This window comes from Sceloporus occidentalis, unplaced genomic scaffold (assembly GCF_023333645.1).
Source record: "Sceloporus occidentalis isolate IW3139 unplaced genomic scaffold, rSceOcc1.0.p SCAF_3, whole genome shotgun sequence".
In the NCBI taxonomy this organism is placed as follows: Eukaryota; Metazoa; Chordata; class Lepidosauria; order Squamata; family Phrynosomatidae; genus Sceloporus; species Sceloporus occidentalis.
In genome coordinates, this window is record NW_028316983.1 from 30,220,577 (window position 1) to 30,281,524 (window position 60,948).

Sequence of the window (60,948 nt, forward strand, 5' to 3'; positions counted from 1 at the left end):
GGTCTTGTTTAGACTGAAGAGCTGCCACTGTAAGCTACAGTTATCTGCCACTCCTTTGTCACAACCAAGATCAAGTTCCTATTCAAGAGTCCCTAGAGCTGCCTTAAAGAAATACAGATCATTAAACATACATGTTATTTGTTAGCTTGAGATATTAAAATCCTGAATGTTCAACTGCTCATAAACATGCCCAAACAAAAAAATAGAATTCAGTAGGAGTTGCATGAAAAATGCAGTAGAAATATTTGAGTACTCACCCTAACAGTCTTTTCAGTATCATTCTTCTGCCTATAACATTCCACCTAGCTCATAAAATTCATCTGTTTGTCTGTTCATCTGTCTGCTGAAGAAAGAACCTCATGCACTGACTTCAGAATTCCCCCCTACTAGCTGAACAAATTGTGCAGTTATACTTGGCGCTTGATAAATGCAGTAGTGAATGTGGAACCGAGCCTGTCTGTATATCTGGTAGCTCTTTTTGCTTTGTTTCTACTGACCAGTATATTGCCTAAAGTTTGCTTCTGTGATGGTTGTATTGCCTAGCACACACGTGGTTGTGAGAATAGTATAGCAAAAAGAAATACCTGGTTATCGATGTACTAGATTTGTGTATGTCTTTTAAACAGTTCTAGTTTCACCTTACACAATCAGGAAAGTGTAAAACAATTCAAAGACAATAAAAATTTTTATCAGTTTGTGGTCTGTTTTACATTATTTCTTAGTGTCATGGCTCAATACTGTGGTAGCAGAATGACCATGCTCTTTTATGTCCCATGTCTGTACTAACTGATAGAACAGTTTGTAATAGATGAAATTGTTCTTAGTATGTAGAGGGCAGATGGGGACATTTATATAATTCTGTCTGTGTGAAATCAGTTATTACTACTACTCTGTAAGAAAAGGGCAGCTGCTGCTGTGTTTTGTACCTGGAATAAAATTGTGCTTTGTAGGATAGTAGCACACACTGTACCCTTTAGTCTCTATGGCATGTGACCATAGAGGGCATAAAATCAAGGTATGCTATAGCTTGTGGCCTGTTAAAAGAGTCTAAAAGAAAATAGCCTTACAATTCAATCAGTTAAAGGGACAAAAACCCACCAAACTGATCTTCTGAATGAGTATTTGGTCTAGTAAGGTAACAGCCCACAAAGAATATTGACTTTACTGTAACATTAGCCAACAGCCAGCATCATTCAAATAGTTACTCTATAGCAGCCATGTGCCTAAGTTCTACAAAAAGACCTCTCAATGATCTTAAAGATCTACAGTGGATAATGCTGGTGGTGCTGTAGCAGCAACCTGGAAACAAGAACAGAAGGGACTTTCCTTCAGATGATGTTCACTTCTCTCCAGAAAGTTGTTATAACTTGCATCCTGCTCTCTTTTCCTTTCTGAAATCAAGCCTGAAGACTATGGTTCTAGCTTTGCTAATTTGTACATGAGACCTGTGTCCATGTTTCCATGTAGTTGCTCATTCTTCTCAGTTAGCTTGACAGTATCTGTAAAATGCAGTTATTTGGGACATGGTGCTAATGAGATCACATCCTGTAAAGTCAGTTACACACTGCAGAAGATTGTTCCTTTCAATGTGGGAAGCGAGTATATGTAATTATGCCCATGCTGTTAAAATAATGTGTCCCCATCCTGTGCTCCTCCAGATATTTTGCACCTCTATTGGGCGTTTCTGGTTGGAAATTCTGGATGTTGAAGTCCAAATCACCTGCAGGACAAAAAAATAAAGAATTATATAGAGTGTAATTTGAATTATTTCATTCGGGTGAGAGCTATAAACTATTGCAAAATATGGTACAGGTATTTAATCTATGTTGGGATCTTGAATGGGGAATCTACCTCATGGAAAAACCATTTTCAAAATGGTTGTTTAACAAATAAAGTGGAATAGTTGTTGGGGTGCTCAAGGGTGATATCTAAATGTGAATCCTGGCCAAATTTTCTATTCACTGGGATACTATTCATTAAAAAAAAAAGTAAGTGAGCTCTTTGTGCTTCATAAAAATTAGCTATGGGATGAAGAACTACACTCACAATCCCTTATCACTGACCATAGTACATAAGATGAATAAAACTCACATTAGTGCCTTTATTTTGGCTGCTTTGATATTGCATTGTAAGGTAACTCACATGCATTGCAGTACATGAATGGCTGTGCTTTTCTTGCAAATGCAGAAATGCTTCAGATCCCAAATAAACGTATAAATGTAAGAGAGCAAAATGAATTACAAAGCCCCTTGGTTTTTTTTTAAGCTTTCTGAAATAAGGTATAAACTCATTTATGTTACTTAAATGCATTATAAAGCCATGTTACATGGGACTCTAGAAATCTTTGTATCATGACAGAGAGACAATAATACTATGTATCCTAGATGATTGAAGTGAGATCTTGTAGGTAACTGTTCGAGAACAGGTCTTTTAGAATTCTAAACTCTGCTTGCTCTAGACTTGATTAAAATCATGAAAAAATTTCTGTGATCTGTGTTTTCTTACATGTAGGAGCTCATAAGAGTCCAACTTTAAGCATCTTACTGTGAGAGGAATTATATTTCACTTTCTAGCAATGTGACCTTCAGATTGTGAGATGGAGCGTGAGAACGTGAGATTTTAGTTTCTAGTTATCACATGAAAAAACCAGCCTCTCCATATTCCTTGTGGAAAGAATTTCAGAAGTGGTTTTTGTTTTTTGGAATAAGATACCTTGGAGATGGAACCCAAATTTAAATTTGAAATTCAAATATCATCATATTTACTTATATCCCACTTTTCTCTCAAAACAGGAGTTCAAAGTGGATTCAGAGTGTTTGTTTCATATACATCTTATACACATAGCCTGCAAGTAATTTTATATGCAATATTTTTAATAATTTTGTGTATGGCACAACATTTATGTATATTGAACCATCAGAAAGCAAAGTGTCACTATCTCATCCGCCCATGAAAAAAGTTTTGGTTTTTGGAGGATTTTGGAATTCCAGATAAGGGAGACTCAACCTGTACAAATTTTCCCTGAAATGAAGATGCAGGGGCTCCCCTTCCTAATGTTAAAATGCAGCCATAGAAATGGAATCAGAAACAATGCTCAATATTGATTTAATGCTGACTGTACACTTAATTTGGTGCCTGAATAATTTGAGAAGTATTCTTTAATGACTGCTTATGGCTGGTTCATATAATCAGCAGATAGAGCTTTGTGTGGACTAGATCATTTTATAGTGCAAACAAGAAGCTGTGTGTCACATTGCTTCCTCATGAAGTAAATGCTGGTAAATTGGGGTGGGGACATTGATGGTGTCCAAGCTGGAGTTTTTACTTCAGCAGAAGGAAAGAGGAGAATTGTAAAGTTGAAGGCTTTCACGACCGGAATCCATAGTTTTTGTGGGGCTTTCAAGCTATGTGGCTGTGTTAATGGAAGAGTTTATTCCATGATATTTTGCCAGCCATGGATACTGGCAAAACATGAGGAATAAACTCTTCCATAACACGGCCACATAGCCCAAAACCCCACTAAAACAAGAAAAGAGTTAGCTAAAGTTTCTTTTAGGCACTTTTGAAAAGCAAGCTACTAGGATATCAAGCAGTTGTCGATTGTTTTGAGGCTAAATTTTTCCGTTCAAGGACTATTCTTTTAGGAAAACAGTACAGGGCAAGTATGTAAGGACAGGCTTCAAAGGGGTCAATCCAGTTCTCTACCTGCTCCAGCAGCATAAGATGAATAGCTGCTTTGCTAGAGTAAGGCTCTATAGTGGTTCGAACAGCCTGCCTGTTCAAGAAATAGGGGTGGAGACAACATGGTTTTTAACACAGCAAGTTGGATGAAGTAGCAATGGCTCAACCTTCACTTAATGCCAGAAATAATCTGAACAAATAAGTCAGGAGATGATGGAGGCAAATTCTGAGGTGTCTCACTTAGACTCGAACCAACTGGGTCAGTTAAACTGGTAAGGTAACATACTCAAATTCTTTCTGGTGGGAACATCCTAAGCCAAAGTGCCTTTCACTGTTTATGTGGACGCTGAAGAATGACAGTAATCTGTGAAAATGGTGGTTCCTTTGACCCATTTATCATTTAACACGCACACACACACACAAAAAAAACCCCTAATGCTTTCAATGGTCAAGGGTCCAAGCGTTTGTCATACATAATTGTCTGAAACATTTTCTCATTGGGTTTAGGATTAGAGTGTGGGGGAAGATATATTTGTATCATTAGGATGGGTTTACAAGAGCATCTGTTCTGGGTGTAACATTTTTAAATTAGTATAAAATGACATGTACTACAAAGTTCTCCAGACACTGGACCCAAACTCCCTATCAGTATCAACCAACATGGATAATGGTCAGGATTGACTCCCAGCAATACCTAAAGCACCTCAGATTGTCTGTAACATACATCAAGAGCTGTTAAAGTAGCCACATTGTGCAGTGACTTCAATATTCAGATACTGAACATGTTTTCAAGATAGTTAGAATCATAGAGTTGGAAGAGATCACAAGGGTCAGCCAATTCAACCTCAGCCATGCGGGAATACGACAGATGGCCAACCAGCCTGTCTTTAAAAACCTCCAAAGAAGGAGACTCCACTATCCTCGGAGGGAGTTTGTTCCACTGTTGAACAACCCTTACTGTCAGGAAGTTCTGTCTAATGTTTAGGTGGAATCTCTTTCCCTGTAGCTTGAATCCATTGCTTCGAGGCCTAGTCTCTGGAGCAGCAGAAATTAAGCTTGCTCCCTCCTCAATATGGCATCCTTTCAAATATTTAAATATGGCTATCATGTCGTCCGTTAACCTCTTCTCCAGGCTAAACATACCCAGCTCCCCAAGTCACTTCTCATAGGGCATGGTTTCCAGGCCTTTCACCATTTTGGTCACCCTCCTCTAGACACCTTCCATTTTGTCCACATCCTTTTTGAATTGTGGTGACTAGAAATGGACACAATATTCCAAATGGGGTCTGACCAAAGCAGAATAGAGTAGTACTATTACTTCCCTATATCTAGTGAACTGAGATTAATCAGAGATTTGGGTCCAAAACACACTGTAGAAATAATCCAGTTTGAGACAGCTTTAACTGCCCTGGCTCGGTGCCAGGGAATCCTGGGAACTCTAGTTTGTTGTGGCTTCAGAGCTCTCTGACAGAGAAAGCTAAATGTTTCACAAAACTACAGTTCCCAGAATTCTCTAGCATTGAGCCAGAGCAGTTAAAGTGGTCTCAAACTGGATTATTTCTGCAGTGTGTTTTGGATCTTGGAGCAGATAAAGGAAATCCACACTGCCTTCTGTTTTTCCCCAGCTGATTTGTTTTCTTATCTTTTGGGTTGTGCCTGGTTCAAAGCCCAAGCAGAAACATCAAGCCTACACATTTAATATTTCCTTGTCTGTTATACAGTTAAATATCTTTGAAACCCTTAATTTCTAACACTCTTTAACTCTTCAGCTCAACATACAGGGCACAATGGCAAAATCTTTATGATTGACAATCCCCATTGGGCTATTATGTTTTCATTTTTAATACCTGTTTTGTGTATGTCCTTAGATCCTGGAAAGTAAGAATACATATCACAAAAAGTACCTTGAATTTTTGAAATGTCAGTGCTCTCTGTATATTTTATTAGACCCCCAGTTTCATCTGATACATATAGAGGAGTTTACCTGTTCACTAGATAGAAGTGCAGAATCTGATTTAATCAGTGGGAACTTTTGCAAAATGCTGCAGTGCAGAGTGCTTCAGTTCAGAAAGTCAGCCAGCCATGGCTTTTCTCAAGATACTCCATTTCATGATCATTTCATGCAGTTTTCCACCCCACCCAATTAGCATTCTGTGCTCACTGAGCATGTCCTCATTGGCTGCCTCTGTACTGCAGAAATAATCCAGTTTGACACCGCTTTAACTTCCATGCCTCAATGCTGTTGAATTCTGGGATTTGTCATTTGTTGTGGCAGCAGAGCTCTCTGATAAAGAAGGCTAAATGCACCACAAAACCACAGTTCCCAGAATTCCATAACATTGAGCCATGAAGTTAAAGTGGTGTCAAACTGGATTATTTCTGCAACACAGATGCAGCCATTGTGTTGTTTTTCCTCTTCTCATTGTTTGACTGGAAATCTCAGCTGCCCAAACAGTGTAGTCATTTTTGCAAGAATACTGGGAATTGCAACCCAACATCATCTGTAGAACTACATGATTTCTAATCCCCACTTTTAAGGGTATTTTTGTTTGTTTACTCCTGCAAACCTTGAGTTGCTCCCGCACCTCAGCCTTCTGGTCTCTCCCTCATGAGTATGAATAGTGGAGTTTTGGTTACATAAGAATTATGTGCCTTCAGGTCATTTCTAACTTACAGCAACCCTAAGCCAAACCTATCACAGGGGTTCTTGGGAAGATTTGTTCAGAGGAGGTTTGCCTTTGCTTTCCACTTAGGCTGAGAGAGTGTCAAACCACTGCATCATGCTGGCTTTGTACATAAGGACTGATATTTGATATTAGTACAGGTTGAGTCTCCCTTATCCAGAATCCCAAAATATAAAATACTCCAAAATTATGGGTGGTTGAAATTAGCTTTCTGATAATTCAATGTACACAAACTTTGTTTCATGGATAAAATTATTTAAAATAGTGTGTATAAAATTACCTTCAGTCAATATGCATAAGAAACATAAATGAATTTCATGTTTAGACTTAGGTCCCATCTCCAAGATATCTCATTATGTATATGCAAATATTACAAAATCTGAAAAAATCTAAAAGCCAAAATGCTTCTGGTCCGAAGCATTTTGGATAAGGGAGACTCAACCTGTGCATGTGATTTAAGAGAGTTTAGCTGAAACCTGGATTTGGGTGTGGTATCCATTTTTCTGTTAGTTTGGTGGTGCAGAATTCCTAGCCCTGGTACTAAAGCTCCCAGAATCCCTTTCAATTGGTCATGCTGGCTAGGCTTTCTGGGAGTTTGAGCTCAACATGCCTGGAGCAGGGCCAGAGGTTCTTGTGCTGGGTAAAGATTGAATAGTTCTAAAGAAAAATACAGGTCTAATAGATATGTCTAGACTGTCAGTATTAAGACAGTCCTACACATCCACTTTATTTGTAAAGCGGGTTGTTTCCCCAGAGCTGAATTCTCTTTACTTCTACTACTGCTGAATTAACTTTCTGGAGCAGGTGTGTTGAACTGCAGCTCCCAGAAGCCCCAGTTACTGTGGCCAAATGCCAAGAATCCTGGGAGCTGAAGTCCAATACCTGAAGAACCAAAATTTCTGGACAATAGATGTGGGACCAGTGACATGAGACTTCAGCTCCATGCTGAACAGAGATAGCAAGTATTACAGGGAAATTCAACTTTAATTTGCAAAGATCCAGCTGGTTTTGGACTCTGCCCCTGGCCAGGATAGCCAACAGTGAGGAATGTCAGGAGTAACAACTCTACAACATCTGGAGAGAGATTCAATTTCCAACCTGATCTAATGGCATGGCTCTGATGTTCAGAGCCTGAGGGCAAAGTTATCTAATTGACTTGGCTGGTTGGTAGATCCTGGGATCTGTAGTCTAGGAAAGTAACTTTTCCAAGCTCTGGCTATGATGAGAACAAGTCCTGGGTGGCTACACCTGTTACTTTGAAGGGTAGAGGTGGGGCCAAGGACTTCTGAGTGTTACCGCCACATTAGAGAGCACCTGGGCTGAAGGTGAGCTTTTTGCTAGAGGTCTTGGATAAAGCCACATGTGTGAGTGTTACTGGTGGGGAGGGAGCTGAGTGGTGAATTGAAAGTATATGTGATGTTGGATATATTTGATCACTTTGTTTAGGAGGTCTAATTCTGAGAGTAAGTGTGCAGCATGAAGGAGTGCAGTAATATGAGCTGGTGTAAAGTTAACTTTCTGAATTTGTTTCCTTTCTCTCCCCACCTCAGCTTTGCATAAGCTTTGTTGTTGTTGTGGTGGTGGTGGTGTGCAAGTTATTTCCAACTTACATCAATCCTGAGGCAAAGCTATCATGGGGTTGTCTTGGCAAATTTATTCAGAGAGGGTTTGCCATTGCCATCCTCTGAGGCTGAGAGAGTGTGGCTTGTCCAAGGTCAGCCAGAATGTTTCATGGCCAAGCCAGAATTTGAACTCTGATTGATTCTCCTGGAAATGTATCTGTTTTCACCTCAGTGAAAGCTCATGTGATGTCTAGGTGGAGATGTGGGATAAAATCCCATTTGCTCAGTAACTTTGGATCAGCCACTGTCTTTCAGGGTAATCCAAAGTCACAGGGTTATTTTTAATGTAAAGTAAGTGGAAATGAGTTTTGTTTGGAGGAGGATTGGGATAACAATAGAACTAATTACAGATGGACAGGTATACCCCAGTTAACTATGTTCCTGAATATTACTACTTCAACAACATTTGCTACCAGAGGCGGAAATAACATGAACAAATAGGGGTAGGGCTATGCACCACACAAAAGAACAGTTCATGTTTCAGCAAACTTTATATTTAAAACTAATAATATGCACATATGAAATGAAGCGATTGGGTCAAGTTAGCCTTGCATAAGTAAACAAAATTAAAATTGAATCTTATAGACAGCACATGAAAGCATCTTCCAAAATATATCCAGGGATAGAATTTTCTTTCAGCGGTCTCTGATTTCCTTATGATTTCCAGTTTTGGTGGCCAGACTTACAGAGCTAGGGTTTTGTTTTTTGTTTTTTAATATACTGGGGTGAAGCCGACCTATCTGCTCTTCTCTTTTTTCTGTTTTGCTGTTCATATATGCTTACCAAAGGCTTCTTGAAGCAGCTGCTGTCTACCTTGCCTGTTGGAGGCAGACAGATACAAATACAAGAGGATTGGCAAGAGCAGAATTCCATTCTTTCCGAGCTCAAGGTTCTTGCACTATTCACTATAGATGTACTGCTGCAACCCAACACCCAAAGTCTGTGTTTCTCTACCGTTTTTCCTCCCAACACCAGTACTGCTAAAAAAAATTAGCTAGGCAGAGGAAAAGAAGGAAAAGAGGACACTGGGTAATTATGAAAAGTCTTAGTAATAATGGAACCTCTTTCCCAGAAGCTTTGTTAACTGAGGTATGACTGTACTTCACATTGTTTGAATGTATGGAAAGGGCATGCACATGCGTTTCCATTCTTTATTTTCAGTCATCGTAGGAGACTTGTCAAGTTAGTTTATATGTGTGAGTACATGTTTTAGGTTCAAAAATAAAATTTCCTCCACTGCAACCAGTGATGGGAATAGCAGGAGGAAAGGCCATACCAGCTTTCTTTAAAAAATGTGTTGGGAATCCTTTTTTAAAATAATGTAAAAAGGCTGTCTTTTCCTGCCTGTTCTATTCAACAGCTATAATCTTACTGAGATATTAGAACTAGTGTTTGTATGTGATACTTTTGCTAATAAATATATCCTGTAACTACCTTGATCACCTAGCAAAAAGGCTTCCCTCTGAAAACATACATTTAACTGACAGTGTAAAGCAACCTTCCCCAATATAGCTTCTTGCAGTGTTTTGGGAGTATAGTATTCATCAGTCCCAGTTATAACATGGCCAGTGGTTTGAAGTAATGGGAATGTTTTGATAGTTTACCTGTTTCACAAAATGGACTTTGGAAAATTACTTTTTTAAAATTAGGATTCCCAGAATCCTCTAATCAGCATGAGCAGTGGCTAGAATGGCTAGGGGATTCAGGAAGAAGCGTCCCAAAGTTGCATTTCCAAGCTCTGGTAAATATAAATGTGCAGAAGTATTTGTACTCTACAATCCTTTTAATAATGTCCAGAAAACAAGTTCATTTTGCATTCTCTTCCTGGCCAGAATTAATATATAAGCCTAAATCAAACTGTTGATTTCAACAAAAGAGTGGACACAGAAAGTTGTCATAGGTTCAGTGTGTCTGCTGTAGTTGAAAGGACTGAGTTCCTTCCCCTGCCATGACTGTAGCACAAGTGAGCAATGTTTTGAAGTGCAATTTCCATCATTCCTCACCACTGGCATCAGGAGGGATATACATTCCCCAATCTTGATGGGACATATTGAATTTTCTGAAAGTGAGGTGTAATCTAAATGAGCAAAGCACTGGTAGTGATGGTGCATATATAATCTGTGAATGTATGTGTCATTCCCATATAAATGGCATACTAGATTAATACAAGGTTCATTTGGGCAGCTGTTCAGCCTTAATGCTTAATGCTTTATTGATAACCTGTGATTATGTTTACCATACTGTTGACAGTTTCTGCACTGGTCATTTTGAAGGTTCAGTCAGAGATTATATGCAGACTACCCCTGCCTGATCCTGCACCCTGCCATTTTTGTATATCAATGTCCCTGGTGTGCTGTTTAGGATTAATTAGGTTTTGCTTCACTTCCAAAGTTCCACTGCACGATTGACCATGAATGCTAGTGGCCCAGGATATCCATTAGCTTCTCTCTATGTGGGTGACTTACATCCGGATGTGACTGAAGCCATGTTGTATGAGAAATTCTCACCTGCTGGACCAATCATGTCCATCAGAGTTTGTCGAGATGTTTCCACACGCCGATCTCTAGGTTATGCATATATAAATTTTCAGCAGCCTGCTGATGGTAAGTAGGAATTCTAGCATATCTCCTCTACTTTTTCTCCTCTACTTTTCTTTTTGTTTGAATTAACAATATTGGCATGCAAATATAATCTACATTCTATTGTACAAACGAAAAAAAGGTGGCTATTAAGAGATACTGAAGCATCAATACCTATTAACTTGCACATCATAATGTATCCTTCAAGATCTATATAAGTAGGGTATATGCCAGCATCAGCATTTTTGGACTCTCCTCCAGTCTTGAAAAGCTTCTTCAGAGATTGTCTCAGCCCTTTGGAGCAAGCAGTAAAGATTTTGAGCACGTGTAGTAGGGCAGGGAGAATGAGGGACTATATTCATACCCCTTGCGCTCATATAACTTGCTTCTATGAGTGCAATGACAGCACTGGATACAAGGCAAATATTCAATAGGAACTCTGCTCATTACCAAATTTTGGATTTTACTGGACTGTCATCTCTGTCTTGCATTTCTGACAAGTTCTGATATCTGCAAGGTAGCTGGTAACTAAACCAGTGGGAAAGAACATTTCAGTGTTCCTCCCTGGCAACAAGTTGTTATGATTAAGAATACCCACTCTAACCATTGTTCTAGTTGCCCCATTACCAAATCCATGCAACAATGATTCCCTTTATGGATGGATAACTTGGACATGCTTATCGTATAGGAAACTATTTCCATTTACAGCTTTAAGGAGTCTCCTTCAGAAGCTACAGTTTCTCTTCTTATACCAGTTTGCTAATCCTTGGCTGTAAAATTTGGTGGTTATCTCTGTGGTAAATCAGATATACATAGAAACATTTTAGACACAACTCAGTGTGTTCTTTCTTTCCATATTTGTGTCTGACTTCTGTGTAAATTAATTAGTTTTTCTCCTGCCAGCTGAGCGGGCCTTGGATACTATGAATTTTGAAGTCATAAAAGGTCGGCCCATTCGCATCATGTGGTCCCAACGAGATCCAGGACTCAGGAAATCAGGAGTTGGCAACATCTTCATCAAGAATCTGGATGATTCCATTGATAACAAAGCCTTGTATGATACTTTCTCAGCCTTTGGGAATATTCTTTCTTGCAAGGTATGCATGACAGTACCAGTAGTAGTAGTAGTAGTAGTAATGAGGAGGAGGAGGAGGATAAAATTTTATTACTTTTCCTTCTTTCCTCAAGGCTTGAGGAGGTACAGCATATTAAAATACAAAACACAATTAAAAAGAAAATACATAAAAACAACAGTTAAAAAACAATACTATAAAAACATTGAAGTACTGTATACACATATGAGTACATTCTTTGAAATATACAAATTAAAAAGTCATGTTTTAAAATTGATTGAGTAAGCCTGCCGGAAGAGATGTGCCTTTAATGTTGTTTTAAATGCCATCAGTGTTTTCAGTTGTCATTCCACAATCTGGGGGCAGCAGATGAAAAGGTCCTCTGGGAAACTGTTGTCAGTCTATTATATTTATTATGTTTATTTATATCCCACCTTCCTCCCAGTGCAGGGACTCAAGGCGGCTAATAAATCTAGTCTAGTCTTGGCTGGTTGGAGCAAGCATTTCCCAGAGGACCTGAGCAAAGCACTTCTAGCGATGTGTACAGGGCAGGTTGTATGGTTGTTAATGTGAACAATCTGTCATTTAAGTGTCTCATGAATTTGTCATTTTCTATCAGAAATCATAAAAATGTAGTCACTCTGACTTCAGTCTTTTGTAATTTCACTTGCTGAGAAACAGTTTAAAAAGTAGGACTGAATCCTTCTGGTTAATCCCACTTAGAGCTGAGCCACTAAATCCATGGTTAAATAGTAAGTCAGTTCATATGTGAATCTTGTTAGTCTAATGGGTTTACTCTAACTGGAATTACCAACAGGATTTAGACCAAAATCTAACACTACCTTGGTGGGATCATCTTGGGTGAGATTCCCAATAAATTTTACTTTTTTCCCTGAGCAAAGAATGTTAAATTATCTCTTCTCACCAACCTCACTAGCATCTTTTTGGGAGGGTGAAAGAACATCCTTTTTGGCTGTCATTGCTTCTGCAATGACTCAAAGAAGGAGTACTTCAGTACTGTAGGAAAATTATTGTCATCAGATATTCAGCCCATTCTGCTTTATTTCAAATACATGACTATTTATTTTTCTGAACTTGAAAAGACCCACCATTTATTCTCTAAAGTGTCCAGGATTGTTGCTCATCACTGGCGGCTATGTTGCTTAGGGTTTCACAGAGATGACTTTGGTAACAAGTCTAAAATTAATGTTTCCCTGACATCCTGCTAGCCTTCCCACTACCCTCCACATCTTTTGTGGGGTTACAGTCCAAAGGAGCAGGTTTTTGATGTGCATAGAGAACTGTAGAGGGAAGGAGAAAGTTCTCTGATTCTGCTGTTTCATGAGCACAAGTCCAGTGCTGGATCTATTGGATGCCTTGTAATTACTGAACAGGAACTTGTGAAAATTGGGGAAACAAAGAGTCGATTGTGGATTTTTAAAAAATGTGGCTCTTTTCACTCTTCTCTTCCCTTCCCTTTCCTTCCCTGCCACCCTCCCACGTGTTTAAACAGGTTGTTTGTGATGAGAATGGATCCCGGGGTTATGGCTTTGTTCATTTTGAGACCCATGAGGCAGCAAACAGAGCGATTGACACAATGAATGGAATGTTGCTCAATGACCGCAAGGTGTAAGTGAAGGCTGGAGGAGAGGAATGGCAGGGATTTCTGTGGTGCCCTACATGGTAAACTTTATATAGGTTAAGTATAGATTAAAGTATAGGTTAATATACCAGGTGAAGAAACAGAAAAATGGAACCCCAGCGACTAATACAGTTCTATAGTGTTTCTCATCTGGGGAGGAGGTAAAAAGACAGACATATTAAAAGCTGGTTTCTTCCAAGTAAAATAGTTTCCATGTTTCTTATAGGGCTATCAGAGATAGAGTAGCATATAACACCCTGACTCTCTCAGATCTTTTTACTGTTCAAGGGCAATCTGTTTTGGCACACAAGGCAAAAAATCTCATGAGTTCTTTTCGCCATCCCTGGTACATAAAAAAAATGAAAATGAATGAAGAAAAATCATAATAATTAAGAAATGTATTGCCTTTTCATAATAACCAAAATCTCAGAATTATGAATTTGGTTCAAAAACATCTGTAAGACCACTCTTGTCCACTCCTGAACAAGACCCCTGAACACTCATTTGCTAACAAATATATTAATAAAGAGTAGAAGTTGCACAACTAGAATCTATTCTTCCTCATAAATGCAAAGTACAGACTGGAGTGGTTTTGCCATTGCTAGGGAAATTTATAGTCCCCTCCATAGTTTTTTCACTGCATGTTTAAACTACAGAATATGTGTAGAACTACCTCAAGGCAGAGATTACCATGACTCTCTCCTGAGTTTGTCAATGTCTGGGCTCTGAAAACCTGTTTTGAACCTTCTCTACACTTTTTGGAAGGAAAAAGCTGTTCCTTGCCTGTTAAATTTCCTTGCCTGTTAAATAAGAACAATACAGAAAGAATCTCCAAGCTCCTTCTGTACCCAACACCTTTATAAATTAGTTTCACAGATGTTGCTTACTGTTGCAGTTTTGTGGGTCATTTTAAATCTCGGCGAGAGCGTGAAGCAGAATATGGAGCAAAAGCAATGGAATTCACTAATGTTTACATCAAGAACTTTGGGGATGACATGTGTGATGAAAGACTGCAGGAAATATTCTCAAAATTTGGTAAGAGCAACATTTTAAAAGGACAGTCTGTAGAGATTTTGGTAGGGACATTAAGCCTGAGGCTTCTTGAAAAGAAGAAACAGAATGAGGTCTATTGCTTGGCTTTTTCCTTATGCTTTGATGTTACTTCATTTATTCTGCAAATAGCTGAAAACACAACAGGCATTGCCAAACAGCACTCCCCCCCACACACACGTTTTCTTGAGCTAGGAATATGGGATCTTGATGCTTACCTTTAACCATAAAAGTGTTCAAAGAGATCTTGTAGCACCTTTGAGACTAACTGGAAGAAGAAACCAGCAGCATGACCTTTGGTAGACCTGAACCTACTTTGTCAGATGCATGAGGTGGAACCATGTCTTCAACACCTCAGGAAGTAGGCTCAAGTCTACAAAAGCTCATGCTACATCTTCTTTATTTCAGCTAGTCTCAAAAGTGCTACAATATCGCTTTGTATACTGTTGTTCCAGACTGACATGGCTATGCCTTTGAATTCTACGACCATAAAAATTTTGCAACTGAATGTCCTACTTAAGTATATATTGCTTCACAGAGCTGGCAATTAAGAATTGCTTTCCTTTTCTAGTGATTCTAATCTAGAGTTGCCACCTTGATAGATTGCACATTCTCTTGTTTCTCTGATTTCTCTAGCAGGTATGCTGTTTGTGTAGGAGCAAGGATTCATTCTAGGCAATTAAAAATAATCAGGGTATGTAGGACTTATCAAGTGACAGGAATGAAACAAACCTATTGTGCAAACATGCTTATCCTGTAAGCAAGACTTAGAGTAAAAACTTCACCACAGAATAAATTTATGCAAGTCAAATAAGATACATCAGGAGCAAAGGAAATCCCACATGCATGACACCAGTATTTTTCTTGCTCAGAGATTATTGTTGTTGTTGTTGTAACTTGTGACCTCAGCTCTCCTCTGAGATTATTTGCTGGTGAGCTTGCAGACTTTAAGTTGTTTGTTCTGTTTCCAGGGAAGACCTTGAGTGTCAAAGTCATGATGGATAACACAGGTCGTTCAAAAGGGTTTGGGTTTGTCAACTTTGAAAAACATCAAGATGCTCAGAAGGTAAAATCGTCTTTGTTCTTTCTATTTTAGCTTAAAACCTGCTTGGTTTTTCTTCTTCTTGTTTTTCTTCTTCTAGTTGGCATAGCTCACAAAAATGAATGATGGGGGAGACACTTGACTTGCAATTGTATGTGTTCATTAGATGTTAACAGGTTGTTTGCACTGGGGTCTCTTTAGAGACCAAACTATTATATGATAAAACTGTCACACATGCCACTGAGATACGAAGCTTTCAGCATCAGCTAAATTGTCTTCAAAGGTAGATGGTGGGTGGAATTTCAGGGCCTAGGGTGTCTCAGAAGGAAAAGCTTTAGAAATGCAAGAAAGCATTAAAACCAGTAAAATCTTTCTGTGATACATATGTCTATCCTGTTGATGAAGAGAGTTGGGACTACATCTCCTCACATCCAACCTTTCTGTTGACACCTGGTTTCCTGGCAGGCTGTTGAAGACATGAATGGGAAGGAGGTCAATGGACGGATGTTGTATGTTGGCCGAGCTCAGAAGAGGATAGAACGTCAGAGTGAGCTGAAACGTAAATTTGAGCAAATCAAGCAGGAGAGAGTAAGCAGATACCAGGTAATATGAAATAAAAATAAACAACAAAAAAACCTTACAAACAAACAAGATGCGCATGGGGTGAGACAAAATGTATGAAGCGCTTGTGGTTTTAAGAATCCCAAATTTTGTGGTAGAAATCCATATTGCTGTAGACAGTTTCTCATACACACACATGGCCCCCATGCCTTCACACACTCAAAAAAGAGAAATCTAACTGATAGAAAACTAGATCCTTGCTGCAATGACCTTAGAAATTTTAAGTGGGATGAGATGACATATCTTTGGCTGGGGGCGAGGAGAAACTTCAGTTGGCAAATAGTGCCCAGATGCTGATGGGGAAATGGTGGTAGTAATTTCTACTGCAGCATTTTAAAGCACTGTTTAATAACGCCTACCAATATTCCTTCCTCTCCCAAATTGCATTTCTTCCATCCCAGCAGAAAATGCAATATATCATATTGTGTGACAATAGTGGACAACACTACACTCTTTTTATAACTCACACCCCCCTCCCAATCTACAATATGGACACAAAAATGGACTTGTGTTGTGAACAACAATTTTATTTATATTACATCTTTCTCTTCAAAACCTGGTCTGAAGGTCACTATTTCTGACAGAGTAACTATTTAAATGTCTACAAATGTGTGGGGGAGGTCTATTTCCCCCCATAAAACAAAGTCTAAGCAAGAGCTGAGCTAACCAGCTTAAACTTCTGTCCTTGAGGCTATGTTTTGTTTTGGGTAGGATTTGATACTATCCACTCATACCTGCTTAAATTTTGGATCTCTCACTGTGGTAGTAAGTCACTTTTCCACTGGCTTGAAGCCAATATGGTCGATCCAGAAATGAACCAATCTGCCATTCTACACTTGTCTTACCTTGATCCTCAAAATATTAGTCCTAGCCATGACTTCACTATAGCTTTTAAAACCACTGAAAGGTTAAAGTGAGCTCATTTCTAACAAATGATTAGGCACAATAATAACTGCATGTTTTCATCATATTTTTAGCTCTGCAAGTAATTAGTAATTACACTCTTTTAAAAGACAGAATCTGGCTCAACTAATAGTATAAACAGGCATTTACTCTGATGGCTAGACTCTAAGAAAACCCAGATAACTGGACAATGTAGCAACCCTGTTTGTGGAAGCTGAATTTCAGAATTATCAGTTAAAACTCTGTCTTCACTAAAAATAATAGAATCATAGAATCATAGAGTTGGAAGAGACTGCAAGGGCCATCCAGTCCAACCCCCTGCCATGCAGGAAATCCAAATCAAAGCACCCCCAACAGATGGCCATCCAGCCTCTGTTTAAAGACCTCCAAGGAAGGAGATTCCACTATTCTCCGAGGGAGTGTGTTCCACTGTCGAACAGCCCTTACTGTCAGGAAGTTCTTCCTAATGTTGAGGTGGAATCTCTTTTCCTTTAGCTTGCATCCATTGTTCCGGGTCCTGTTCTCTGAAGCAGCAGAAAACAAGCTTGCTCCCTCCTCAATATGACATACTTTCAAATATTTAAACAGGGCTATCATATCACATCTTAACCTTCTCTTCTCCAGGCTAAACATCCCCAACTCCCTGAGTCATTCCTCATAGGGCAAGGTTTCCAGACCTTTCACCATTTTAGTCGCCCTCCTCTGGACACGCTCTTTCCAGTTGTCCAGGTGTTTGTGCATTTCAATGGCTTTCCTGTGCACCCTGACATGGTAGTGGTTGGCATGGTCCAGAACTTCAGTGTTTTTAAACCATGCCAACCACTACCATGTCAGGATGCACAGGGAAGCCATTGAAATCCACAAACATCTGGATAATTTCAACCGGAAAGAAGAAATCCTTAAAGTGAACAAAATTTGGCTGCCAGTTCTGAGGAATAGCAAAATAAGGACTCAGTAAATGCAAATGGAAAACCATTCAGAGTCAGGGGCTTTCCCAGCAGATAATGATAATAATAATAATAATTTGTTTTATTTATATACCGCTATTCCAAAGATCATAGCGGTGAACAGCAAGTAAGCTAATTAGCAAGTAAGCTAATTTGCCCCCAACAGTCTGGGTACTCATTTTAGCGACCTCGGAAGGATGCAAGCCTGAGTCGAGCTTGGGCCCTTTTGCTGGTCTTGAACTCACAACCTTGTGGTTTCGAGTGAATGGCTGCAGTACAGGCATTTAACCACTGCACCACCAGGGCTCCCTGGTGATCACCAATTAGCAGACATTAATCCTCGTTTGCATTAGCCTCCCAGCCTGAGGCCAGCCATCAGCACAGAACAATACACATGCAAATCACTCCTGCATTCCCAGGCTCACACAGTATATATACACCCAATTTTTCCAGGCAAAGCATTCTCTGACGATGCCAGCCACAGATGCTGGTGAAACATCATGAAGAAACTCTGCTAGAATATGGCCACATAGCCCGAAAAACCCACAAAAAACTATGGATGCTGTCCATGAAAACCTTCGACTTTACATTGCTTTCTTAAAGTTAAAAATATGAACTATACACTAAAGAGATGTAAACTTGTATCTTTAGATACAAAGGGTTGCTATGGGTCAAGATCGATGGGAAGGCAGTTAACAACAAGAACAAGATACATGACAGAGAAATGGCAAAGGGAAAAGGCAGGGGATGGAAATGAAGTCAGGCTAACAATCTCAACCTAATGGAATAAGGATGCACATCTTTAGAAGAAATAGGAAGAATTAGTAGAAGAAGTTGGAAACCCTAACTAGTTCTGTCTATTCTCTTACTTCCTAGTGGTGAATAGTCAGTGGTGAAAGCATCACTCCATCTGCCCACTGTTCTTGAAGCTAAGAATTGACTTGCTCTTGAATTTCATTGCTCTAGAAACTAATTCTTCTCTTGAAATTCAAGTAGCAATTAAACATGTGTAATGCTAGCACTCAGTGTTGATTTATGTGGTGGGGGGGAATGAAATTGATTTTAAGTGAAGAGTTTACTTTGGTTTTTAAAAAAGGCCAAGGAATTGATGTGGCTTGTTTACCTAACAGTATCCTAAGTCCTCTGATAAGCACTTGTTAAATCTTGGGTCTTGTTCAACTTTTTAAAAAACAACATTGAACAATAATTTCATTTGACCAACAAAAAGTCACAAACTGGTCCTCTTCATCAAGTGCCTTTCAGATGTTCTGGACTACAGTTCCTATAATCCCTAATTTTTGGCCATGCTGGCTGAAGTTTATGGAAATTTCAGTCTAAAACATTCAGAGGTTACTGGTTTACCTACCGCTTGGCTAGATGGTAAACAAATCAAGAGGGTGTTGTAGCCATCGAGTCTGAACTGGGTCAGTCTTAAAACAGAATGTGGGATGAAGAAGCAAATTATCAAATTGGTCTTTAGGCCAGGGAATGTTATTGGCTTCCAGCTCCTCCAACCAGTATAGCCAGTGGTCATAAATTTTGAGAGTTCTAATATGTTAGAAAAGTATATGTTAACATATTATATTATTATAGTATAGTGTGATATGATATGTTACAATAGTAGTTGGAGGATCCCTGGTGTCCCCAGTGTTACACTACACAGTTATATTTAAATGAGATTTTAAATGCCCAGAATGTTTTAATTTTTTTTTTTTTAAATTGCATATCTGGCTGCAATGATAGTTCATTGTTATTTGTCAGGTTGACTTTCACTTGTGGCCACGCTATGAATGAGAGGCATCCATGAGTTGTCAACTCCCTGCTTAGATCTGGCAAAGTCAAGGATATGGCTTCCTTGACCAAATCAATCCACCTGTAGTGCAGTCTTTTTCTTTTCATGCTGCCTTCCACTTTACTGAGCATTATCACCTTTTCCAGTGAGTCATGTATCATGATGCATTGAAAGAACAATAGCCTCAGGTTAGTCATCTTGGCTTGTAGTGAGAATTCAGGCTTGATTTGCTCTATGATACATACTGTACATTTGTTTTTTTGGCACTCCATGGTATCTGTAAAACTCTCATCTGGCACCATATTTCAAACATGTTGATTTTCTTTCTTTTCAGCTTTCACAATCCTCTATAGAAATTGAAAATACTATTATCATGGATGATACTGACTTTAGTATTTAATGATAAACTGGCTGAGTATCCCTCATCTGGAATCTCAAAATCGACCATATGGGTGCCTGAGATAGTAACACCTTCGTTTCTGATGGTTCGGTGTACACAGACTTAGTTTCATGCACAAAATTATTATAAATGTTATGTATAAAATTACCGTCAGGCTATATGTATACGCTATATACAAAACATAAATGAATTGCATGTTTAGATTTGGGTCCCATCTCCAAGATATCTCATTATTTATATGTAAATATTCCAAAATTTAAAAAAAACTCCAAAGTCCAAAACACTTCTAGTCACAAACATTTTGGGTAAGGGAGACTTAACCTGTATATATTTGCACTTGAGCATCTTACATGTTTCCTTCATAGCTGCTTTTCTTATTTCTTCATTAGTCCATTTTGATTAGTGATTGAACTTAGGTATAGAGGATCTTTAACTACTTCAATCTTGCTTTATTAATAAAGATTTGGAGCAGAGTATGACTACCTCAACAAGAACTGAGCTGGGATTTGGTCAATAATAATAATAATAATAATAATAATAATAATAATAATAATAATAATAATAATAATAATCCCACCCTTCTCCCAAGGCTGGGACTCAAAGTAGCTTACAACATTAAAAAACACCATACAGTTAAAAACATAAAAAAATAGTATATTAAAATAGAATTAAACTGAAACAATAATTGATACAATAGAGTATAAATCATTATGCAGCTAAGATACTATCTTACTGACACAGTAGCATTTAGTACAAAGGCAATATTATGAGCTTGTTGTTGTTAATTTCCGACAAATTGATTTCGACTTCTGACTGTCCTATGAATGAGGGACCTCCAACAGCCTCAGTCATCAGTTGTCCTCTTCATGACCTCTTTGACTGAATTAATCCACTTGTAGTGTGGTCTCCCTCTTTTTCTATTGCTTCCCACTTTAGCATCCATTATTGTTGTCTTTTTCAGTGAGTCATGTCATCTCATGATATGTCCAAAGTATCACAGCCTCAGTTTAGTCATCTTGGCTTCTAGTTCAGGCTTGAGTTGCTCTAAGACATATTCATTTGTTATCCATAGAACTTGTTATCACATGGTATCCATAGAACTTTTCTCTAGCACCAGATTTCAGATGAGTTGATTTTCTTGCTATCAGCTTTCTTCACTGTCCAGCTTTCACAACATATATAGAAGAAAATGAAAATATGATGGCATGGATGAGCTCTTGTATGAATGTGATACTGCCTTCCCCAACCTAATGCAGAGGGTTAGCTGTTGGATCAGACAACATTTGGTTCCTTTTCAACCATATGATAGCATATTAGTACCATTTTTTAAAAAATGTAACGAGTATATATGTGTTGTAAATAATAAATGTTCAGGAATCTCACTGTACCTATTTGTTTATAGGGGGTGAACTTATATGTGAAGAACTTGGATGATGGGATTGATGATGAGCGACTGAGGAAGGAATTCTCTCCCTATGGAACCATCACCAGCGCCAAGGTAAGACTTGGTCATAAACTAAGTTTGGAAGTAATTTGTTAAAAAAATAATTCATTACACACATACACAGTTAGTATTTAACATTTCACATTTTATTGGGAGATAATTTGGAGGCTGCATATTTTCAGCTCTTGTCAATCATTTTAAATGGTTTTCAACAATGCATTTTTTAAAATTAAAAGTTAAGATGAGACATTAATTTTGTATTTTCTCTAACTTTTTAAGACTAATGAATGCTGATTATTTAGTGCTGAATATAAGATTTGCAAGCTCTAGTTATAGAAACATTAGAACATATTAGCACCATTTGAAGTGGAGATATGACTCTTGTTCTCACCCATAGAGGATATTTCTGGAGTGTATTGATTCCAATGACTTAAGTGGGCTTAAGTGCTTGGTTGTGCCCTTAGCGTGCCTTTCATGTCCCCCTGGGGTCCCAAGATGTGTGCAGGACTTTTTTTTAACCATTAGATGAGTGCCCCCTGCAATATTAAATGATATTGTCTAGAAGAAATGTTACTTCCTTGTCTGCTCTTTTAAGAGACCAAATTCTTATTGGGCCAAGATTATCTCAGGAGCACCAGGTTACTTGCTCTTTTCTTCACTTTGCATTAAGCTTGACTGGAATTCTGGTTGCTGGTACTTTTTCTTTGTGACCTAGTCACTAGAAAACTATAATGGACAAGGAAGCAAGATAGCAAATTGACTGGAGCACAGGAATAAGTGTGGGAACATTGACAGCTGAGCATAAATTCTGCAAGGTCTTGATTGCATGGCATGGTAGGGACTCACTTCCAAAATTGCAAATCTTCAGTATAGCGGTTATTTGGCTATTTTAAAAAGTACATACCAATATCTATGTTTCTCTTGCTGGTACTGGAGAGTATAATTCATTATGCTTTCTTATAGTCATGGCTAAAGATTTCCACATTTAGCCTTGAATTAGAAACAAGGGCTTAAATCAGTCAATGTACTTGGAACTGGACTTCATATTGTGTATTTGTTTGGGAAAGCTGTCAGTTGGTCCCTTTGCTTGCTATCCATGTCTCTGTGCCTGCATCGTGCAGATGAGAGTGTCATGATGAGCTCAGTGGCCTCTGTTCTAATTTTCAATTTTAGGTGATGACAGAGGGTGGACACAGCAAAGGGTTTGGGTTTGTATGTTTTTCCTCCCCAGAAGAGGCTACAAAGGCTGTGACTGAAATGAATGGGAGGATTGTCAGCACCAAGCCTTTGTATGTTGCATTAGCTCAAAGGAAAGAGGAAAGAAAAGCCATTCTCACCAACCAATACATGCAGAGACTGGCTACCTTGAGGGCCTTGCCTGGTCCACTCCTCTGCTCCTTCCAGCCTCCTCCAGGCTACTTCCTGCCCTCCATTCCACAGGTAAGACCTATAAAGACGCAACTGCTATTAAACATACTAAATACTGTCAGTAGCAACAAAGGTATTTTATCTGACATTGGAAAGGTTATAGGTTTGCAGGATCACAGAATCATAAAATCGTACGCTTGGAAGTTGCCCAGTAGGCCATTTACTCCAACCCCCATTTAGTGCAGTGACTCTGGTATCCCCAACAGATAGCTATCTAGCCTATTTTTGAAGATGGCAAGAGAAAAAGACCTCCACTACCACTTTAGGGATGCATCTATGCTATAGAAATACCATATACACTCAATTATAAGTTGCTGTCATGTATAAGCTGAGGAAGATTAGGGCCAAATTTGATACGACCTGTGGGTAAGTTGAGGGTAAAATGGAGGGGCATGTAGCAAAGGATCTAAAAGGAAGGAGCAAAGAAAAACAGTGCCAAAGAACTTATAAAATTTCAGCAGGCTGAATGGATATGAGAGTAGAGCTTCCAGGACAGATTACACTCTTTCCTTTCACCATGGAATGGTTCCTATGTTTCAGTGTGTTAGCTATCCCTCCCAGCTTTGTATCATCTGCAAATATGATAAGGATTCCCTCTACTTACTTGATATGTTATTTTTGAAATATGACTTAATTGTGCCCTTGTCATAATAAAGTGCTCTAGGTACAGGTAATTATTTATAACTCATTACTTCCAAGCTCAGGTTGTGATTGCTTACAGAGAGTCAGGAAGGACATTGGCTGATGTCTGACAACTGAGGTCTCCCTTTTGTCCACCCTTATCCAGCTAATATAGAATAGGAATGCATATGCTCTTTCCAGAGGATTTCCAATTTGAATCAGAGCAGGGTTGAGTCATTCTCCTGCCAGAATGTGAACGGCACAGGGATGGTGTCCTCATTTATTTCTATACACTGAAACTGACTAGACTAGGAGTTGAGTCTTACTTTAAGACTAGTGAAGTGAAAGAGTCCTTCAGTATACCTGAGAGCCACAGGTTATTTCAGGGAATGCAAGGCAGATCATAGGATACATGTTCCTTTGTCCTCCAGCACCTTGCTACTGTTTCTTGCTTCCAGCATTTCCTAGCGGAGATGGTTCTCTCACTCAGCCTAATGATAGGACCAGCCTGGAACTAACTGGCTGAGGTATGAGGTGATGATATCACTGTGCCTTTTATTTCCCTCTGTGCATCACTTTACTATGCAATACTCTGCATCATAGACAGGTCATCCATCCAGTCGAAATTTCTGCAAAGGCTGAAATGTACACGATGAATCAGAGGCCCCATTCCCACTGGCAGATTTGCCCTGGAAGGAACTGGGCAGATTCCGGGGGGCCCTCCCAAATCTCTCCGTAAGCAAGTGCCCACTACAAATCAGGGGCATTTTAACCTGAATGCCCTCTTGGGGAAATCGGGTTTAACATGAAGGCGCCTGCTGTCAATCAAGTGATGGTCATAGGTGACGTTTGTAGCACTCATTGGGGCATTGGCAGTGTGCTTCCCCCCTCCTTTTTTTTTTTTAAAGGACCAGGCACCACTTGTCAAATTTAAAAACCTCCTCTGTGTGTGTGTGTTGTGGGCATTTCAGTCAGTGCAGGTTATGATCTGCCCTTGGCCCCATTTTCAACCCCCAAATGCAAGCTAATGCCATCTCTGCATCTTGTGTCCCCCCTCCTTGCCACCCCCAAATGCCTCATACGCATGTAATAATAATAATAATAATAATAATAATAATAATAATAATAATAAATTCCTCACTTCGGAATGCCAGAAAAGGATGCCATGCCATGCATTCTTTAGGCTACCCCTGAATTCCTTAGAGACAGTAGCAAAAGCATGTATCAATTTGCCAAATTGGAAAGAGAAACTTTTGTAACATTCGAATTGTAGCATTCATTTGCAAAGGAAAAAAAGTTTTTTTGCAAAGTACTCTTTGCAACATTTCCCCTTTGCTAGAAGCAGGAAAATGAAAGGGAAAGAGAACAAGCAGCAGCTAGCCACCTTCTATCTATCTATATATCTACCTCAAGCAAAAAACATGCACATTTTTTGCCAAAAATAATTTATAAAATAAAAAAGAGGGGGGGAAGGTGCCTGATGGAAGCTCCGTTCATGCCCTGCCTCTGACCTGAACTGAACTGACCCTTTTCCTCCTGCTTATGTTCTCTTCAGAGGAGGTTTGCCATTGCCTTCCACTGAGGCTGAGAGAGTGTGGCCTGTCAGTTCCAACTAAAGTAGACCCATGGAATCAATTGGGAATAAAAGGGAAATGTAGTGCAGGCATTCTGATTGTAGCACCCGCATATAACACAAATAATAATAATAATAATAATAAGAAGAAGAATGGCTCTTAAGTTCCAGGAACAATATAACACTAATAATAATAATAATAATAATAATAATAATAATAGCTCTTAAGTTCCAGGAACAAGAGGAAATGAAAGTAGCACAAGCAAGCACACACACATTCTATGTCACCCAAAAAATCATGTGCATAGACTGTCAAAAATCAGAAGATTTCCCTACATCCCTCCTCCAGCTTGGCCCCGCAGCCCAATTTCCCTTGGCAATCCTCCTCCTCCTCCTCCTTCTCGTCCTTCCTTCCCACCCTCCCCTCCCTCTGAGCTGCCCTGGCTCCTTCATCATCATCCTCCTGCTCCGTTATAGAGTGCCCTCCATGGCCCCCTTCTTCCTGCACCTCCTTCATCCTCCTCCTCCTCCTCCTCCTTCATCACTTTCTCCAGTCCCCCCCGCCCTCCCTCTGACAGCCCTTTGCAGCCCCCGTCAGTCACCCTGATTTCCCCTTCAGCCTCCTGTCACCCTACCTCCTGTGAGATTCCCCTTTTTGCATCCAGCCTCCTTCCTCCTCCTCTTCCTCCTCCTTCTCCAATGAGGGGAGGGAATGCTCTGCCCTCAGCCTGCCCTCTGACCTTAATCCCTCCCCTGAACTTGACCCAATCATGATCAAGGGCAAGTTCATATTTCGTGGAACCCGGGTTTTTTCAGAAAAGACAGATTTTGCCCCAAATCTGGATGACTCGGACTAAAGGGCATTTGCTTGTGCATGCCTCGAAATGGATTGTGACAGAATCGGGGCCAATATGAACTTCATGTGGAAGGATCGATTTCTGATCCAGGGTAAAAGGTAGTCTGAATAGGCCCAGAGACTCATCTGCCAGTGGTCTTCTGGATGTTTTGGACTCCAGCTCCCATAATTCCTGATTTTTTATCAAGCTGGCTGGGACTTCTGGAAAGTGAAGTCCAAAATGCTTGGAGGTTTAAAGCAATAGCGACCGAGGATTTCTCCCAAATTGTGGAATACACTCTGGCTGTATCTGTACTGCAAAAATAATGCAGTTTGATATGGCTTTAACTGCCATGGCTCAATGTTATGGAATTCTAGGATTCATAGTTTTGTGAGATGTTTAGCCTCCTGTCAGACAGCTCTGGTGCCACAACAAACTAATAATAATAATAATAATAATAATAATAGGATTTATTTATATGCCGCCCAATCACTGGGAATCTGGGCGGCTTACAACAGAGGAGATAATAGATGGTTTCCTGCCCTCAGGCTTACAATCTAAAAGACACGACACAAAAGGAGAAGGGAATGGTGGTGGGAAAGGGGATGAGGTCCAGTGGTTCTTCTCTCCCTCTGGACCAAGGCAGATGGACCGGAGGGAGGGATCTTCTTCTTCAGGCTAGCCCTAGTGGAGCTGGACCTGCCTATTCTCTCCCTCAGAGGCTGAAGGATGATAGTTATGGAGGGAGGAGCCTCTATCTTCAGGCTAGCCCTGATGGAGCTGGGCCAGCCTAGTCTCTCCCTCACAGGCTGAAGGATGACAGTTATGGAGGGAGGGTGCTCTATCTTCAGGCTAGCCTACAAATCCCAGGGCTGGTATATTCCAAAGTTCTGCATGTTGGATGACAATTCAGTAATCTGTTTATTTTAGTCACTATCTTGCATTCTTTTCTTTGTTATATACAGCCACAACCCAGAACGACTTTCTATAATCCAAGCCCTGTTGCCCCAGTCCGCCCTGCTCCTCGTTGGAATGTTCAGCCTTCCAGGTCTCCTTGTGAGTTAATACATATTTTTATTATTATATTATATATAATATATAATATATTTATTTTAAATAATTGAAAGAACATGTGTGGTAAGGTAGGTGTGCATGATGCTGCACTAGTGTGAAGTTCTGCCTCCCTGTTGGCTGATGCCTGAACTGTGGATGTACTCACACTGCAGAAATAAAGCAGTTTGACACCACTTTAACTGCTGTGACTCAGTGCTATGGCATTATGGGATTTGTAGTTTTGTGAGATATTTAGCCTTCCCTGTCAGAGAGCTTTGGTGCCCCACCAAATTACAAATCCCAGAATTCCATAGCACTGGAAGTTAAAGTAGAGCACATTGATTTACTTCTGCAGTGAGGCAGCAGCCTAAGGCTTCTTAGAATCAGAAAAAGTTCAGATACTGCAGTCTAGAGCAACATGCTTAAATATGTGAAGGGATGTCATATTGAGAATGGAGCAAGCTTAGTTTCTGCTGCTCCAGAGACTTGGACATGGAGCAATGGATTCAAACCACAGAAGAAGAGATTCCACCTAGGAGAACATCTTGATGGCAAGAACTGTTTGATAGTGGAATACACTGCCTCAGAGAGTGGTGGAATCTCCTTCTTTGGAGGGTTTTAAACAGAGGTTGGATGGGCAACTCTCAGGGGTACTTAGATTCTGTGTTCCTGCATGGCAAGGGATTGGACTCGATGGCCTTTAGGGTGTCTTCCAACTCTATGATTCTATATTTTCTATGTGGTGATTTTACTCTGTAGCCTAATGCTCAGTAATTCAAAAAACAAACAAACAAACAAATGAAAACAAAAACAGGGCTCTGCTTAGACATTCTGTGTATGCCATTATATGATGTGTAGGTAAGTTTTCTGATCAAGATATTTGATATCTTCAGCATCCTATCACACAGCCACACCGATCCTGAGGACAAGTGCACCTCCTAGGCGCTTGCTGAACAACATCAGCACCATGAGACAAGCATCCACTCAAGTTCCCAGAGTGCCACCCAATGCCCAAAGAGTGGGTAAGTTAGGAAATGCATATGACTCATCATCTGATGGAATGCACTGAGTTTGCGTAGTGTATGTGTAAATGAGCTTTCATGTGAATGGTTCCTGCTTTGTTTTTGATAAATGATCCATTAGCAGAACTGAAAGCTCAAATGCAGGGAACATGTTGATACTGAAAGTTTGGAAAGTAAATAATTTCTGCTCACAAAAACCAGTTCTTGGATACCAAGAAATGGAAGCTGGGAAGGCCTTATTGGAGCAGGAAGCTTCAGCCTGGAAAACAAGGGGGAGATGGGCAGCAAAACATGCTCCCGGTCTGCTGCCTCCAGACAGAGGTTTTACCAAGGGGAGTAATGTTTTAGTCCATGTGCTGCTGGTCTTCCTACTTCTGCCATATACATAGAGTCTTTAATTTACTGTAAATTTGAGATCCTAGCTGTGTTTGTCATGAAGTGAAGATCCTGAGCAGACCTCAAAGTCCTGCATATCCTAGATTTATCATAAACCTGATAGCTTTCACCATCTTTTCCATCCTTTAAAAGAAGTCCCCTTAAAAGATTTCTAACATGTTGCTGTTTTGGTTACAGCCAACATAGGAACCCAAACTGTCAGTGTTCGGGCACCCACCTCACCAACTTTCTCACGTGGAATCTCACAATACAAGTACTCTTCAGCAGTGAGGAACATCCAGCCCTTGAGTGCGGTGGCACCCATGTCAATGCAACAGGTGACTAACCTCTTATCATGGAATTTTTAGAAAACTGACAACATGCTTCAGACTAGAAGCATGTTCTTTCCCCAATTACTCTTGAACATGGAAGATTTTTGTGATGGTGCCAATAATATGGTTGCATGGATAGGTAGAAAACTGGAGGAAGCTCCTGTACCTTTAATGATTGTGTAAAAGAGAAGATATACATAACTTCAGAATAAATGATGAAGAAAGTAGTTCAAGATTGTTCATATCTTGGCTCAGTCATTAATCACAGTGGGAACTGCATTTAAGAAATCAGAAGAAGACTTGGAAGGGCAGCTATGAAAAAACTAGATGAGATCTTGAAATCTAAGTATATATCATTCAATACTAAAGTTAGGCTTCTCCATGCCATCGTATTGTCAATATCTGGTTACAAAAGCTGGACAGTGAAGAAATCTGATAGGGAGAAAATCAACTAGATTGAGATGTCATACTGGAAAATTGTTCTGTGGATATCATGGACAGCTAAAAAGACCAATAAATGAATCATAGAGCAAATCAGGTCTAAACTCTCCCTGAAAGCCAAGATGACTAAACAAAGTCTGGAGTACTTTGGCCACATAATGAGAAGGTGTGACTTACTAAAAAAAGACAATAATGCTTAGATGAATGGAAGTAGGAAAAGAAAGAGACTGCACTGCAGATAGATAGTCAATCATGGAAGCCACAGCCCTGAGTCTTCAAGACCTGAGCAGGACTGTTGATGATCGGGTAACTTGGAGGTCCCTCAGTCATAGGGGCTAACATAAGTTGAACTTGACTTGAAGACAATTATCAACAATAAGAAGATGGAATTTCAGCAGGTGTTGCATGTTAGCTGGCTGTAGAAAGCCAGCATGGCATTATGGTTTCAGTGTTGTACTGTAACTCTGAAGACCTGGGTTCAATTTTCAGCTTGGCTATGAAACCCACTGGGTGACTTTGGGCAAATCACATGCTCCCAGCCTCAGGGGAAGGCAATAACAACCCTCCTCTGAAGAAATCTTGCCAAGAAAACCCAATGATAGGTTCTCCTTAGGGTCGCTATAAGCCGGAAACAATTTGAAGGCACACAAGAACAATAAACATTTGTTAAAATTCCCTCTTCAGCACAACCATTACAGGCATGGGGGCCCTCTCCAGTTTTCAGTCCAGCAAGATTGTTTTAGCACAGAAATTATGAAACTTCTGGCCATCCAGGTGCTTCAGATTACACCCTCCACAGTTTCCTCCCATTAGAGTTGTAGGCCAGGATATTTCAAGGGCTAAGAGTTCTGTAATCTGACATAAAGGAAAGGTGTGAGCATGTTTGCTGTTTGCTTATTTTAAACGTTTTTCCAGATAAAACCTTGCTTGAGTGGCTCCATTTACTTGTGCAGGAGTGGTCCAAATGGAATGCACCCATTTGTTTTATGGCTCTTTCAACCCTCCATCCTTTGAGGCTTTTCCTACATGTTGAGTATCCCTTATCTGGAATTCTGGAATTCAAAATACTCCAAAATACAAAACTGTCCACATGGATGGCTCAGAAAGTAACACCTTTGCTTTCTGATGGTTTGGTGGAGACAAACTATCATCACAAATTTATTTAAAATATTGTGTATAAAATTACCTTCATGCTATGTGTTTATGGTGTATATGAAACATAAATGGATTTCTTGTTTAGACTTGGGTCCCATCTCCAAGATATCTCATTGTGTAAATTTACAGTGCTTTATAAATAAAGGTTAATAATAATAATCATTATGTATATGCAGATATTCCCAAATAAATAAATAAATAAATAAATAATATTTTAGCTTTTCAGATATGGGATACTCAACCTGTAGTTAATATTTATGACTGACTTACCTCTGCACAGATCTTAGACATTTAAAGATAGTATATTCCTTCTGCCTTTCCATGATGGCTGAGCAAGAAGGAGATTGCTTTCTTCTGGTATGTTTTATTGTTCCAAAGTGGAACCCATGCTAAAGCTGGCATGCAGTCTTGTAGGGAGTTTTAGCTCATATAGGAGGAGTTGCTTACTGTAGTTAAGGGATAGGCAAACCCTGGTCCTCCTTGTTGACTTGCCACTTGCCTCAGCCCAAGGCAGCATAGCCAGTGGTAAGGGACTATGGGAGTTGTGGTGCAATGCCTGGACGAACACGAGCTGCCTATCTAATCCCTGTTGTGATTAGAGCTATGGAGGCTATTAGTTTTTCACTCAGAAACAACTGGAGCACAAATACTACTATCAGTGTATTCTGATTCTTGGGTCCTAGATTGTAGAACCAGCTGTTCATATTCATGGGCAGGAGCCACTGACAGCATCCATGTTGGCTGCAGCCCCTCCTCAGGAACAGAAACAAATGCTTGGTGAGTGGTGACATTTCTTTCATTTAATATGTGGCCCATCTGAAGCACCCTGTTTAGCTACTGATATTTTATTTTATTTATTCTTTATTTGGATCCAGCATGGTGTAATGGCTGGAGCCTTGGAATATGACTCTGGAGGTCAGGATTCAAATCCCAGCTCAGCAAGTCACACTCAGCCTCAGGGAAAGGCAAAGACAACCCCCCTTTGAACAAATCCTGCCAAGAAAGCCCCATGATAAGTTTCCCTTTGGGGTCACCATAAACTGGAAAATAACTTGAAGACACACAACAAACAACAACAACAACACCAATTTATTTATAGTATTTATTTATATATTGATTGCCTCTCAGCCCACCAGGGCCCATGAACTGAGGCACTACAAGTAAAACTACAGTCGGACTTTCTTATACATAGATTTTTTAATACATGGATTCAAGCATCCACGGTTTGAAAATGTTCCAAAAAAGTATAAATTTCAAATATCAAACCTTGATTTTCCATTTTTTGTAAGGGACACCATTTTGCTATGTCATTATATTTAAGGGGACTTGAGCATACACAGATTTTGTTATCCACAGGGGATCTTGGAACAAAACCCCAGCGTATAATAAGGGTCCACTGTATTTAAAACTGTACAGAGATAAAGACTTCAAAAACAAATTAAAGTACCATCTAAGTAAAATCCATTTAAGCAATTTAAACCAATTTAAAACTGTAAAAATAATGAGTGTTGAGGTTGGTTCTGAAACAGAGTATAGTTTCTTTGTTGCTATTCAACATCTTTATCAATGACATGGATGAAAGAATTGGGGCATACTTATCAAATTTGCAGATGACACCAAACTAGAAGGAATAGCTAATACCCCTGAGGATAGGATCAAAATTCAAAATGACCTTAATAGATTAGAAAGCTGGGCCAAAGCTAACAAAATTAATTTCAACAGGGAGAAATGTAAGGTAATAAATAATAATAATAAAAATTTTATTTATATACCGCCCTTCCATTGATCAGGGCGGTGAACAACATAATAAAAACAATACATACAGTATACATATTAAAAACAACTTAAAAACCCCGGTCAGCCATCCATCTTGCCGACGACTGCACTTAGGGCGGAAAAATGAAATGCACAGATATAGGATGGGTGACACCTGGCTGAGTGAAACTATGTGTGAAAAGGATCTGGGAGTCCAAGTAGACCACAAATTGAACATGAGTCAATAGTGCGATGCGGCAGCTAAAAAGGCCATGCAATTTTAGGCTGCATCAATAGAAGTATAGTGTCTAGAACAAGAGAAGTAATAGTGCCACTATATTCAGTGCTGGTCAGGCCCCACCTGGAATATTGTGTCCAGTTCTGGGCACCACAATTCAAAAAGGACATTGAGAAACTGGAGCGTATCCAAAGGAGTGCGACTAAAATGGTGAAGTGTCTGGAAACCATGCCCTATGAGGAACGACTTAGGGAGCTGGGGGTGCTTAGCCTGGAGAAGAGAAGGTTAAGGGGTGATATGATAGCCCTGTTTAACTACTTGAAGGGATGTCATATTGAGGAGGGAGCAAGCTTGTTTTCTGCTGCTCCAGAGACTAGAACACGGAACAATGGATGCAAGCTACAGGAAAAGAGATTCCACCTCAACATTAGGAGGAACCTCCTGACAGTAAGGGCTGTTCGACAGTGGAACAAACTCCCTCGGAGTGTAGTGGAGTCTCCTTTCTTGGAGGTCTTTAAACAGAGGCTGAATGGCCATCTGTCAGGGATGCTTTGATTGAGATTTCCTGCATGGCAGGAGGTTGGACTGGATGGCCCTTGCGGTCTCTTCCAACTGTATGATTCCATGGTTCTATGATTCTATGGGGGGTGTAATTCATTTTAAAAGGTGCTGTTTCCAAACTCGCCATATTGCATTTATCTTTTTTGTTGTGTGTAGGTGAACGTCTCTACCCCTTAATTCATGCAATGCACCCATCCTTGGCTGGAAAGATTACAGGCATGCTGTTGGAGATAGATAACTCTGAGCTGTTGCTTATGCTGGAGTCACCAGAATCCCTCCATTCTAAGGTACTGGAATGTTGTGCTTAAAATCCCATTGCCCTGTTATGGTAAAACGTACTTTTTGTAACTTAAATACAGTACATTCTGCTGATTTTGCATTTCTTTAAGCTGTATGGTTTATCTCTGTCTGATTACTACTGTCTCCACAGTCGCCCTTTTCCATTCTGTCATTTTCCAGCTAAGTCTATTTTCCATTTGCATTGTATGTGCATGTGGCTGTACAAATGTTTAGTAAAGACTTAAGCAATTATAGCTCTATTTTGTGTTATACACAAAAATACCAAATGTTCTCATGATGAGACTGAATTTCTGGGGATTCTGGCAGTTGTAGTCCAAAAGGAACCTTTCCAAACTCTGCTTTTTTAAAGTGGCAATCCATTATAATTTTAGGGTTTTGTGGGTTTTTCAGGTTATGTGGCCATGTTCTAAAAGGGTTTGTTCCTGACATTTCATTATACAGTATTATAATGTTAGTTTGAGGATACAGTGGGGAAGATTGCCTGACACAATCTAGAGATGTTCAGTGAATCATTTGGGCTTTGCTTCTAGTTCTAGAAGGGAAAAGATATAACTTTGTCATACCAAGTAAAGTTGCACACACAGCATGGTAAATTAGCACCATGTAAACCTTTGCTGAGTTCAAATGAAGTATAAGCAGGCCTCAGCTGTTCCCTAACTCATTTCTCTTTATGGTAGACAAACTATTTTTAAAAATGTAACCAAGTGTGGCATGAGTATCTGAGACACACACACACAAAATCAAGATGGTGCCCCTCTGTGCTGTTTCTCTTAGAAAGAAAGCAAAAAAATAAAATAATAATAATAATAAAAAATAAATCCCCACAGTTGGAAATGGAGAAAGCAATTGCTACTGAATATACCACACACAGGAAAAGTAGAGTGAAGTTCTTTCAAATGTTTGGTCCTAAATTTAGGATGGATTATTTGACTATCAAAGCACTAAATGGCTTAATGAAAGATGTAATACTTTTAGGGCTATTGAAAGGATTTTGCAATCTAGAACTGTATGTCAGTTTGCAGAATCCATCTCTGTACAACTATTTGTACAAAATTATCCCCTTGTTTTGGGCTTTGGCTTTTTTAGATTGAGGAAGCAGTTGCTGTACTGCAAGTTCATCAGCTGTCTGAAGCATCACACAAGAGTGGCTCATCAGCATTCCTCCAGTGATGAAGGTGGATACAGAAAAACTAGGTAGGCAGAAAGTGGTGGTGGTGATCATGAATAGTGAAAGTAGTCAACTTGGCAGGGGTAGAAATAGTTCATAGCTTGATACCCAAAAGACTGAAACAAAGTTATTCAGGCATAGGAACTGAAAATATTACCCCCGCCACCCCGTCTGAACAGGTATTGGCATACTGCCTAAGGATGCCTGCAATGATGGGTCTTTATAGGACCAACAGATAGAGAGATCTGTTTTCTCACTATCTGTGAGAGGGGGTTGCCCAGCCGCAGCAAGAGAGGGAAGTCCTCTAATTCTGCCCTTGTACTGGTCCCCCAAGCTTCAGCCCATATTGCAAAGCTATATGATGATCAGGGAAATCTGCCACCTAGCAACTAAAAATGGTACTACAGATTTTAAACACATTAAAATAAATACATTTCAACAACCAAATAATTTGCCAGCGGACACTACTCGGGATCCATTAACATGAATAACAAGACTGAGTTCCACAGTCTTACAGACAAGGCTTTCACAGACACAAGCAGACAAGTGTCCACTTTTTATTGTTGTATTGTTATGGCAAGGCTTTACAGAGAAAAGATATGACAGATTCCTATCTCAAAGAGCCTAAACCTTAAAAGACACAGAATAACAAGAGAGGAATGGAGGCATAGATAAACAAGGAACAAATGTATAGAACAAACTCTGGAACAGTTACAACAGGGGTAGGCAAACTTTTTGAGCCGGGGGCCAGGTTGCTGTCCCTCAGACAACTGGGGGGGGCGAAGCCCAAAAATAAATAATTAAATAATTAAAAAAAATTAAATAAATAAACAAACCGGGACAAATGTAGGACAACATTTTCAAATGGTGGACACTTTTTTTAAAAAAAGTGGAGGACATGCAAAAAATTTTGCTGATTTTTTAAAAAATGTTAATATAAATGCATGTTTCTGAGGAGTCTATAAACAATTGCCCCCCTTGCCCCTGTGCGCGAGAGGCCAAAGGTCCTGGTGGCAATCGGCAGCAGGACCGGGCTGGGGCCGGTCCCAAGGCCTCGACTGGCCGCATCCGGCCCGCGGACCGCAGGTTGCCTACCCCTGAGTTACAATAATGTAAAGGAGATAAGGGAATGATCCAACCCACCCGCCCCCCCAAGGGTTTTGATATACTGTATGGTTCAAAGGAAATGAAGTGGCCACATGGAGTTATTCTGGGAGGCAATTCTAAATTTAAGGGGGAAAAGTGATTATATTTTTGGCAGTAATCTGTAAGTACCTTTAAAAAACCAAATTAGACTTGACCAGAGAGTATGTGATCTATTTTTTTTTTAAAAAAAATTAGGACTTCTATATTGAACTTAATTTCTTTATTGTGAAATTTTGAGGTAGGAACTTAGTGCTGGTGCCAAAGAAGAACAACTGAAGTAGCAGTGGAGATGTGGTAGTAGTAGTTGTTGTTGTTGTTCGATGAAGGAGAAGCTAGGAATGCAAGTCAGGAAAAAATTAAATGGAGTCCAGCTTTTTAGCACTAAGGAGTGGCCCAGATGTTGAAAGGGAAAGCAGGCTGCTGTGACTTCTGGACAAATGTCTTGCAGTAGTGTGCAGATAAAATCAACTTAAAACAAGTCTAAAACTTAAAACTGGAATAATTCAAACAATTTAGATGCAAATTAAACAACACAAATTAAAACAATTTAAAACCTGTGTGGATTTGGGCAAAATAGTTAGACCTCCAAAGTGTTGATAAAAGGCTGTGTTTTAAGAAAATATCATAATAAAGCCAACATAGGCGCCAAGCAGGCTGCCCAAGTGAGGTTGTTCCACACCAGTGTTTTGGCCCCACTGGTGGGACACAAGAGGGGCAACTATACAGTTAAACAGTTTGAGTATCCCTTATGTAAGCATTCAAATCCAGATGCTCCAAAATCCAAAACCATTTTCATGAGCAGCTGAGATAGTGACACCTTTGCTTTCTGATGGTTCATTGTACACAAACATTATTTAATGTGCAAAATTTTAAAAAATACAGTGGGCCCTTCAGGTCTACTGGGGTTTGGTTCCATGCAGTGGTGTTCCACACTGGGGTGTCACCCTGGGCTTTGGGGGAGGAGCCAAAAGGGTGTGCCCAAAACTCCTTGTCTCAGGGCAAGGACGGGGAGGGGGCTGCTGGGCCTTCTCCCTCCCTGTCCTACGTGGCTAAAGTTGTGTGGCGCAGGGATGGGAGGGCATGTTAGCTGCCGTACGCTACAGTACATGCCCCCCTCACCAGCAGCAGTCATTTGATCAGCGGCTGGCCGCTTTTTGTGTGAGCAAACCCACCAGCTTTATTAGTGAGGGTGGCGCCTGGTGTCACCTCCCTTCTGGGGTATTACCCAGTGTATTCTGCACCCCCCAGTGACACCACTGGTTCCATGACCCCCCTCCCCATGGATAACAAAATCAGTGGATGCTTAAGTCCCATTAAATACAATGAATACAATGGCATAGTAAATTGGCATCCCTTATGTAAAATGGCAAACTCAAGGTTTACTTTTTAGATTTATTGATTTTTAAAATATTTTCAAGTTATTGAAACTGTGGATAAAGAATCCATAGATATAGAGGATCAATTGCTTTCTGGCTAAGTGTATAAGGTGTATATGAAACATCAATGAACGCCATGTTTAGACTTGGGTTTCATCTTCATTTCATTATGTATATGCTAATATTCCAACATCCAAAATATATCTGGTCCCAAGCATTTTGGATAAGAGATATCCTACTTGTAGTAGTATAATATGATATAAATGGCAATGACTTTGTTCCATGGAATCCTGGGATTTGTAGTTTGGTGAGACCCATAGAATTCTGTGCCAGATATTTCTGTGGTACTGTAGTTCAAGGACATGTTGTAGTTCATTAGAGCTCTCTAGCAGAGAATTCTAAGTGATTCACCAAACATATCAATTAAGAACAGCAGCAACACATCTGAATAACAACAAGAAGGGTAACAAGATCCTTGGAGCTTTTTTAAAAACTGACATTCAGAAACAAACAAACAAACAAAAAAAGGCATGTGGACACACTAGAAAGGGACACAAGACAATTTGGTGACCATTCATTTCATTTGCCTGCAAAGAAACATCCCCTCACTGCCCACCAGTCTCACAACTTAAATAATGGAAAAACCCATTGTGATAATCTCAAACTGACTCAATGTATCTAGAATTTATATATCAGCCATTATGGTTTAATATTTTTCTATCTTTACAGTTCATCTCTCCTCCCGCTGTTGTTGCTCTGCATTTATTATTACTCTTATCATTATTACTAATACTTTCGATTCCACTGTCCATCCAGTAGATTCAGAGTGGTGTATCTCTCTCTCTCTCTCTCTCTCCTGCACTTTAATATTGCAGTAACACTATGAGGTAGGTCAGATTGAAAGTTACTGGCCCAAGGTCACCAAGCACCAAGTAAATTTCATGGCTTAGGGGGACTTATACCTGGATCTTCACAATTCAAAGACATCACTAATACTTGGGCATAGTGACATAGTAAGGTACTGAACAGCAAAACCATCAGGGGCATGTATTGATTGGCCTCCCTGAGTTTGTCTGGTAATCACTTTTTAAAAGCTAACTAATCAAGTGACCACCACCACCACTTCTGGTGTTAGCAGTGAATTTCACAGACAGATATTTTCATATTTAAAAGTGTATATCCTCCTGCTTCCCTGAGGTGGAACTCAACATGATGGGCAGACAGACATTTCTTTTTTTAAAAGCAAAGGTTTTTTTTTTTAGAGATTTGAAAGAATCATGGCAGCTTCTCAATTTAACATGAAAAGTATGTTTTACAGGAAAAAGAAGGTGGACAACGTTGCTGAAGAAAGCAGCACCAAGGACAAAATGTTTCCTTTCTTTGCTGTTAAAATAATCTGCATAATGTATATAGATGGGTTCACACAGAAATCTAGCTCTATATGAATCACTTTTATTTGTGCACTTAAAAAGCCATTTCAAGTCCCCCCCCCCCTCACTGCCATTATACTTACGTTAAAATTATGTATTTATTCACATGTGCTTATCTGGTAACCCTAATACATGGGGGACATATTTTGGTAATGTAACAGATAATGAAGTGGAACGAAATGTTTCTTTTGTTCTGTTGATTGTAAAGTTAAGTTGCAATACTGGTCATTTTTAGTAGCTTTAATCTTAAAACACTATTGGGGCTTATATGAGTATTTTATTTGTTCTTGCTGTTGACATGATAAAGAGCTGAAGCTTCACTTCAACAATTTGCGTCCTTGTCTAGACTTTTTCCTCAGTGTTCCTTAAATGGCATTAACAAATGCTTTTTTGCTTCAATACATCCAAAACTCTGTTGAGAAGACCCATGGGAGAGCACAAAGTGATCTCAGCTTTTATCGGAAATGAACAGCAAACTGGCACAGTTACTTGACACTTACATGATTTTAGAAGTAATTCTTGTAGGGAGTTCTGTGGTGTTTAAAAGCAAGATTTAATTCCTAGCTTCAGAAACACAGGTGCTTCCACTTTTTAATGCATATGTGAGTCTGTAGAAACTAAGTTGCTTTCAGCAAAGCCTGATAATAAAGTCCATTGCCTGATAAATTTCACATCCTAGAATGTACAATGATGGCTCAGAACATTTAATTTGGCTACATGGCTGAGTGACAGCTTGGAAGAAAGTGAAATAGCTAATTAAAACTAGCCACAGGCTATCTAAAGATATCAGTTATCTCCATTAGCTACAAAAAAACCTATTTTGGATTATAAATCTCTAAGGAGTATTTAAGTAGAAAGGAGAATTCTAGCTGAACTATTCAAGGAACATGAATCTACACTGCTTTTTTTTTTTTTTTTTAAAAAAGCAGTGAGCTGGAGTAAACATACTTCTGTGCCTGATGCCACATTTTGTATATGTACAGCCCTAGATCTAGTCAAAGGTTTCAGGCAGTCTTAACTAAGTACAGTCAACCCTCTGTATTGATGGACTTTTTATCCATGGATTCAAGCATCCACAGTTGGAAAATATTTTTTTAAATGTATAAATTCCAAAAAAGCAAAGCTTGATTTTGCCTTTTTATATAAGGGACATCATTTTACTAAGGCATTGTATCTAATAGGACTTGAGCATCCATGAATTTTGGTATCCATGGGGGATTCCTGGAACCAGCAGATACCAAGGGCCCACTATACATTAGGTCACTGGGCATCTTTTATTCTCTTCTGGGCTTATTTCAGAATTCACTGAAATGTAAAGCTATTCCATCATGGAGGTCTAAGCTGGTGGTTCCATGTTATGGCAAAGCATAACTGCATTGCTCTGGAGCCCTATCTCAGCACACTTTAGCAGCTGCCAAGAACTCCCTGTGTCCATGGCTGTCTTATTCTTTGCCAGGTACCTTTATTGTGTTACCTTGAAGCACCCTCAGAAATGTAACAAATGCATCTGCCAGGTGACCAGCATGCACCCCAACCTGTTTGAGCTCCCCATTGTCACAGTTAGCTTTGACAGCATTACTCCTTCCTGCCTTTGGTTTCAAAGGGGGGGGGGGCAAGGCAGTATTCACCACATTTCTAAGTTTACTCACACTCCTGTAAACCTTCTGCATGATTTCAGCTTGGATAGAAAGTGTGTAGTCCTAGCATCTTGCTTTAAAGTGCTTTTAAAAAATGTCCACAGGGGGACCACTTTACTGACTACCTGTTGAAAACTGGCTTAGCTCCTAAGAATATTATGGACACTGATGTTGAATTGACCAGGCAATCTCCCCACTTTCACAAAACACTTCTCCTATATAGGAATAAAAGCAAACTTTATTTTATAAGTTCAAATTAACAACCAGAGAATAGACTGATTTATCATTTAAGAAACCAGCTTTATTCCTTGTCCTGAGGGTATAAGAAAGAAAACTTACTGATAAAAGATCTGTTGATAGCCATTCCCCTCCTTTCAAACTCCCCAGAGAGAGGAGAGTCAGGTAGCAGCTCTGTACTATATTCCCCAGTGCAACATTAACAATAGTAACTTGGTGAATATCCTCAAGAATGTGGGCCTGTCTTGAGAGGCTTCATGCACTCCTTAAAAGCAGAAGTTCAAAGGCAAGAGGGGGAAGTAAGCTCCCTCCAGGGTGACTTAACTGGAAATTGGATGGTGGAGGGCAGAATAATAAAAGCAAGCTGTATCTTTTGTTGTTGCTGTAGAAGAGTAACCATGAGTTAATCAACCTTTGGGCTATACCAGACTGCAGGTGGAAATTATAATTCATTGCTCCTCGATTATAGAGCACATGTAGAAAACCAGCATATTAATGAGAATGCTAGACCAGGATTCTCTCCTACCATTTATCCACAGTAGGATTGGGAACATATTGCCTTTCAGATTTAGTTGGATTGCAATTCCCCTCATTTTTCAATATTAATTATATTGGCTAAGACTGTTGTAACTGTAGTACTGCAACTGCTTGAGATCCCTATTCCTTTTATAGAGTGAAAGTGTGTTAAACAGTCAAATGAGGATCATGGTCTGAAGTGCTAGAACTCAACATAAATTATCATCTGCTATTTGTGACATTTAAGTCTAAGAACAAGTATTTTGTTGCAAAGACATATATATGCCTTGGACTCTTCTCCTACACTGCTCTGACCCTCCACAATGTGAACTTCCAGCTATAATTACTCTGACATGTACAATGGAGGAAAATGTTGTGCGGTAGTAGGCATATAGAAACATAACAGGTATTTAAACTGAGGGCAAGTGAAACTTACTCTAATCAACAAAAACTGAAAATATTGAGTGCTAAAGGTACACACATAATAAGGATAACACAATGTTCTAAACTCTTTGGTAAAAGACAAAAGCAGCTTTAGATTCCTATGTAATTTTCTGAAGACCAAGTGCTCTGTTGGAGTGTAGTGCACAAAAAATTAAGGCAAGCAGACTATTTTTAAACTCTTAACTTCCATCTGTCACTACTAGCCCAACCCTTTAGTTTGCACTGTGCTGATATCAAATGTATACACAACCACTACCAAAGGCTTCCTTCTGTGCAAACACACATCCAAAATAGCTTGTTTGACAAGGGCTGCTCTGACTGATAGAGTGATATTTTCCAACAACTAGAAACAGCAGTTTTTTCTAATGTAGAGAGGTGCAGGAGCCATTTTGCTAGAAAGCTATACATCTCAAGAAGTCACACTGAACTTTCAAAAGGCTTTAAGAGGAAGGATGAACATCTTGTATAAAGCATGGAACCAGGAAGATATCACCAGGTCTGGAAGGTGGATTCTGCAGCAGCATTCAGCCTGGTCCCTGTGTTTTGTTTTTTTAAAACAGGAAAAACATATTTTCAAACCAACACAGTTTTTAGCCAGCCTTATTTTAAGAGTTTGTTCAATTCTTGCAGTAACTTCTTAGCAGCACTATTTTCTGGTTCAATTTTCAAGAGGCTGGCGATATCTGCTTTGCTGGATTTGTAGTTCTGGAAATAGAAAAAACATAAGGTGGGGTGCTGGTAGCAGTTAGAGTTCTTGCCTGACTTAATAATAATAATAACAATAATAATTTATTTATTTATTGCCTGCCCAATCACAAGGAATCCGGGTGGGTTACAGCAATAAAAATACAGAGAATTCTTAGAAATAAAGAACACGGACAATTGGAAGAATGAGGCTCCTCAATCAACAGAAAAATAAATAGCGTAGTGTCCTTTGATTGAAAGACATTTTAATGCCTTTGGCTACCTGGCCACTTCTTCTGCTCTTTCCTTTACCACCCCTGCTTGTAACGCCACATCAGTAAGTTATTCGGTTGTCATGTTTAATCTCAGGCAATATTCTGTCTTAATTTCTGAGCCCTCTAATGCCAACCCACAAACATTATGTAAATCCAGAATTTTGCCCAAAGCCAAATTGCACCCTGCCACTCATTTTCAACTTATCAGGCAATAACAATTGCCTGTGTATGGTGTCCACTTTTGTAAACTAACACTGTGGGGTTGCTATTTATTTGTTTTAAAAAATGGGGATTGGGATATGTTCTAATGTGTTAACCCACACTAGCAACTAGATAGAGAGCACAACAATTTCCTGCAGCTGCTAAAAGTCTATGTCCTTGCTCCCACTCTTCCTTAGGTGATGATCCAACACTCTTAGGACAGGGGTCGGCAACCCCCGGCCTGTGGGCCACATGCGGCCCGCCAAGGCTAGGGGACCGGCCCGCGCCCGGTGCTGCTGCCGCGGCGGCAATCGGCGGCAGCACCACGGCCTTGGGGGGGGCGCCAGCGTCCTCCCTCTCGCGCGAGCGGGTGGGGCCACTGGCCTCTTCCCTCTCGCGCGAGTCGCTGCTCGCGCGAGAGGCCAAAGGCGCCGGTTGCTCGCGCGAGAGGCCAAAGGTCTCTTGCGCGAGCGGGCGAGGCCTTTGGGGGGGCCGCTGGCCTCCTCCTTCCTGGACCTCTGCCTCCAGCAGGTGAGGGAAGGGAGGATAGGAAGGAAGGAAGGAGAGAGAGTGGAAGGGAGAGAAAGAAAGGGAGAAAGATAGGGAAAGAAGAAGAGATGGAAGGAAGGAAGGAGAGTGGAAAGGAGGGAAGGAAAGAAAGAGGTGTGGAGGGAGAGATGGGGAGAAGGGAGAATGAGAATGAGAAAGGAAGGGTGGGAGGAAAAGGAAGAGAGAGACGGATGGAAGGAAAGAAAGGAAGGAAGAGAGGTGGAGGGAGGGAGGGAAAGGGGAGAATGAGAAAGGGAGGGGGAAGGAAAAGGAAGAGAGAGATGGGTGGAAAGAAGGAAAGAGATGAAAAGAAGGAGAGAGAGTGGAAGGGATGGAAAGAAAAGAAAGAAAGAAAGAAAGAAAGAGCTGTGTGGAGGCAGAGATGAAGAGAAGAGAGCCAGGAATAAAGAAGAAAGGAAGGGGGAAATGAAGGCGAGAGGGATTGAAAGATGTGTGGAGGGAGAGATGGGGGAGGGAGGGAGGAAGACAGACATGAGGGAAAGGGGGATGTGAAGGGAGACATAGGGAAGGAAGGAAGGAGAAAGAGAAGGGGAGATGGGAAGGAAGAAGGGATGGACCTCTGCCTCCAGCAGGAAGGGAAAGAAGGAAGGAAGGAAAGAGGTGTGGAGGGAGAGATGGGGAGAAGGGAAGGGAGCTAGGAAGACAGGAGCGAGGGAAGGAAGAAGGAAAGGGGAAGAGAAAGGGAGAGGGAAATAAAGGAAGAGGTGGAATGGAGGGAAGGAAGAAAGGGGAAATAAAGGAAAGGGAGGAAGAAAGAGATGAATGGAAGGAAAGAAAGAAAGAGTAAAGGGGAGAGTGAGAGAGGGGGAATAAAGGAAATGGAGGAAGAAAGGCATGGAAGGGTAGTAAGAAGGTGAAAGGGAAATAGAAAGGGAAGAATAAGGAAAAGGGAGGAAGAGAGAGACGGATGGAAGGAAAAAGAGTGGGAGTGAGGGAAGGAAGTGGGAGAATGAGAAAAGGAGATGGAAGAAGGAAAAGGAAGGAAGAAAAGAGAATGAATGTGAGATGGGGGGTGGCAGGTCTGGCAAAGAGGGCCAGGCCTCTAGTGCTGGTGCCCGCCGTTGGCTTTTTTGCGGGCCCCTGACAGGGCCTGGGGCCCATCAGGGGCCCGGAAAGAGGGCGAGGCCTCCAGCGCTGGCCCCGCCCCTGGAGGGTGGAAGCTCCACCCCCAGTGTGTGGCACTGCCCCCGGAGGGTGGAAGCTCCACCCCCCGGCTTCGGCCCCCCAGTTGTCTGAGGGACAGAAACCCGGCCCCCGGCTCAAAAAGGTTGCCTACCCCTGCTCTTAGGATCTCCCTTACAAATGTCAATTCCTTTTCCAGCTTCTGGAAGAAAGGAGATTAGACTGGAAATACAAAATACATGCCTTAGAGTTGGCAAGGCAGCTGTTGCGGTGCAAAAAATAACAACTGAGGACTGGAAGCACAAACGGACCAAAAAGACACCTCCTTTTCCTGTTCCCTACAGTAATCACACAACTGCTTTAAGTAACAGTCTGATTAAAAGAAAAATGAAGGATGTGGTGCATTTGCAGAAGCTCTCTAAATGGGAGATTCTGCAAACAGATTAAATGTTTGAATAGACACGGACTTCAATAAAACATTTTTTTCAGACTCTGTTTTCTGTCTGCAAAATGTGTGGCTTCCCTTATAGTGCTATGAGAATAAAGCACAACTGGTAAAGTGTTCTGCATATTAAAAACAATGTAAGTAACCAGATTAATCTTAAAGAATTGGATGCTTTCAATACACTACCTCTCATGCACCTAAAATTCTAGGGTATTTCTTACCTTAAGTTCTTTGTATGCTTGTGCTCGTCTGTAAAATGCCTTGACATTCTTTGGATCGATCTGAAGAGCTTCTGAGCAATCCTGAATTGCTTCCTTGTACTGCTTTAGATTCAGGTAGCAAAGAGCCCTGGAATGTAGACAATAAGCAATAGATGAATTTGAAAACAGCAATTCTGAATTGAAATTATCTCATTCAAAAACTAAAAAGAATGGTGGCGCAAAGGATCCATTTTATTTTGAAAAACATGTCATGGAACCATCTGTGTGTCAAATTTGGCCTTTGGGCTAGAGGTTCCTTTTCTCTGGCTTGATTTAAGGGGGTAAGAGCATAAGCAGATAAATGCAGACTCCCTGCTTATTTTTTGAATGGCAGTGTCCAGCTCTCATTTAAGCAGGTATATTCAAAGGAGGAATAAAAGGATACAGGCATGAACATGTTGCACATAGAATCATAGTTGGAAGAGACCGCAAGGGCCATCCAGTCCAACCCCCTGCCATGCAGGAAATCTCAATCAAAGCATCCATGACAGATGGCCATCCAGCCTCTGTTTAAAAACCTCTAAGTAAGGAGACTCCACTACACTCTGAGGGAGTTTATTCCACTGTCAAACAGCCCTAACTGTTAGGAAATTCCTCCTAATGTTGAGGTGGAATCTTTTTTCCAATAGCTTGCATCCATTGCTCTGGGTCCTAGTCTATTCGGCAGCAGAAAACAAGTTAGCTCCCTCCTCAATATGACATCCACTCAAGTATTTAAACAGGGCTATCATATCACGCCTTAACCTTCTTTTCTCCAGGCCAAACATCCTCAGCTCCCTAAGTTGTTCCTCATAAGGCATGGTTTCCAGACCCTTCACCATTTTAGTCGCCCTCCTTTGGACACGTCCAATTTCTCAACATCCTTTTTAAATTGTGGTGCCCAGAACTGGACACAATATTCCAGGTGGGGCCTGACCAGAGCAGAATAGAGTGGCACTATTACTTCCCTTGATCTAGACACTATACTTTATTGATGCAGCCTAAAATTGCATTGGCCTTTTTAGCTGCTGTATCGCACTGTTGACTCATGCTCAATTTGGGGTCTACTTGGACTCCCAGATCCCTTTCACTCATAGTCTTTTTCAGTCAGGTGTCGCCCATCCTATATCTGTGCATTTCATTTTTCCGCCCTAAGTGCAGTACCTTACATTTCTCCGTGTTGAATTTCATTTTGTTAGCTTTGGCCCAGCTTTCTAATCTATTCAGGTCATTTTGAATTTTGATCCTGTCCTCTGGGGTATTAGCTACTCCTCCTAATTTGGTGTTATCTGCAAATTTGATACGTATACCCCCAATTCTGTCATCCAAGTCACTGATAAAGATGTTGAATAGCACTGGGCCCAGGACAGAACCCTGTGGGACCCTATTGGTCACTTCTCTCCAGGATGAAAAGGAGCCATTGTTGAGCACCCTTTGTGTTTGGCCAGTCAACCAATTACAAATCCATGTAACAGTTACGTTGTCTAGCCCACATTTTACAAGCTTGTTTGCAAGAATGTCATGGGGAACCCTGTCAAAAGCCTTACTGAAATCAAGATATACTATATCCACAGCATTCCCTTCATCTAACAAGCTGGTAAATCATCACTAAAATGTCCACAAACTCTTCTGTAGCTTTATGGACTAAAGGACAGATAAAACCTGGATTCAATGAAGTTCTCCAATATTCTGACACCCTTATGCATGGAATTTAATTTCCTGGTGTATGGGGTGTTGGTAACTTATATGTCACATAGTTATATGACCATTACCTGTTAGTGTAAGTTGCACATTCAAGCTTGTGGAGTTTTAAACTCTGTGTGTATTTTTCAACAGCTTTTTTATAATTGCCCTTCTTTACAAATTCATTTCCTTCTAGTTTCAATGCATTTGCTTGCTTCATTGTAGCAGCTGTAGGCACTGGAATTCATAATTCAAGAAAAACAGAACAATGTAAAAATGCTAACAGCAAATTAACACATTTGTTATGGGAGCGGGGCATACCATGAAAGTCTATCTAGCACTGGGTATTCTAGAGTATGAAATTACAACAATTAAAGGCAATTCATGATGTCACTTATTTTTCATTTTTAAAAAATCAAGCTATTTCCACTAATCATTATCAGGGTTTGAAGAGACAAATACCATTCAGCAACCCTATGACACCAGAACAGCCCATCTATTTCCATTATGAAGCAGCAGCAGAGAATCTCAGGATTTGTGAAAAGAATAAAAAGAATTCTAGTGTAATCTCTCACACCTGTACTAGGGATGAAAATAACTGTAGCTATTCATTTTCTAGCTTCAAAATTAGTTTCCTAACACACAAGAAAGCTGATTGGAAAGAATAATATGGAAGTGAGAATCTGGCACTGCTTTTATTCAGTATTTACACAACCCAAAATGTTTTGGGTAATTATTCTATGGAGAAGTACACTTGGCTTTTTTACATGAAAAATTATGGGCTTTGTTCAAAGAAACACCTTTTCTCCATGCAAAACAATACTGCTTCTTTTTGAAATGGGGACAGGGACTGTTTTGGGCATAGAAACACTGAACATTTCTTCCCCTGGGACTTATGGTTGGCTTGGATACTTCAAACAGGACTAGAATTTTTTAAAAAAAGAAGTTAGAAGACAAAATTCCAAACATATTAAGGAAACAAGCTGAAAGTAAAGTATCATGGGTTTCAGGTAGGAAGGAATGGGAGGATTGGTCAATACTATAAAGGCAACACCATGTGGTTCCCCATTCAGCCTGGGCAACAATGAAAATCAACCAACTACAGCTTCCGGTATGCTGATAATGTAAGGTTTTGGATGCCCTGTTTTTTGTTCTTATCCCGTAACAGCATCAGAACTACTCACCTTGATTTGTTACAGGTGCAGTATCATTCACTTTGTTTCCAGCAGGAGGTGGCTCCCACTTTTTCTGAGCAGAAACAGGAACAGTTGGGATTGGTGGTAGCTTCTGGCGCCACTGAAGGCCATCTTTGTCCAATAAAGCCTTGGTCATTCTAAAAAAGAAGATCTATTAAATTTAGCCAATTCCTGAGGATTACTTTTTCAAAAAGAGATAGTTAGCTGAGGGGGTGATGACCCCTGTTTCTCTGGCTATTTCTAGTGTGACGGGACAGAGAAGTATGGCTCAAAATGTGACTTGGGATAGACAGATGTTTCTTCTAAGGTCTCCTTATGTTTACTAAGGGAAGCATCCCTGGCAGCTATATATCTTGTACTAATCCCACTAGTTATGTGTACCAACCTCATGGACCTATACATTCATTGTACCATCAAGGGATCTGTCTGTGCTGAAACAGTTGCCTGCAGTGTCCCTTACACTGTTCACTGGGCCAAAGATCAATTAATAAACTTACTGGGCCACTTCTAGCAACTATTTTATTTATTTATTTTTATTTTGGAACTACAGCAGAAGCATAAAATCACAGTGATCTCACATCCTTTTGTGGCTAGAGAAGCAAAAGGTCACTCTCTTCTGCTATCATAAGTAAAGGAGAATGGCAAGGGTTGTCTATAGTGTTTCCATTGGACCTTGGGGGTACATGGAAAACCATGAGAATTCTGCTTTTTAACCATCAGAAACAGTGCAACAGGGAAGAGCTCCTAAACACATGCTGAGCTGTGAAGGAAAACAGGGACCCACCCATCCACATTTGTGCTTGTCTTCCTATTTAGCATAAGAGCAAAAAAAAAAAAAAAATGTTATCCCCTTGCTCTGGCAGAAGATGGGGTCACAGTAATAATTTTTGTCTGGCTAGTTAGGATTTGCTGATAGATAAACTGAACAATAAAGGATTTGTTTACACTATACAACTGCAGCACTTTTATTCCACTTTAACTGCCATGGTTCCATGCTATGGAATCCTGGGATTTGTAGTTTGGTGGCTTAGACTTCTCTTCTGCCCTCCCCTGGGCTACAACATTACAACTCTCTGGCAGAGAAATCTCTGTATCTCACAAAACCACAAATTCCAGGATTCCATAGCACAGAGCCAGGAAAATTAAATAGGTGAAACTGATATAATTGTGTAGTGTGGATACACGGACAGTTTCCAGTATTGAACTGGTTCACCTTAAATCTTTCATTTTTCTCAAGCCAGCTCCACTGGATGCTGCTCTGTTTCTGGGCACAAAGTGCTGCCTTTTGACCTATATAGCCATATACAGCTAAGGTCCGGATATCTGAAGGACTGTATTTTCCCTTATGAACCAGCATGTGATTTAAGATCTACTGAGGACGCTCTTCTCTCTGCCCCACCACCCTCACAGCTACATCTGTGGTGTACAGAGAAGGGGGCCTTCTCAGTAGTTGCCCCCAAAGAAGTAAGACTGGCATCCTCCCTGCTTCCTTTTCACAGGCAAGTATAGAATCTTTCTGTACAATCTTTCTGTTCCAATGCAAATTTGATGAGAGACTGCATAAGGCCAGTCTTACCTAAAAAATGTGCTGGATCTTTTGAATTATTGTTGTGCAATGTGTGTGTGTGTATGTGTTTAATGATGTATATTTTAATCTGATTTTAATTTTTTGAATCTCATGGTAACATTTGTGAATTTTTAACTATGTGTTTTCAATCTGTTCTAAGCCACTTTGAGTTCCAAACTGGGGTAAAGGCGAGATAGAAGTTAATATCATATTAACAACAACAGTAATACATGCTGTCAAATTTGATAAATGACACCAGGAAAAAGTCTAACATTTATGTTGTATGAAGAAAAAGAGTCTGGAGTGAAGTTACCTAGCAGACACAGTCAAAAATCAAATCATTCTTTTTGTTGCTATAACTGTCTAAAATAAGTCCATGTTTCTCTGTTTTTCTGCCCTTGACTCCATTCCACGCTTTATCAAATCCATGTAAGTAAAATTATGTACCTGTGTAAATCAAGATTGGTTAATTTAATCCTAACAATTTTCAGGATACACTTAGTTTACACAAAGAAAGGTTGCTGACAACTTTGAAATGCAGTAGCCCTTTGGGAAACTATAGATAAACCCACTATAATTCATGTCTCAAAGCTATCAAGTTAAATGTATGAATGTGGTCAACACAGTATAAATTATCCATTTCAATTTTCTTTAAACACAAAAGAGAACAAAATGGCTTACAGTACATACCCTTTATATATGTCCAAGATTTCAAGAAAAACTTTGATGAGCAACCTTGTTTGGTATAACCAGAATGTACCACAAAAACTACATTAAAATTGGACACACAGTTCTAAAGTTATACTGTTCTACATTTAGAACATATTAATTAAAACATACAACAGTTTAAAAGGACAAATAAGACATAGACATTTTAAAACAATCCACACATAAAATTCATCATTTAAAATCACAATTTAAAAATCAGTTGCTGCCAGTGTTACCGTATTTTCCGGCGTACAAAACTACTTTTTAGCCCAGGAAAATCTTCCCCAAAGTCGGGGGTCATCTTGTGCGCCGGAAAAAAAAAAAGCCAAGCCTGCCGGTGGGTCCTAAAGAGAGCCCACAGCAGCAAGCCTTCCGCATGGTGTGTCCCTTCCCTTCCCTTCCTCCCCTTTCTTCTTTCATCTCCTTCTTTCCTTCCTTCACCCTTTCCTTTCCTCCCTTCTTCCTTCCCCTTCCTAGGTTTCTCTCTCTTTCTTCACCATTTCCTTCCTTCCCTCCCTTTCTTTTTTCCCTCCTTCCTTCTCTCCCAGACTCCCTCCCTCCTTCCTTCCCTTTTCCCTCCTTTTCTTCTCTTCCTTTCAGGGACGTAGCCGGGGGGGGGGGGGGTTCTGGGGGTCCGGACCCCCCCCCTTCCATTAGAAAAATGAATGGTGTGTGCTGGTGCGCCGCCGCACTCAAGCCCCATTATAATGGTGGCACTTAGTCTGGACCCCCCCCCCTTCCTAAAATCCTAGCTACGTCCCTGTTCCCTTCCTTCCTTGCTCCCTCCCCCTCCTCCTGTCCTCCTTTTCCCGGGCGGTGGCATTCCTCTCTGGGGAGGGATGGCAGGAGGTCTTTCTACCTTCCCTCCTGACCTGGCTCAGTCCTTCCCAAGAGAAGGAGCAGAGGGTTTCCCACAATCTGCCTCTCCTTCTCCTCTTCCCTTCCCTTGTGTAGGATGGAGCCTTGTTTGGGGAAAGAAAGAGCTCCGGAGTCAGTTGGGAAGGAAGGACCCACTTTATGTTGCCAGGCAAAAACACACTGCAGCAATAATCCAATCTGAGACTGCATTAACTGCTCTGGCTCAGTGCTAGGGAATTCTGGGAAATGTAGTTTTGTGAGAGATTGAGCCTTCTCTGTCAGAGAGCTCTGGTGCCACAATAAACTCCAGTTCCCAGGATTCTCTAGCACTGGGTCAGGGCAGTTAAAGTGCTCTCAAACTGGACTATTGCTGCTGTGTTTGGACCTTTGTTTCTTTTCTTTGGCTAACTGGAGAGAAAAAGAAAAACAACAACTCTTGGCACGCAGAGAAACCTGCCAGGCTGCTCCTTAGGAGTCTGGCTGGAGGCTTTCTTTCTTTCTTTCTTTCTTTCTTTCTTTCTTTCTTTCTCACATGCCTCTCATGGTGTATCTACACCGTAGAAGTAGAATGTGCCATCCACTTTAATTGTCATGGCTCCATCCACACAGAAGCATAGGATTTGTAGTTTGGAGCAGCCCTCCCCCCCCCCCCCCATTCTTTGGACAAAGAAGGCAAAAGACCTTATAAAACTACAAATCCTAGGATTCCAATAGGATGGAGCAGCGGCTCTTAAAGTGGCGTCAAACTGCATTAATTCTACATTGTAGATGCACCAAGAAGAAGGGCAGGAGGAATTGCTGAGGCGGGTGAAATAATGTTGTGTATGCTGTTATTTCAAAAGTAGAACACACTCCTTCCTTGGAGTGTACTGGAGTCTCCTTCTTTGGAGGTCTTTAAGCAGAGGCTGGATGGCCATCTGTCAGGGATGCTTTGATTGTGATTTCCTGCATGGCAAAAGAAGGGGGTTGGACTGGATGGCCCTTGGGGTCTCTTCCAACTCTAGGGACATTATCACAAGGCCAAGCCAGCTGGTTGAGTCCTAAAGAGAGCTTGCAGCTCCCCTGACTCAGGAGAAGGCAGCCAGCTAGCTTGGGCCTTCCTCTTTCTCCTCCTCTTTCCCTCTTCTTTTTCTTCTTCTCCTCCTCCCCTTCTTCTTTTTCTTCCCCTCTTCCTCTTCTTCTTTCTCCTCCTCCTCCTCTTCTCCCCCTCTTCTTTTTCTTCCCCTCTTACTTTTATTCTTTCTCCACCTCCTCCTCTTCTTCCCCTCTTCCTCTTCCTCCTCCGCTTCTTCTTTCCCTCTTCCTCCTCTTCTTTTTTCCTCTTTTTCCTATTCTTCTTCTTCTTTCTCCTCCTTTTCTTTTCTCCTTTTCCTTTTTTCTCCTTCCCCCTCATTCTCCTCTGCCGCTGCTGCTACTGTTATTGTGTGCCTTCAGCTCCTTTCTGACTTATCATGGAAGAGAGGGGTGGTCTTATACAGTGAGTATATCCCAAACACTCTATTTTAAGTTGTAAAGTTGGGGGTCGTCTTATACGCCTGGTCGTCTTATACACCGGAATATACGGTAATTTGATTCATTTCGATGACAGTGGTGCTAAGTACAGATTTGGACTCACACAATAGTGTCTGGCCATCTTATTGCATCAACTACCATATTATTATATCAACTCCACCAGACATGCAGTTGTAAGAGAGAATACTGGTGTCATTTACATGTTAGTTCACATGCATGGTTTGGGAGAGCCACTCAACCCAACAATTTGTCAGGCACATATAAGTACCAGGGATCCACAATTCCACTGGAGAGGACAAGTTTCCCTCCAAAGCAGAAGTGGAACCTAAAAATATGACAACCTTAGTTAGCATCAACCTTTTTCAAGTGACTGGAAGGCATAGGAAAGAATAGTGACCTCCCACTGTAACTAATGACAAAAACACCAGATGGCTTAGACTATGGGAGGCATCCTGGTGTCAGCCTGGTGTTCTTGATTACAACTCCCATAAGCCACAGCCAGCATTACTAATGTTTCAGAATAATAGGATTTGTAGTCTAAAGCACTCAGTAGGTGACGAGTTGCCTAAGTCCCACTTTAAATCTATCTTTCTGAGTGGGTGCAGCACCTCATTGAAATATTGAATAGCCTGCTGTGGTTGGAAACTCACTAGCAGGATGTGATAGACAGACAGTTTGTCTTTAATTGGGAATCAGAGCCATGATGCCCCTCAAGTGTAGATATCCCATTTCTAAACCTAGCCAACAGGAATAGAAACAAGACATCCTAAATTATCAAGCATTGTAAGCCACTTACAATAAATTATCCAGAGGTACATTACATATACATCCAAACATGGTAAGAATGACCTCTGATATAGTTTAGGGATTTCTATGCATTAAACGAAAGCACAGAGCAAAGGATTACCTATTGACGCCATCATGTGCAGCCTGTACAGAACAATCAATCTGTAATACAGTTTTGTAGTCCACATAGGCTAAATTGTACCTCTCGAGAGCTTCATAGGCTGCTGCCCGCCTCAGCAGGGGTTTGAAGGCAAAGGGGACAAGCTCCAGGGCACTAAATTAGCAGAAAGGAAGGGAAAAAAGTCATTGGATCATTAAAGTTAAGCAGCAGAATTTGCAATGCTAAAACTCAGTGAAAGTGAGTTGACCCATTTATCCAAATTTCTGATTAACAATTTTGATCTCTAATGGGCTAAACCAGTGGTTTCTAACTGTTGGCACTGGTCATTAAAAAAGCTGTTGTGGTGGATGTGGTCAATAGTTTACTAAAAGGGAAGCATCTAAGTACAAAGGAAAGTTAACTGGATCAAGAACCTGAATAAGAGACAAAGAAGGAGTCTGGCCTCCAAAATACAAAAAAGCTGCTTTGAACCCATGATTCCACTCCCAGATCTGTTTCACAGAAGTCAAATTGGTAAAACTTAAGAGACAAGTACAATTATAGAATCATAGAGTAGCTTGACCAAGAAACTGAGTACAAAGCAGAAGTGGTGTCCAAACCCAAATTGCCAAATCACATATTCTACTTCCCATAAACTACAGCAAAATACTAATTTCACACATGCAAACTGGTTATACTAAAAAAAAAAAGCTACACAAGACAAATACAAAACCTAAAACAAACAAGCAAACAACCCCCCCCCCCAGAAAAACAAAAACACAGAGCAATAAACAGGCTGAGAGCGTGCAACGTGCCTAAGATCACCCAATGGTTTTTCAAAGCCTAGTCTTCCAGAATCTCATTACATCATGCTGGCTCTGTCATGAAACAGTTACTGTCCTACATTTCATTGTAATGTAAAACATTCTCTGGTTTGTGGTAAAATCAGAGCTTTCCATGACTCAATTTTTCGTATGTAAAATAACTGATCTTGGATAGATTTCCATCCATATTTCAAAGTATCTACAGTATTTAAAATATGTGCATGCTACCTTCCTTTCTGAAAAGGGCTTGCAAGGTGCTGACAGATTACAGAAGAAAACAAAAACACAGCAATGAAAATGAAATAAATCCTGTTTATTATAGAGATGGGTTTTGCATGCAACGAGATAACACTGTATGGTCTTTTCCCATTTTCCAGTTTTTGTGAAATAAAGCATTTAACTGATAGAATTATTCTCCACTAACAATTACAAATAAAAGCTCTTTTCCTGTCATGCAGCTACAATGGCACAAGACTTGCACTGTTACAAATAATTTCCTACATTTCTAAAGCTAGGTCTCATTCTTTACACTCACTAAAGTGGACCCTCTACATTCACTGGGGTTAGGGGCACAGGACCCCCATGAAAGTGGAAAAACTGCAAATAAAAAAACTGAGAGAATATCTTTCTAGGAATCTCTAGGAACTCCAGGACAATTCTGTGGTCCAGATCTGCCAGAAGGTGTCCATGAAATTGCGCTGGAGGACCTACAAATGTCTAGAGAAGTGTTCTCTCTAGGAATCTCTAGTTCCCCCAGCATGACTTTGACAACAGTTGACAACAATCATGCTGGAGGACACAGAGATTCCTAGAGAGAACATATTAATCAAAAATGTGAATAGTCCAATCAACAAAAGACAAAACTGTAAATGTGGAGTGCTGACTGTACTTCTATTTTAAGCCAGTAGGTTAAAAGCTAAAAGTACAATCCAACACGCTTACCTGGATTGTAAGTGTTAACACAATGGCCCCTAAAAATTCACAGAACTGTGCTGAAAAAGAAAGGCAGGGTTCTGGCTTAGCTGCCAAGGTTTGTATACTGCTGAACCTTGGGCAGGAAATCCTGCTTGCATGAAATCCACAGCAGTAATCATACTTGCCACTAGCTAGGGATAATAAGGTCCAAAACACACTGCAGAAATAATCCAGTCTGAGACCGCTCTAATTGCCCTGGGAATTGTGGTTTATTGTGGCACCAGAGCTCTCTTTGACAGAGAAGGCTAAATGTTCCACAAAAATACACTTCTCAGAACTCCCTAGCATTGAGCCAGGGTAGTTAAAGTGGTCTCAAACTGAATTATTTCTGCAGTGTGTTTTGGAGCTAAGTCACCTCTACTTATGACTGCCAGTCTTATCTTGCCCTCAAGTACTTTTAGCAACTTCACCAGAATATATCCCTACTTCTAGCCAGAAGAGATAACAACACAATCCCCCTCCCCACTGATAAGGAACTATTGAGAGGTATGTTACTAGTCAGTGTAAGTGCCTCGGTTCTTCTGACTTGGGAAGGAATCCTTCATCTTCTGAACAGTAAGCCCTGCCCATATTTCACATGCATGGCTGCAGAGCCTGGAAAATTTACAATTTGTTACCTGATTGAAAGAGCAGCTACTTACTCAGAACAATCCTTAATGCACAGACTACAGTTCCCATCCTTCAAATAGCATGCAGCACGATTGGAATAAAGAACACTTTTCTCTTCTGCATTTGCATCCCCTGTGCATAAAGGCAAGCAGTCATCAAGTCAGATACAAAAATATTGTTGAGAAAGCATTATTGGTACTAGCAAGATAGAATGGGGTTGGGAGCCACTTTCTTTATGTGGTATTTTCTGCTGCCTACTTCCACCTTCAAGTCTAACAATTATTATGAAAATTGAGATCCTAAGTGGGGAAAATAAATAGGCTGGCTTAATGACACAATTAAGATAGATAGATTAATGTTCATTTTATTCCTACAAAAGAATACACTTTTTCAAGAATCCAAGCTTGTCAAAAACATTCCTAATTTGAACCTGTTTTGTAAGCTGCTCTCTCCCTATTCTTGTACTGTCCTAAATCTGCACTCCTGTTCCTGTTCTTATTATATTACAGGCCTCCCTCCATTCTCACAGTCTTTGGATCCGTGTCCCTTGCTTATGCGTGAAGGACAAACAGAGGGAGAATGAATGGGGTGTGTGTTTGCATCGTGCACCAGCACATACCCGCCCCTATATTCAAGCCAATGGGGCTTGAATATAGGTGAAACTCTGTTTTCATGAAAGGATCCAGAAAAAGGAGGGGTGACTGTATTATGCTAGCTTTCATTCTAGGAGTTTAAAGAAGTTGTTCATTGTCTCCCTCCCCTGCCAACCATTTCATCACCAAGCAGCACAGTGAGGTAGGTAGGCAGTCCCAAATTTACCCAGAGGGAACATAAGAGGAATTCAGGGAATGGCCAGATATTAATGGAAGTGCATATATTTTACATGCAGATTCTATATCTGGCATCTGTCTGAAATCCAGAGTATTACAAGAGACTGACCAGAAAATACAAGCTAGATGGACCAACGGTTTGACTCTGTATAATGTAAATTCTTACTTTCTAAAATTCAGTCCAACCCAGTGTAGCACACTAAAACCGTTCAGACATTCATTTGAACACATTCATCTGAACTGGTTGGATGGTACTTAAGTCCCATCTGAACCCCTCAATGTAAGTTAGACCTTCATTTACTGAGCATAAAATCTTCAAGAGGGATTTGTAACTGTATTTTGCTGGATGCGTTTACAGACATTGGAAGGGGTGGCACTTATGTGCATGCTCCTGTCTCTTTCTCCAGTTTTTGCTCCATGCATAGTCAGATGGAGAACCAAATAGGGCTAGCAACTCTCACACCTTCCTGGATGTACCTGAGGTCATCCCTATTAGTAAATTTCAGCTGAAGAACAGGATATGCATGCTATCTATCAAAAATGAAAAGTACATGTGTATGTAATGTTTGCCATATTCCACTCAAAACACATGTCATCAGGGACTCAATTGCTGCTCCTATATATTTTTAAAACTAAACTTGGATAAACCAGTGCCTCAGTATGCCATCCCTTTGCCTGTCATCCTTGACAGGCAGCTAACATATGTACTTTTATATCAACTATTGATACTCAACTATTAATACTCTTTAGTTAGTATCAAAGGTGCTAAAAGTTCTATCTACCTACTGATTCTACAGACTAACAAGGCAATATGTTTGTATTGATACTTAAGTAAGAAAAAATATTATCAAAAATATAACTCAGAGGCTATGTGATGCCCAAACCACTGAGGGAAAGCCATCATGTGCTTTTTAAAAAAAGCTTTTCTAGTGCCCAGTTAAAAGTGAACATTAAATCATTATTAAGCATCCTTGTCCTATATAATAGACATTGGCAATTACATAAAGACCAACACAGTAGACATCATTCCATAAAGGCACAGACATGCCTTTTTAAAAAAGTCTGGGGCCCAATGCTGGGACCCCCATTTCAGGATGTTTTGTGCTCTTCAATCAGAAGTCTGCCACTATTTGTATCCAAAGTAATTCAGAAGCTGCAAAGAATGTAGGAGGAAATAGGTCAAAGGCAGAAATCAGTTAAAAGACCTTCTCTCACCTTAAACCCAGAAGGAATTCAAGAAGGCAGAAACGAAACAGAAAGCAGTTAAATGAGCTATAGTCATACTGAGTAAGAGCAGTACAAAAGAAACGAAACTGACAGTCCTTCAAGTAGGCTGTCTGGCTCCTATCAGACCTGACTCTTTTCTGTCAGTAACCCAAGCTCCCTCATTGTGACACACTTACTGCAGCAGAATGCTTGCTGACATAATAAGTCTATGGCTGTAGAGGAGGTTTCAGAGGCTATCAGTAACTTTAAGACCAAGCCATTATGAAGACCTAAATCTCCTACTTGTACACCCATTGCAACCTGCCACATTTGGTATATGTACTCTATGGGTTACCACCTCCAGGAATATGTAGTGTGACAAAATATGCTATTCCAGATTAATCCAGAGGATCATAACACACCTCTGCTCTACCTGAGAAGCTGGGGAAAAGCACAGAGCACCCCAAACCAGCTGATGGGATGGAGTTTTTATATTCTGCCATCAGGTACTGTTTTAAAATATTCTAGGTACCTACATATGTGGAGAGTTAAGGGCATCCTTCTGGGATGTACTTGGGCATTTACAATTGATAGTCCTCAAGTCACAATCTGGTCCTGTAACACAAGGTCTTCTTCATCAACACACAAAGGCTTTGTGGTGTCTAAGGATTAATTCTATTACAGTTGCCTCTCTTTTTTGGGGGGGATCCATTCTGCCCCCCACTCGTTAAAATGAAAAATCGCAACTATTCAAGCCCCATTGGCTTGAATGGCCACGTACTCCATTTTTGTCCCTTAGTGCTTGCCATTTGCAAAAGACCGAGGGACATGAATGTCAAGACCACAAATGCCAAGGGACAAGTGTAATTCTAGAAGTGTCAATATAAAAACAATGTTAGTCTGTAGAATCGGAGATATAGAGAGATTTTGTGCACCTTTGAGACTAAGAGAAAGAAAGAAGTTGATAGCATGAGCTTTCGTAGACAAAAGTCTATTTCCTCAGATGCTTATGGTCCATGTGCAGACTTTAGTGTATGGAAGTTCATGCTGCCAACTTGTTTCCTTCAGTTAGTCTCAAAGGTGCTACAAGATCTCTCTTTCTCTCTCTCTCTATATATATATTTGACTTTATCTGGGAAATCCTTGGTTGAGATATAGTGAATCTATGCAGTATTAAGTCAAGTGAATGCTCCATCCCGTTCATATCTATTGCAACTGGTTTTTTCATCCTGGAGAGAAGTGACCAGTGGAATGCCACAGGGTTCTGTCCTGGGCCTAGATTCAACATCTTTGTCAATGACTTGGATAAAGGAATAGAGGGCATGATGTTCAGATTTGCAGATGACACCAAATTAGGAGTGGCAAATACCCTAAGGAGAGGATCAAAATTCAAAATGGCCTTAATAGACTAGAAAGCTGGGTCAAAACTAATAACAAAATGAATTTCAACAGGGAGAAATGTAAGGTACTGCACTTAGGCAGAAAAAATGAAATGCATAGATATAAGATGGCTTGACATGTGAAAAAGATCTAGGAGTCTTAGTAGACCACAAATTGAACATGAATCAACAGAGTGATGCGGCAGCTAAAAAGGCCAATGCGATTCTAGACTGTATCAACAGAAGTATAGTCTTGATCAAGGGAAGTAATAGTACCACTGTATGCTGCTTTGGTCAGGCTTCACCTGTTCAGCTGTGGGCACCACATTTCAAAAAGGATGTTCAGAAGCTGGAGCATGTCCACAGGAGAGCAAACAAAATGGTGAAAGGTTTGGAAACCATGCCCTGTGAGGAGAGACTTAGGGAGCTGGATATGTTTAGCCTGGATAAAAGAAGGTTAAGGCCCTGTTTAAAGAAAAGATGTCATATTGAGGCTGGAGCAAGCTTGTTTTCTGCTGCTCCAGAGAATAGGACCTGGAACAATGGATGCAAGCTCCAGGAAAAGTGATTCCACCTCAACATTAGGAAGAATGTTTTGATAGTAAGAGGTGTTGGAGAATGGAATATGCTGCCTGAGAATGTGGTGTAGTCTCCTCCTTTGGAGGTTTTTAAACAGACGCAGGATGGCCATCTGCCACAGGTGCTTTGATTGTGAGTTCCTGCATGGCAGAATGGGGTTGGACTGGATGGCCCTTGGGGTCTCTTTTAACTCTTATGATGCTATGAAATCTCTAGAAGCCTTTCATAGCCAGAGTGAAATCCTTTCAACAGAAGAGGCTGGTAGTCAAGTGTAAAGCTTCACACTTGGAACTTAACCCAGGCTGGTATGCAACCCCTGACACCCCAAATCCAGGCTTCTCCCCTGCGGAGATTCCCCTTGTGATCCAGATCTTGTGGTCTTCCTTGATGCTCCTTGAGAGCTGTTTAGAGAGCGCCACAAAGGCCTTCGATGCCAACCACAGAGGCTGGCGCAATGTCAGAAACAAGCTATTCTAGAACATGGCCATATTGGCCAACAAGCCCACAAAGAGCTATGGATGCCGGCTGTGGAAGCCTTGGACTTCACCCTGGCCTTTCGGGGCTTTGCAAACTGTAAAGTGAGACACTAAAAAGAAAACACAGCCGTTGGAGAAGGAGCAGCAAAGACTGACAAGGCCAGAGTTTGTAAGGAACATAACACAGTGTGCCTCTAAGGAAATCTAAGGACTCACCTGGGCTGCAGAATTAAAGCAGTTTGACACCGCTTTAACTGCCAAGGCTCAGGGCTGTGGAATTCTGGGATCTGTAGTTTTGTGAGGTCTTTAGACTCCTCCGGTGCCACCACAGACTGCAACCCCCAGCAAGGAGCCATGGCCATTTTAAAGCGGTGTCAAACCGGATTATCCCTGTGGTGTAGATGTAGGCTTTTTGAGGAGAGGAGGAGGGCCAGGACTGAGCCGGTCTAGGGCCAAGTCTGCAGCGTGTTCTGGACCTAAGGAGATCCCTCCCGGCTCCCCTTCTCCTCCTGGGCCTGGGCTGGGGCTGTACCTGCGGCTTCCAGTAACTCCAAGGCCCGGCCGTAGAGCGCGGCCGCCTGGCTGTACTGTCCGTTGCGGAACTGCTGGTTCCCGGCTTCCTTCAGGGACGACGCCTGGGAGGCCGGAGCCATGGAGAGGCCGGAGAAGAAGAAGAAGAAGAAGAAGGGACCTTCTCGCTCTCTCTGGCCTCCAGACTCGGCTGGAAAGAGGGGCGGACGCTCCTCCGGCTCCTCCTTTTGCCTCACTGGGAGGAGAAGGAGAAGGAGGGCCTCTTTACTGTGGATGCATCCAGACTGGGGAAATAACCCGCTTTGGCAGCGCTTTAACTTGTTGTCTCACTCTTTGCTATGGAATTCTGGGACTATATCCACAGATTCTGCATCCACATTAAAAACACCCCCCCCCCCCAATCCTAAAAGCAACCCTTGGTTTTGCCACTTTATATAAGGGACACCATTTTACTATGCCAGTGCATATA

The 60,948-nt window shown here is 40.6% G+C and overlaps 3 protein-coding genes across 8 annotated transcripts in view; 2 read left to right on the forward strand and 1 right to left on the reverse strand.

Annotated features, from left to right (window-relative positions):
* YWHAB (tyrosine 3-monooxygenase/tryptophan 5-monooxygenase activation protein beta) overlaps positions 1-2,477 on the forward strand; it is a 19,770-nt gene extending 17,293 nt beyond the window's left edge. The window contains exon 6 of one of the 2 annotated variants that reach the window (XM_089513935.1): positions 1-2,477. This exon is cut by the window's left edge and continues 150 nt beyond it. The gene's annotated coding sequence lies outside the window, so the exon portion shown is untranslated. The other variant, XM_089513934.1, reaches the window with a different exon arrangement.
* Positions 2,478-10,384: 7,907 nt separating this feature from the next.
* PABPC1L (poly(A) binding protein cytoplasmic 1 like) lies at positions 10,385-38,866 on the forward strand. Of its 4 annotated transcripts, XM_089513939.1 has the most exons (14): positions 10,385-10,590; positions 11,470-11,663; positions 13,153-13,268; positions 14,177-14,316; positions 15,303-15,397; positions 15,839-15,976; positions 21,439-21,534; positions 22,654-22,920; positions 26,904-26,994; positions 27,885-28,013; positions 28,587-28,726; positions 31,000-31,093; positions 33,027-33,157; positions 34,257-36,650. In XM_089513939.1, exons 1-14 carry the CDS (start codon positions 10,398-10,400, stop codon positions 34,338-34,340), a joined length of 1,908 nt encoding a protein of 635 aa, XP_089370065.1. In that variant the 5' UTR covers positions 10,385-10,397; the 3' UTR covers positions 34,341-36,650. The 4 variants fall into 4 exon arrangements, with proteins under 4 accessions (XP_089370065.1, XP_089370063.1, XP_089370064.1 ...); XM_089513937.1 differs by lacking the exons at positions 10,385-10,590; positions 11,470-11,663 and adding an exon at positions 38,179-38,866 and having other exon boundaries at positions 12,063-13,268; positions 14,150-14,316; positions 34,257-34,364; XM_089513938.1 differs by lacking the exons at positions 10,385-10,590; positions 11,470-11,663; positions 34,257-36,650 and adding an exon at positions 38,179-38,866 and having other exon boundaries at positions 12,063-13,268; positions 14,150-14,316.
* A 1,281-nt stretch (positions 38,867-40,147) lies between these two features.
* On the reverse strand, positions 40,148-60,705 carry TOMM34 (translocase of outer mitochondrial membrane 34). Of its 2 annotated transcripts, none has more exons than XM_089513941.1 (7): positions 60,481-60,705; positions 55,511-55,610; positions 53,173-53,244; positions 47,528-47,676; positions 46,433-46,580; positions 44,643-44,769; positions 40,148-41,829 (listed from the first exon to the last, which is right to left on the reverse strand). In XM_089513941.1, exons 1-7 carry the CDS (start codon positions 60,599-60,601, stop codon positions 41,725-41,727), a joined length of 822 nt encoding a protein of 273 aa, XP_089370067.1. In that variant the 5' UTR covers positions 60,602-60,705; the 3' UTR covers positions 40,148-41,724. The 2 variants fall into 2 exon arrangements, with proteins under 2 accessions (XP_089370067.1, XP_089370066.1); XM_089513940.1 differs by having other exon boundaries at positions 53,092-53,244; positions 60,481-60,704.
* Positions 60,706-60,948: the final 243 nt, after the last annotated feature.

Bases quoted from the DNA above. Each gene is read 5' to 3' on its own strand.
- PABPC1L (XM_089513939.1), top strand. From the start codon at position 10,398: ATGAATGCTAGTGGCCCAGGATATCCATTAGCTTCTCTCTATGTGGGT. The intron at 11,664-13,152 runs GTATGCATGACA...GTGTTTAAACAG, and splicing joins GGAATATTCTTTCTTGCAAG to GTTGTTTGTGATGAGAATGG. The intron at 26,995-27,884 runs GTGAGTTAATAC...TGATATCTTCAG, and splicing joins TCAGCCTTCCAGGTCTCCTT to CATCCTATCACACAGCCACA.
- TOMM34 (XM_089513940.1), bottom strand. From the start codon at position 60,601: ATGGCTCCGGCCTCCCAGGCGTCGTCCCTGAAGGAAGCCGGGAACCAG. The intron at 53,245-55,510 runs GTAAGTAGCTGC...CTGCTAATTTAG, and splicing joins TGCATTAAGGATTGTTCTGA to TGCCCTGGAGCTTGTCCCCT. The intron at 44,770-46,432 runs GTAATGGTCATA...TCTACATTCCAG, and splicing joins TGTGCAACTTACACTAACAG to GGCTCTTTGCTACCTGAATC.